The sequence below is a fragment of the Phaethon aethereus genome, assembly GCF_964289735.1.
Source record: "Phaethon aethereus genome assembly, chromosome: 3".
Classification (NCBI taxonomy): Eukaryota; Metazoa; Chordata; class Aves; order Phaethontiformes; family Phaethontidae; genus Phaethon; species Phaethon aethereus.
The window spans coordinates 72,298,530-72,363,038 of NC_138576.1; the positions used below are offsets into that span (position 1 = coordinate 72,298,530).

A 64,509-nucleotide genomic window follows, 5' to 3' on the forward strand; every position below is an offset into this window, starting at 1 on the left:
CTGATGCTCGTAATAGGAACTTGCCTAACTGCACCCCTTTGTAGGAGCTCTGAGTATGTTTAGTGTGCAGTCGAATAAATTGGATAACCAGTTCTGTTAAGGGTCTTGCACTCACTGAAGATTCAACTGCAGGCTGAAGCTGTATTGCTTCAGACTGTTCCACAAATTAAAGAAATGAGTTAGGCTTGGAATACTTACCTGACTAAACTTGACCTATAGCAGTTTTTCCACCACCTAAGTAATACATGGGAAGTGGGGGAAGGCAGGGAGGGGTATTTAGTAAGTTTTTAATGTATTGAGCACTTGGTTTGATATTTAATAATTAAGGAATCAAATCTATTAGGCACCACTACAATGTTTCTTCTGAAGAAGTGTTATGAATAAATCTGTATACCACCATTAGCTCAGTACTTTTGTCATCCGTTTGCCAAATCTCATTTGTGTGCTCAGCACTGTAAACTGATTATTCCCCAAATCAAGCTAATTGACCAATTAGCTGAAAGTAAAGGTAAATTAGACATTGTAAGTATTGCATAATTAGATCTACTGTCAGTTAATCAACTACTGCGGATACAGCACATCCACAAAGGAATATCAGGAAGAGGAATAAAAAAGACCTATATCAAAGTATAAATTATTAAATATTATTCTGATAAAAATAATTATTTTCATTCCTCTTTCTTTTGATTGCTACCAACATTGCTATATTGTTATCAATATCAACTCAGAATATAAGTAAGTAAAAAAATTATTGTATTTTCTAAAACATGGAGTGTCAGCTGTCTTGCTGAGCAGCTGACCTTTACTACTGATAACTTCAGGTGTAATAGCTGTTCTCTGTTGACATTATTAGATCTATCTAGTAGTTAACAGTCATTGTGAAGGTCAAAGAGGAAATAAGGATTGCCAACAGTAGGAATGTCAAAGTATATCTAACTAGCTTTGAATGTTTATTGTAAATTATCCCTTGTCCTATTGCAACATCATATATATCTTGGTTCTCCCCCTGCTTCTTTCAAAACGTTGAATGGTTACTAGATCTATATCTTGGATGCGTCCTGGTTTCAGCTGGGCTAGAGTTAATTTTCGTCGTAGAAGCTAGTGTGAGACTATGGAATGAGAAACTGTTGATAACGTGCTGATGTTTTGAGTTGTTGCTAAGCAGTCAAGGACAGTCCAGCTTCTTGTATTGGCCTGCTAACAAGAAGGCTGGGGGTGCACGGGAAGCTGGGAGGGGACACAGCCAGGACAGATGACGCAGGCTGACCAAAGAGGTATTCCATACCATATGATGTCATGCTTGGTATGTAAAGCTGGGGCAAAGAAGAAGGAAGGGGTGGAGGGATGTTCGGAGTGATGGCATCTGTCTTCCCAAGAAACCATTACGCGTGATGGAGCCCGGCTTCCCTGGAGATGGCTGAACACCTGCCTGCCCATGGGGAGTGGGGAATGAATTCCTTGTTTTGCTTTCTTTGCATGCACGGCTTTTGCTTTACTTATTGAACTGTCTTTATCTCAAATCATGAGTTTTCTCACTTTTACTCTTCCGATTCTCTCCCCCGTCCCACCATGGGGAGTGAGCGAGTGGCTGCGTGGGTCTTAGTTGCCAACTGGGGCTAAACCACAACAGATGCCATCTTGGATAGGATTCAATAAACATAGGGATCTTGGCATCATTTGAGATGCCTTGGTGTCATTTGAATTGGATCACCAGTGGCAGGTAGAAACTATGGAAGACAGGTCATAGTGCCTAAAATGGCACCAAATCCTTTCTTTAGGCAACTGAATCCAACCTCTCATGTCACTTCAGCCATCTAAGAATATGGGTTGGAGTCCAGTTTGAGATTAAGATGGGCCTAAAATTTGGCATCTGAAGGCAGGAATCTAGGTGAGTGCCAGATGCCCTTGCTCCCTTTCTTGTCAGTGGGCTTGGCTTAGCTGCCAAAATGCCAGGTCCTTGTACCATGACACGCACTCTGTGGTGTAAGACCTGTCCTCCATCTGTATCTCCCCTAGGTCCTACAGCATCTATTTGGCAGTCCTGTGTGGCCAAATGGTACTAGGCAGGTATATACATAAGCAGCTGAGCTGGCATCCAGCTGGCCTTTGACATATAAATGTGGTCTGGTAAATGTTGTTTTGAACTGTATTCTACTGTTAGGTGCTGTATGAAATACCCATGTTCCTCCTGAAGTCAGCAGGGAAAACCAGGCCCTTCCAGAGGAGAGTTTGTGCTGAAAAATTTGCTTCAGAGCATCAGAATTACTTCTCACTTTGAGGATGACCCAGTTATGAAGCAGCCTGCAGCTCCTGTGCTGGAGCCGACAGCCCCCGTTGGGTGTCTCAGGTGGCACTAGGGCATATGGCTCTAGATCCCCCTGCGTGGGCAGCTGAGTCGTGGAGTACCCCACGTCTAACGATGAGCAGGCAGCAGGAGACACATATGTGACCAGTGGCTGAGTTTGGGAGAAGGTCCAAAGATGATGGGGATCTATAGGAAGCAGGTTCAGGCCCCACAGGCACCTATCATCTATAGGTGCTTCCCCAGATGATCAGAGATCTCAGCTGTGAATGGTAGAAAGGAAGGGTGTGTGATCAGGAAAAATCTTTTGATCTTTTGCATCTTCCTTTGTGAGGGTGCCCTGAGCTGTTTGACTAGTCAGCAATATTCAACCTGTCCAGGACTTCGAGAAGACAGTGAATTAATTCTAAATTTTGGATGGTCAGAGTGGTTACAGTACTAGCTTAGGTTGTAATGCTAAGTTATAATGCTAACTTAGCAGGTCAACATTATCTATGCATTGCTATAGATATTCATTGTTTGGCCAATTTTATAAAGGTACTTAGTGGCATAAAGGATTTGAGTGGATTTTGTTTAATTTTAGTCCCACAAAACCACTTCAAATTTCACCTGTAAACCATTCAAGGTGAAGTCTTCAAGCCCTGCTGACTCAGTTTTTTACTGGTAAGGGGGCATAACTATACTTTTTTCATTACAGGGTGGTTTTTGCGGATAAACACATTAAAGGTTATGAAGTTAGCTGTAATGTATGTTTTATAATTATCATAGTTATTGACTGAATACAAATTAATTTTCTTTAGAAACTCAGATTATCAGAGTGTCCTTCCAATCTTCATATAATTCAAGCAGAAAAAATAATTAATAAAAAGGCAGGAAAGGAACACTAGAATTCAGATGTTCTGATATTCTTACACTGCAGCAAAACTGTTTCTTGCTTAATTGTCGTGGCATCCACCAGTTCAAGAGTTAATAGATTTCCTGGTCATTTCAGAAATTCTCATTAGCTGCCATGGTGTTATTTTAAAATATACTGTATAGTTGTATAAATTACTATGTTTATATACTTAAGTCTCATACCTATATTCTGTTAATGTAAAGCACTTGTATTATGTTGTGGGAGTCAGAAGTATTCTAAAAGTAATGTTATGTCAGTGTAAAGGCCCCATTCCCCAAAGGCAAACTCCTGCCTATATTTAGTATTATCTGGAGATATCGGCAAATGTCATACACAGACTTTCTGTTTTCACTTGACCACTCCAAGCTGCATACAAGGTAAATATTTAGCTAAATACTTTTCCACTTTTATGAATCCAAACCATTTCCTGCCCAAAGCCCACCTTGTAGTCTCTGCAAATATTTCTCTGTCTGACTGTGCAAAGGGCTTTTTCTGACTGCAGTTTAATAACTTTTTACTCACCTCTTTCAAAACATAAAGGTCATTAGCGTGCTCTTTCTTCTTTCCCCCCCCGAGATAAAAATTATTCTGAGGACAAATTTAAAACAAAAACCAAAAGAATAACATAACTTAGGGTTCTAATATTTAACTAAGGCTATTAAACTCTTTTTGTCCCACCTATCCCAGAAGTTTAGATATAGAGCAAATTCTACACAGCAGTTGATAAACTCTGCTGTCATTCTCTAAAACCAAGAGGAGTTTTAGGACCACAGGAAAATTCAGTCTGGAAGGGATCTCAGAGTGTCTGTAGTCCAATACCCTGCTCAGAGCAGGGTCAGCTGTGAGATCAAACTACATTGTTCAGGGCTTTATCCAGAGGGATCTTGAAAACCTCCAAGGATGGAGTCAGCAAAACATTTTGGGCAACCTGGTCCAGTGCCTACTTGTCCTTATGGGGAAAAGGATTTTTTTCATATACAGTTTGAACCTTTCACCTTCTGCCCATTGTCTCATCCTCCCACCATGTCCTGCTTTGAAGGCTTTGAACACCCCCATCTTCTTGCTGACCTTCCCAGAGGTGCTGGGGAGCTGCTGTTAGGTCCTTTTGAAGCCGACTGTGCCTGAGGCTCAAGCAGCCCTCGTTCCTCAGCTTCTCCTCACAGAGTGAGTGCTCCAGTCCCTGACCATCTTGGCGGCCCTTCACCAAACCCAGAATCACAGAATCACAGAATCACAGAATCACTAGGTTGGAAAGGACCTTTAAGATCATCAAGTCCAACCATTAATCCAGAACCACCATGTCCCCTAAACCATGTCCTGAAGCGCCACATCCACACGTTTTTTGAACACTTCCAGGGATGGCGACTCCACCACCTCCCTGGGCAGCCTGTTCCAATGCCTGACCACCCTCTCAGTGAAGAAATTTTTCCTAATATCCAATCTAAACCACCCCTGGCGCAACTTGAGGCCATTTCCTCTTGTCCTATCACTAAACCCACTCCAGTTTATTCATCTTTCCTGTATTTGGGGGCCCAAAATGGAACATGATACTGTAGATGCAGTCTAAGGAGTACTGAGTAAAGGGAGATGATAATTTCACTCCATCTCCTGGCTGTTCTTCTAGTCACACAGCCCAGGATGTTGTCAGCTCTCTTTGCTTCCAGGGCACATTTCTGGTTCACACTCAGCTCCTTGTGTGCCAGCACCCTGGGGCCTTTTCAGAAAAGCTGCTCCCTTCAATCCAGCACTAGTTTGCATTGCTGCAAAGGACTCATCCTTCCTGGGTGCAGGACCCTGCACTTGTCCTAGCTGAATTTCATAATGTTCTTATTTGCCCATTCCTACAGTCTGTCTAGGTCCCCATAGAAGGAAGCTCTGCCCTTGAGTGTATCAACTGGTCCCCCCAGTTTGGTGTTGTCTGCAGTCTTGATAATGTACACTCCATTGTCTCCTTCAACTCAATGATAAAGTTGTTAAACAAGACAGGTCCCAAAGTAAAACCCTGCAGTACTCCACTTTTTACTGTCTCAGCCAGTAGCTTCTCAAAACAGTCATCCAACCAGCTTTTTACCCATCTAATTGTCCATTCATCCAGACTGGAATAACTTATCTTGGATACAAGAGTATTGTAGGAGACAATATCGAAAGCCAAGGTCAAAATAAATGACATTCCCTGTGTTCTCCTTGTCCACAAATCCAATGATTGTATCATGGAAGACAGGCAGTTTTGTCAGGCATGATTTACTTTTGGTAAATCCATGCTGACTGTACCTGGTGTCCTGGTTTCAGCCAGGATAGAGCTGGTTTTCTTCACAGAAGCCAGTGTGAGACTATGTTTTGGATTTGGGATGAGAAACTGTTGATAATGTGCTGATGTTTTGGGTTGTTGCTAAGTAGTCAAGGACAGTCCAGCTTCTCGTGCTGGCAAGAAGGCTGGGGGTGCACAGGGATCTGGGAGGGGACACAGCCGGGACAGCTGACCCAGGCTGGCCAAAGAGATATTCCCCACCATACGACGTCCTGCCCAGTACATAAACTGGAGTTGGCCGGGGGGCGGGAATCGCTGCTCGGGGACGGGCTGTCGATCACTGGGTGGTGAGCAATCGCTGTATTGGGCATCACTTGTTCTTGTACATTCCTTTGTTGGTATTATTATTTCACTACAGATAGGGCTTTCATAGATTACCACACCTTCAGTTATTCTTCTTTATCCATGACTAGCAGAGCCAGATGTGTGTCACCTGTTTGGCCCTATCGGTACCTGTACCAAGAATTTATTCCCAGTCATCACCTGTAAATCTTGCTGACTGCCCTCATCCTGTAATGTATCTCTTTTAGCAGATGTCAGGGAGTTAAAATTCTCTATGAGAACCAGGATCTGTGATAGAGAGACTTTCTTGAGTTGATTAAAAAATGCTTTACCCACTTCCTTACCCTGATCTTGTGGTCTGCAGCACTAGAGCAGTGACAGTTTCCCCCAGGTGAGGACCTTCTGCTCTGGACCATAGCTGACCAGTTCAACAAGGGCTCAGCCCTCTGAAGTTCCAAACCCCTCAAATTCCTTTTGAAACAAATTGGTGATGAAGAACTTCTAGCAGCCCCCACAGATTTCAATAGGGAATTAAAGGTGCTCAGCAGCTTACAGGCTCAACCAGATAAAAGAATAAAGCATAACATCTGTAGAGGAGAAGTTTCTTACAAGGGAATTTTTCCTTTTTTTTTTTTTTTTTCTGGTACACTCGTCAATTAAAGAGCTCTCCCTTGGGCTACCAGAAGCACTGAAAATCTTGTGAGCCTATGGCCTTTCAGCAAATGAAGAAATACATAGGGGGGTTGCTCTAGAAAGCCCAATCAACTTAAAAGTTAGTGACTCATGAAACTTTGTTGAATGTAGTGCAAGAACAAACAGGTTTTTTAAGGAAATAAACAGCACAAATAAAAGTACAAGTTTTAAATTATTTCTTGGAAGGATTCTGCATACAAATGGTTCAAAAAATAAAAAAAGAAAAGAAAAAAATGTGCTCTCAGCATAGTTACTTTCTTTTTTGAAACCTTTAAAACCATAACATAACAGTTAAGGGAATGGTAATGTCAGGGCTTGGAGTCCGCTGTGCCTCCTTGAGTTGTGCAGATTCCAAGAATCTACACAATCTTCATCTAGTCCTCAGCTAGAGCTGTCCAATGTCTTCTTTTGATTTCGCTGGAACTAACATGAGCATAAGATAGCTAGGCTGGCAAAGATATGACCCTTTCAGACCAGGTACTTCAACAATAAGCCAGCTGAACAGAATAGTCCCTGAATAGTCACCTTCACTTCATAATGTAAAGAGGGTATGGTTTTGTAGCTTTTAACAAATTTTACTAGAAAATAAAGCAGTTGTAATAAATGTTACTCCTAGAATAAATATATAAAATCCCATTGAAAATTCCCTTCCTTAGAATAAAAAAAGAATCTTCCCTTATGTCTTCCAGAATTCAATAAAATATTCATTGATGTTGAAAGCGTGGAAGGGAAAATCTCATCACTTGTTTTTGCTCTTTTTCCTTAACTCTTACCCCTCATACTCTTTTCTCAAAAATAAAGTGATTTATACTGATTCTTTTATTTAATTTGAGCTTTAAAAATGAATTTTCTTGCCATTTATAAGAAAGATATTAGCTGAATTCCTACTGTTTTCACTCTGTAGAGGATGATTATGATGTCTTTATACCCAATGAAGGACCCCAGGATAGCTTTGGAAAAAAGCAGTGGAGAGTAGTTGAACAGGTAGTTAGGCCTATGGCTAAATTATGACCATGGCAAGATGTGGCCCTAGACAATCTTTTGACAACAGATGTATTGGAATTGCATGCATCCCTCCAAGAGCAAAACTAAACTGATTTTATCCATAGTGGACTTGGAAGGAAAACATTATCTCTGCCTGAAAAGCTGGCACCCTCTCATCTGAAGAGCAGCACAGTGGCCCTTCATTGCTAATCTGACATCTAATTTACTCAGTCATTCCTCATAAATTAATTTTTTGGCCTTGGATTTATTCACATCTTCCTTGAAATACACTGCCTGTATCTGGATACTTTACTGTGGCTGAGCAGGCAACAAACGCTAGTGCTGTAATAGTCGCATCTCTTCATGGTCTCTGTTACAACAAAGGTCTCAGTCACACAGTTGTTTCTGTGTGGGTAGATCCTTTCTATCAAGATGTAGCTCAACTGTCCTAATTCATCAAGAAAAGGCTGTTGTAACCAAGAAGAGTATTAGTGTCCGGATCAGATTTGTATGGAGTTTAGTGAGATAGGAGACATCCTTTCTTCTGGAAAGCATTCCTTTCCCTAACTGGACTGACCTTGAATTTATGTACTTGTTTTAAAACAACATTCTGCTTTATCACACTGCTTTAATTTTAATTCCATGTTAGATTTTAATATAGAGTAGTACTGAAATGATGGAGGGAAATATATGTGTCAGAAGGCTTGCATGGATTAATCTAGTGTTTTCCCTTTGAAAATTATGCCCATATGTGATTCCCAAACTAAAAAATTCCTGAACTTTTACAGCTAGCCGACATGTTCACAAAGTAAATATGTTCTGTTTATGCTTCTGTAGAATGTTTGCCATTCTTCCAGTTTTACTCTCTTGTCCTTCACCACACAGCCATACAAAAATCTGAATTTACTCCCTGGAAAGCTCGTAGAATTTTCACATTAGTTTCCATAATAATTTATCAAACATTTTATGAGACAATGTGAAATACAGTTATCTGGTTTGGATTTGTAGGAGAAAGATTTTGAGAAACAGTTTTGAAAAGGCAGAATATTCTGAACCTAATGAAGACAATCTCATTGACAATAAGGAGAAAACTCTGTGAAAAGAGCGCTTACAAAGTGCACAGGAGGTGGGAAAGGAAATTGAGGCATTTAAAACTAAAAATTAGAAAGAAATAAGATGTTAAATTTAATAATAATAACAACACATTATTACTATTAAAATTGCACAGAATTAATTAAGTACTTTTCAATCATAGTATGGAAAGAAAAGAACTGGCACTTTATTGAATTCTGTTCTGTACACTGACAGCACAAACACATTCCTTTGTGGTGCTCTTACTTGTGAATTCTGTTTTCATTTGGCCATTGAGATTGTCCAGTCTACTCTGAATAAGGCTGATTTCCTGCTTAGCTGGTATACCTAAAATATATGTTGGAAAATCACATTTCAGGAGAACTATTCTATGATAATACCTTACTTAATATCTGATGCTTTTCCAGTTTTATAGGATCTTTGTAACTTTTCAATGTTGTCTGAAGGAAAAATTATTTCTAATGTTACTTTACATTAAACAGATTAAGTACGTAGTGCTACAATTTATTCCTCTAATACCAGGCATTGCAGAGGGTAAATGTTTACATTTATCCATAAAAACACCTAAAGCTCCAACAGAATTTAGCCTCCAACAGCACTGGTGCAGGTATAACCCAGCTATATTCTCATGGTATAGGCCATTACATTCTGAGGTTGTATTAACTATACTTATAATTCTTTACAAATGTTCATGTTGCACTGCCATTTTTTGTGATCTCTCTTACCCTTCACCTGGTGCACACTGGTGACCTTTCCCCTCATGTTAATGGAATAGCACAGTGGTCACAAGTTTTATCTATTTACAAATTTATCGAATTTATTTCACTTGATAGAGACATCAGGAAATATTTACAACCTTACATCAAGTATGAAAAACTGTCTTAATAGTCCACGCAAAGCTTATGTTTGCAGCTTTTGTGTTTCTATATATCTTTTAAGCTACCTCTTTTATCTGTGAGCTCTCTGTAGATGTTTACAACACTTCCATTAATGTGTCATCAGAGCATTAGTTGTATGAGAATGTGTCTCTTGTGGTCCACTGAAATACTTAAAGGAGTGTTGTCTTAGGCCCTAGATGGCTGGCAAGTATTTCTATTACTGGTTTAATTTATTGTATAAATAAACAGATCTTTCATACTTTTCTTCACTAGGAAGAAATTATAAATGAGATTCTTGTATTTTAATAAAAATATTTTGGCTAAGCATTTTCACAAGGGCTGTTCTTTTTCAGCATGAATCCTTCACGCTGAATTCTACTTCCACTTCCTCAGTCTGCGTAAACAAGAAGTGAACACTGGGGCAATGTTCTTCAAGTGTTGGTCAAAAGCAGAAATTTTACTAAACTTAGTATCTGTCCTACTAAAGGGGCAGTAACAACCCTCTTGAAACAAGGACAGAAACTAATGAATGTGTAACTCATCTCAAATTGTTAGACATTGATCATGTGAAATCGGCAGCTCCTAAAACTAGCCTATGGCATCTCATGGTTCAAGTACACACAGCTGGATATGATGATTTGAGGGAAAGATGTGTCATAAGAATGGAAAATGCAAGAAGTGCAAACAGCATGAATAACAGAGAGGTTTAAATTCTATCTTCCCGTAAAGATACCCTTGAGAAGGTGTATCTCTGGAAAACACTGAGGGCTGAAGAAGCTCTACAATCCTCAGATATGTTTACACATTGAAGTAGGAACAAATTTTATTAATCTTATAGCTCTAAATGTACTCTTCATTTTGATTTGAAAATCCCATAATTTCCCAAACAGAGCTTTTTTAAAAGGAAAGGGTCTTTCCATCTCTCCTAACATCTAGTTAGCTGTCCATGGTTTGACTTCAGTCCTCTTGCAATTGCTGACATATCTGCAACTTTCCCGAACTTCTTGATCTGAAAAACAATCCTGGATTGTTCTGCTCCAATTATGCTCTCTTATTTACAAAAATCGTTTGAACAAAACTGTTCTAATTTTACATTACAGAAGCGGACATTCCTACCTACTAAAGCATTCACATCCTTATGTGTCATTGCCTGGATGGTCAGGGACACAATGACCCAAGGTATCATTTCTACACATAACTGAGATCTGCCCTTCCCAGCGTGGCTGTAGGAGTCTCTTTCTGAGCTGCACAGTATAAAATTCACATGTAGCATGTTTTGTTCTGAAGGCAGGGATATTCGTACGGCTCAGAGCAGGCTGTTCACATCACTATGATGTAACAACTATTTGGGCCTGCTTAAGTTAAGAAATTTCCTAAACTGGTTGCTGCATCAAACTGTTAGCATTCTGTCAGATGCCCACAGAACAACTGTTCCCCACAGGTCAGTCAGCTGAGGAGTATTTTCAGTGGTAGAACATTGGTATTGAAGAGTGAAGAACACTGTAACTAGGTAATAAAAAATTGACTCAAAAGAAGAGAAGGGTTTCCAATTAACATTCCAGCCACCCTTCACCCACTGTGCTCTTACTGACAACACCTAAAAGAAGTCCTTATCTACTCTTGTTCAGCTGTTGGTAATTGCAGGACATCTGAAGTCAAATCATGGACAGCTAACTAAATGTTTATAGAAATAAAGACTGTTTTCTCCTAAAAAGGCTCTGGCTGAGAAATCGTGGCATTTTCAAATCTACATGAACACTTTCAAAATTTCTGGAGTGCTGTGGGACCATAAGATGAACTGCAATGACTTAATGGAAATGGAGTTAAACAGAGGCACACAAGCTGAAGGCTCTCATTAACACATCTGGGAACTCACAGTGAAATAAAATTTAGAAGCTAGCATTTTACAACAGCATTTTCCCAATGAGAAATACCTGTATGAGAACCTAAATTGCAGTAGTCTGCACATCCCAAAGTGGAGGGATTGCCAAAGAAATTCCCTCTTTATTTTCTGTCATATATATATTTGTAACACATAAATCTGTCCTTAAGCCGAAACTTTTGCTATTTATCATTACAATATTGCCTTCTCAGGTGACTTTATGACAAGTCTGATGAGTAACATAAAAGGTAAAGAAAAATAACAAATAATTTGTAATAATAATTAGTAGCAGTAGCAACCATTTTTAGGACTTGAAGCCTCACAGATCAAACTGGTCTTTCCTAAGCTGAGCTTTGTAAGCGATGATGGCTATAAACTGCAGAAGAGTTCCAGCTTTTAAATCATATCAAATGAAAAGTGGAAAGTGCAGAATTAATATTTTATTAGAAATAAGCAAGTGTTGCAGTGAAAAGTCAAAACTGCAGGAAGGACATGCAACTGAGCGTAATTAATGACTACTTTAAGACATGTACGCCGTGCAGCTGGGACGCGTGACCGCCGCACAAGACGGCAGATCAGCTGCTTTCAGTCTAGTTAGTGCGTGCGTGAAATACAACACGCACACAGACTTCAGCGGCAGCTAGCAAAAAGTACACAGAGGCACGTTCCCCGAACCCATCCCGAAAGCGGTGCCTGCACCGCCGTTCCCTGCGCGGCTCCCCTCACGCCGCCGGCAGGCCGTCAGCCGCGGTGCAGCCGTGCTCGCGGCACCACGTAAGCCTTCTCACGCACGCTGCGGTCACACCTCGCAGCGGCGCAACGGGCGTAGCTTAACGCTGCCGTTCAGCGCGCTCCGCGACTGTTTGACGGGTAGAAACTCTCCGCCTCGGGCGCTGCGCTGAACTGGATCCCTCCAGGCATCCGTCTCTTTTTCCGCAGCTCCGTGCATCTTCTTACAGCTAGCAGCTCCTAACGTCGGGATATGTTCTCGTCTCACAAGGGCAGACAGTCTCGTTATATGTTTTATTTGTACCATCTGGCTTTGCAGCTTCATCTAAGGAAGAAACAGACGGGCAGCTTCAGAAATTAGTGAAAATAAAACATTATGTGCAACAGGCTGAGGAAAAAAATCTGTCACTTCGATCTCTTACTTGCCAGATCCCTTCCACAAGTAAATGCCAATCAGGAGTGTCACTCTCGGGCCAAAAGGTGGCCCGTGCGGTCCCAGGTGCCAGGTGTGGCAGCGTGTCTGCGGAAGGCGGGGAGCGCGGCGAGCGGGTGCGCGGTGCGCCCGCTCCCGGGCCTGCTGCCTGAGCAGCGTCCCTTCCCCCGGAGGGCACTGCGAAGCGCAGGGCTGTCTCTGCTGCTGGAGAGCCTGAGAGAGGGGGGAAAAACAAGCGCTAGTAGCACAACTCAGCTTCCCGACAAATTCCTCTGGACCGATACAAAAGTATTACCCAGACCCTGAAGCCTGTCTGCTATTGCACTCACAGTGAAAAGTACGTTTTTTGGCAATAGATAAATATTCGGCACAGTCCTGAGCTCTGTTTCTGAAAATCTCAGTAGAGGACGTCAGTAGACATGAAGGTGGAAACTCTCAACTTGGTTCTCATCTCCCAGAAAGCCTGTAAGGCAAAAGCAGTGTTCCAGATTCATATATATATTTTCATATACATGCACTTACTACATTTGTATAAAGGTACAAATAAGTGCAAAGACAGATGAGGAAACAAGGGTAAAAATAGAGTCTGTCCTTCTTTCTTTGGAAAAGGACTGGCTGGCAGCATTTGAAGACATTTTGTAGACTTTCCCTTTCTAGCTAAGGTTTTGCAGAGATTCCTCTTGGGGCGGTAGTGGTGAAGCTGGGGAGTGCTGACCTCTTTTCTTCTTTTCTTGGGACAAGACAGTGCGTGGAGTCCCTTTGCTTTGACTTCAGGGCGGCACATTTGGAGTATTGTTAATTCTTTCTCTTGGTCTCAGGGACAGCAGCAACGCCTGAATTTCTTGCACTTCCTCATGAGCCTCTGGCACTTTAACATTTATTCAGAGTTTGGTTGACCTCCGCTGCCTTTATGTATCTTTAAAGTTCATTCCTGTGCAACTGTCAATACGTCTATTTTACAGCTTTGAAATAAGAAGCTTTAGGGTGACTGAAATGGCACTTGTAACTGTTCAGTCAAGTGTGGTTGTGATTTTAAAGATCTTGCTGTTTTCGGTTGACTTTTTACTAACATTGCACCTACTTTCATTTACATCTTTGGAAAATACGTTGCATTTTCTAACCACTTTAACTTGTCATTCATGAAGGAAACTATAAGGTTTAAATAGAAGTTGTTTTGGGGGAAAAAAAATTACCTCAAAAATGTTTTCTGGACCAATGTTTTGTTTACCCTTCAACCGTTTATAATTATACAACTAGCCTTTCCCAGAATGATTGAAGTGGTATCATCGTAAAGCAGAAAGTAGACCCTAAGTAGTGTAGAATAGCTTTAATATGGTACTGGAACAGAAGTAAGGTCCTCAGTGCAGACTATATAAAAAGCAAAAGTAATTGAGTGCTGAGATTGAGGTTGAGTTCTAGGTGAGCTCCCAAAGAAATAAGTGAATACCATGGGTCAGTTTAATTCTCTGTTGAAGAGAGACATGACTGCTATCTAATTTGTCACATTATATGTGACATTCTTATTTGAATACAGATGCAGGTGTTCTAGCACCAGCTCTGTTCCTGCTTTGGCCATTATAGATCACTGCAATAGCATGGTAAATCTAATGCAAAGTTTTTAGGGTGTCTTTTTCAGCTTAGGACCACAGAAAAAAAAAAACCTGTGCTGTGCTTTACCTTTATCGGTCTCGTGCAAGGAGTCAGTTGAGGGGGGATGCAAAGTCAATCAGCAATCTCAGGTGGGGTACAGTAAACTCAGCTCTTCTAACTCAAAACAAGACCCATTCTGTTCTCTAGTCTGTGGCATGGGATACATGTAGGCTGCACCGATAGCACGAAAAGAGATGCAAAAAGGGCATATTTGTTGCAAAAAAATGTGTATTTTATCCTCAAAAAGCCTTGCCTTTCAAAACTGTGTTTGTAATGTAAAGCTCCCATGTTCTCCATTTTCTTGGGTGTCTTTTAGACTGTCAGGAGAGGCAAAGGACCAAATGTAGGCTAACTGGTATTCTCACCAAGATGTCCTTTGCGAGTCTGGAAAGCTCAGTTGTGGGCAGCTGTGCTTTGCAGGAGCAGGAGATGGCTGGGGAGTGTCTCACAGGAAACTTTGTGATAATGGAACCTGGAGGTTGTATAGTCACAAGACTCATTCCTAACAACAGAGAGTCACAATCTTTGCTCTGAAATTTAAAAAACCTGCTATTCTTAATGACTCATGCCAGGTGGCTGCCTGCAAGCCCTCAGGACTGAGCAGGCATCTCAGCAGGTTCACCTCACCAGCACCATGCCAGCCAGCTCCTCTTTTCAACATGGTGCACTTCAGGAACATTTTCCATTGTATCAGGCTATGCAGAGCACCAGTGCCTAGTCTATCTGCCAAACACATTCAGCATGTTTAAACCAGAGTATCTCTACTGACATTCTCATGCAAATATTTGGTTAGGTATATGGCTTTTCCACCTCATATGGCGGCTCACATTATCTGATGCCTTCTGCTTTGTAACAAACTATATCTTTTTCTAGCATAGAAAACTACCCTTGGGCTTTTCTCTTTCTTCCTGGTGTTTAATCTGATTTCATTCTTTTAATTTTTTACTTATGTTCACACTTCCCCCCACCCTGTTGTGATACTTCCATTCTCCTCCTTTCCTGTTTCTATGCCTGCACCCTGACAATTCTCTTTTCTCCCTTCTCTTCCCTGCTTCTTTTCATTTCTCTCATTTCTCTTACAGAGGAACCGACAGATTCTATAAACTTCAGCATTTGAACCTCAGGGCCAGTTCTGTTTGATATCTTTATCAATGACCTGGATGAGGGGATCGAGTGCACCCTTGGTAAGTTTGCAGATGACACCAGGTTGGGTGGGAGTGTTGATCTGCTGGAGGGCAGGAGGGCTCTGCAGAGGGATCTGGACAGGCTGGATCGATGGGCAGAGGTCAACTGTATGAGGTTTAATAAGGCCAAGTGCCGGGTCCTGCACTTCAGCCACAACAACCCCATGCAACGCTACAGGCTTGGGGAGGAGTGGCTGGAGAGCTGCCCGGCAGAAAGGGACCTGGGGGTGCTGGTTGACAGCCGGCTGAACATGAGCCAGCAGCGTGCCCAGGTGGCCAAGAAGGTCAACAGCATCCTGGCCTGTATCAGGAATAGTGTGGCCAGCAGGAGTAGGGAAGTGATCGTGCCCCTGTACTCGGCACTGATGAGACCGCACCTTGAATCCTGTGTTCAGTTTTGGGCCCCTCACTACAAGAAGGATGCTGAGGTGCTGGAGCATGTCCAGAGAAGGGCAACGAAGCTGGTGAGGGGGCTGGAGCTCAAGTCTTATGAGGAGCGGCTGAGGGAACTGGGGTTATTCAGTCTGGAGAAGAGGAGGCTGAGGGGAGACCTTATCGCTCTCTACAACTACCCGAAAGGGGATTGTGGTGAAGTGGGTCTTGGTCTCTTCTCACAAGTAGCAAGTGATAGAAGGACAAGAGGGAACAGTCTCAAGTTGGGCCAGGGGAAGTTTAGGTTGGATATTAGGAAAAATTTCTTCACTGAGAGGGTTGTCAAGCATTGGAACAGGCTGCCCAGGAAGTAGTTGAGTCGCCATCCCTGGAGGTATTTGAAAGAGGTGTTGATGTGGTGCTTAGGGACATGATTTAGTGATGGACTTGGCAGTGTTAGGTTACTGGTTGGACTCAATGATCTTAACAGTCTTTTCCAACCTAAATGATTCTATGATTCTATGATTAATAGTTTCTTGTGTCCTCCTTCCTGATCAGATTGGTAGCACTACATCATGGTGTTGGTTTAATCTATTTTTCAGCAACATTTCCAGGCTAAGAATTGAAATCAAAGTAATTTGTCTACTACGAATATAGATCTCTGATATGAATTCTTTTGTATGAAGTTCTGACATACAACAATCTTCAAATCCAACTTACTTAGTTAAAGCCAAACACTGAATTTATAATTAATCCTCTCCCACACATACACCCCACTTCATTAAACAGCTTTCCTCTTCTTAAGGTCATCACAATAGTTTTGTCTCTTGACTTCACAGTGTTGAGTCTAGAATTATTGGTTTTTAGGTTTTTTTCTGCCTCTGAGGAGTTGTTTAATTTGTGAGCAATATCTTTTTTTTTCATGCTAATTGAAGAAGAATATTGTCTGGCATCATATGGTAGATGCACAATCTCTCGTTCAGAATCCCTGAAACAAACCAGAAATTTAAAGAGTTTATTAAGTTTTTTGAAATGTTTTCCACTTTTGAAGCTACTTTACCAAAAGCAGTATCTGGATGAATAGTTTTCCAAGGAATACATTTTCCTGTCTCTTGAAAGAAAACAAAATGCTAACAACATTCAGGTAGATGTCAAAGTTTAATGCTTGTCCTTCAGTTTTCTGATGTCAATGATTTAAAGGGAACATTGCATTTCTGTGGTTTCAGTAGGATCTCTAAAGGACTTAGCAAATAGATGGTGGTCAAAAAAGCTGCATAATACAGCCTAAGCTCATGTGAATGACAAATCTGGGTATCTGTGTCCTTTTGGAAACCCTCAGAGTCCTCATCTGACAGGAGTGAGATTAGCTGTCATCTTTAAATCATCGAAGCCTGAGATCAAGCAAGGCTCCTAATCTTAGCAATTTTTTTCCCGTGTATCTTGGTGTAGTCGTCAAGGTCAGAACCGGCAGCTATAGTGCCTGTTCCTAACTGCCCAGACAAGTAGTGAAGGAAGTTGCAAATGGACGGGAAGTGCAGGCAGGGCAGTGGAGAGAGAAATCAGTGTCTTTCAGACACGGGAACACAAATCTTCACATATTCTGTGTAAGCTGCATATGGAAAACAGAATTTAAATATCTTCTATGTAATGAGTAACAAATCAGTTCAAGCTTTTTCCTTCCATCAACCTTCCTTAATACTTCATCTGCCCTACACTGGGTTATAAGATATATATCTTATTAGCTTTTACTATATCTTGTTTTATTATAAAAAACACAACAGAATAAGGGGCAGTTACAATTAGATTATTGTCTTTATTACCAATGACTGCTAGGCACTGTGAAGATTGTTTTCTGATAGCCCAGGTCCATACAAATCTCTTCTAGGGATTCACTCTGAGCAAAGGCTTTCTCTGCGTGAGCCAGCCCCCAGGAGAGCCCACAGCAGCAGAGGGAAGGAAGAGAATTCACGTGCCCTTATATTAGGCTGAAACAGCTCCTCAGGACTCAGTATTCATTGGCAAACTAATATCTGCAGTTCTGAAGTCTCCCACATTGAGGGTGAGGGGTTGGGCCGGGCTGTACATGTCTGAGTGGTGGTTTTGAGGTAGAATAAATGTTTAAAATATAATGGTTGGGCAACTAAGCCACTCTTTGAGCAAAGCCTAACCACTCCCTTGCATGTGCATGTAATTCATTTTTCTCGTTCTTTCCAGAGAGACAAACACTGAATTAGTAAGATAACAAAAGCACATTTCCTGCTGCAGGGGACAGGATTTACTGTAACTCTTTTGTTGAATGAATAGTGCACTGAATGTTCTTTAGATTCCTGTGGTTGGAATTCATCATAGTCCTTTAGTACAGTGGTTTCCAAACTATTTTGATGGAGGAAAAATTGTTTATTATGCACTTCCAATGTACCTATATTTATTTCTAAATTACATATTACTGTGCTATGTATGATGAACATTATAAATCATACACAAGAATAGGAATTTAAAAAAGGATGAGATAAAGATGAAATAAACATTATTTTTAATTTTGAAAATCTATCTTACTTATCAATGGCACAAAAAATATTTTTTTCCTGCATCCCAATGGATTTTCTTGCACACCTCCTGGGTCTACATCCCCCACACACACTCTGTGGACCAGGATAATTAATGTGGATGTGTTATAGTGGACTGTGCACCTTCTCCGTAGCAGTCGTAACAATAGCAGTAACCAAGTGTAACCGGTCCACAGACCAGACACTTCAGCTTAACATCACATTCACATGAATTTTTCAACCTTTCAGCTCTAATTCATCTTCTCTTTTGAGTCTTCTGGAATATCTGCAGCTGGTTTGAGTTAAAAACATTCTTCTTATCGTATTAGGAACTGATGAAGACCTGACCGTAGCTGTCTGCTCACTTCCTTTTGAATAGAATCACAGAAATTAAATAAAATAGTGTTTGTCATTTATTTCATTGTTTGGAAATGGCTGTTGATTAAAAAGTATGGGAAGAAGGCTGGTGTATTTCCAGTATTTACTTCAACACATGAATCAACATTGTAATCTGAAACACTCTTACATTTAGAACTGAATGAATGATATATCATATATCTTTGAGCCTAGCACAAACATTACCATTAATTCAAACCGACCTTCTAAATTATGAAAATATTTAAAAATTTTTTTTGGACTTCCCACTTAAAATATTTATGTAAATCCTGTAAAACTTTGTGGGTTTTTTTTTTTAATAAAGACCAAACATTTGAATCCCAAAAATTTTGCCAGTAGCAGAAGACAGAAGGAGAGCATCCACCTTCAGAACTGTTCTTCCCCAAACCAGGACTTTGATGTGCAGCCAGAGCACCATGAGAAAGGGTGATCTGGGCTGGACTGAACTGTCACTGTGAAAAGCAGACTTCAGCCCTCTGATCTGCTGTCTCTGATGCACTGCTGCGTAAATCTTCCACAAAAACTCTGATCTTGAAACTGTGGCTTTTTAGGAAAAAGCTTTTATACCAAATAATTAAAATTGTAATCAATATGTTTTGGAAGTGTAGTCTTTTAAACGGATTTTTCTGTTTCCTATCGTTCAGAAAATCAGGTGTGGTCTGGGAAGAGTCATGGCTGCCCATAGGTGCTATTGAGGAGCTGTTGAGCCCCAACATGTGGTAAAACACGGATAGCAGAAAGTTCATTGAAAACCCCTTTCCCTGTTTGAATTAAGTAACATGTAAGCCATGTAAACAACTTACATGTAACTGTTCTGATTGTGCCAAATTTCTGTTACTGTTGTTTTTTCCTTCTACAGTTTAAAACTGTTAAAGGAGTAACCACACATTATCTCTGCCTTGCAATAAAAATACCACCCCTCATTGAAATGCTAGAGACTACCATCTTGCTAAATTAAGGCAATCTCCTAATGATACCAATGATGGAATGGACACTTATTCATTCATCTTTTGATTTTTGTCAGTGAAAAGGTATTTGCGCTTCTCTCAAGCCACTTACTTAAACAGCAGAGGGCCCTATCCTGGCCATACTTATGTAAAAAAGTTCCCACAGAGTTAATTGGAAATGGAGAGCAGACGATGGTCAAAAACACTGTTGTGTACAGACATCACAGCAGCACCTAGCTGTCAAGATGATTAGTAGGCACATCTGCCTTGAAACATTAAAATGATATAAAGAAATTGCCTTTAAACCACCTGCAGGACAGTAATTTCACACAATCATTACAGAGTCATTAAGAAAAGTTAATGTATAAAAAAACCCACTGTGGGACCTGTGATCTTTTTCCGTGTTTACTAGATTCTCTAAAGATGTGAGCAGAGAACAGTCTGAAAACTATTGTGTTGGATGATTATGCTTTGTTTCCAGAACACATCGGCTCACTTACTTCTTACGTCACAGATTAGACTGCTTTCAATATTTTCAAACCATAATGAGAATTTCCATGTTGGACATGTAAATACAGTCAAAAACATGTACAGGCGAGCAGGATTTGGGATGCCTGTTGAGAACGTATTCTTGAGTTCTGAAAGTGGTGTAGGCCTCTGAATGTGAAGTATTTAAATCTTTTTATTCGAAGTAGAAACAACATCAGGCTGGGTATAAGCAATATGGACATAAAGAAAGATGTATTAAAATTGGGGAGGGGACATAATTATTCATACTAGGATCAAAGCAAGAATAGAGGGAAAAAAGAAATGTAGAGCAAAAGAGGAACTAAGTATTTTAGGTCAAAATAAAAATTACACATTAAATGACATAACAGAGAACAATGTGATTCAATACTGGAATATTTGCTTACAATCCTTTATTTTGTAGATATCATTTATGTGAAGGAGATTGGGGGGGGGGGGGGGGAAGAAGAAATGTTGCTTACAGATGTGTTCATCTGCTCCAAGGCATAGAAAGTTCTGGATGACCGACAAGCTGGAAGAGGTATATGGAAAGCACTAGTTGTTGACTTTGGTAAGACTTTGACATCGTCTCCCGTGACAGTCTTGTAAACAAACTATGGAAATACAAATTTGGACAAAAATATTGGGAGCAGGAAAGTTCCATGCACATGGGGAAAGCTGTATCTGATGTAGCATTGTCAGTATGCCATCATTAATTGGAGAGCTACATTGGGTGGGGTATTTTCCTTAATGACTGAAAGGACAGAATAGAAAATCTTATTAATTGCAAATAGAATTAGAGACAAAGGGGCTGCAAGCACTTGGGGAGGAAAAAAATAGAATGAAACATTAGGGTGGCAGATTGGAGGAAAGGTTTGAAATTAAGAGCATGGAACTTAAGAAGTACAAACACTATATTAAATAGGAATAATCAGCTCCATTAACTTCATGGGGGTCAACAGATTAAGCAGCAGTTATACAGAAAAAGCTCTGGATATTATAATGTTTTAATTTAAAAAACACGTGATATTGAGATGTATAAGAGGGAATAGATGATAAGTGTAAAATATACAATATGAAAAATGTGTGAAGTAGTTTTTTCAATCTACCAAAATTCAAGTGGATTATTTTTTCTGTACTTCAGGAAAGATACATCGGAGTTGTAATCTCCACAAAACAAAATCCAGAGCAAAAAAAATGGTCAGAGATATTGAAAATATAATTTACACAGAAAAACAGGGAGACCTGGTATGGAGAAAACTTATGGGTGACATACTAGCTATTTATGAAATACAATCTATGAGATAAAAATGCTGATTTTGAAAAAGTCAAATAATACTGCAATAAGTTGTTCTCCACATCTACTGTGGAGGATATGAGAAAGTATTCGTCAGTTGCAGCAAAGAATACTTAGGTTGGATATCAGGGAAACAATCCATCAGGATAGTTGAGTGCCAGCAGGCATTATCCAGGGAAACTGTGAAATCCCCATCACTGTAACTTTTAAAGCATTGGTTAGTCAAATATCAGTCAGGGATGATATTGATGTAATCGTCTCCTCCTTCAGTCAGAATCATGGCTGACATCTCAGGACCCGTCCTTACCATCCTATGGCGTAGCAACTGCCTGGACTTTTGGAAGAAAGTAATTTGTCCAGTCCATAATAACAAAGCCAAACAATCAAACATAAAGGAGCATTTTAAGACAGAAAACCCCACATCTTTATCCCATGTGTCAATTCTCATCGACAGCGTAGAAAGAACCGCACATGTCTGAAGACCTGGGAGAGGGTGAAAGGATTTCCTTCTTTACTCTGCTTAAACCAGATAAATCATAGTGTTTTGTGGAAAGGCACATCATTGCTCTAGTGACAGTTCATTAAAAAAAGTAAAATACGTAAGTCAGCCATAGTAGGTGAGTGACTAGAGCGGTCATAGAAACAAAAATGGAAAAAGACTAAAACTGACTGCAAGAGAGAGACCATTTATAGCATGTGATGTGAAACTGAGGCCGGTTCCCATTGCAGAGAGATCATCATAGAAACTACCGTTGCTGTTTGCCAGCCTATGTGAAGTGACTTAGAGGGTTTCGGTTCAACTCTCGGAGTTAATATTGCCCAAAATTGCTACTTTGGCACAGAAAATCTCTTCAGAAGACACTGTAAGCGCTTGGACTTGCAATGTGTCTGGGAAACCTAACAAAGATGCTGCTGAGAATCCAAAGAACATGAGATGGTAGAATGAAATTTAGCTGCTCAGAGGTGACACATTCAGGTGAGGCTCCTTCTCAAAGCCGTATAAGGCACCTTCCTAGTGCTGAAAACCAAAGGTTGCACTAACTTCAGAGGGACACAATTTCACTACAGCTGCTGAAGAGGAAGGAGAACTGGTCCGGAAGGAGGAGTGGAAGGAGAGCTGGAAATGGCCAATACTGGTCTGTAAACCAGAGTGCCAGATAAACAAAAGAGCATTAAAAAATTATAATTCAAAAAACATCAGCAAAAGGTAAAGCTAAAAATGCAATAAAATAATCAAAGGAAATAGATACTTCAGTAGCAAAAGTCTGGTCTTATGTCATTTAAATACACAAGCAAAAAGCCAATCAAGCATTCTGTGAAGCCACTGAGGGATATACAGAAGTGGGAAGTTAGTTAATGACGTTAGTATTGCTCTGAGCCTGAATAAATTCTCTGCTTTCGTCTTCATGAAACAAGCCAAAGGTCAGATTCTGGGGATTGGGATATTTTCCCAAGTGGGAGTGAAGGGAATGGAAGCACTGAAAGCCTTTATGAGTACATCAAAGCAGAAAGGCAATTAGAGTTCGTAAAAGTTCACACAGAAACAGATACATATAAATTGCATCCCAGATTTTTTTTAACCTAGCAAGATGTAGAAAGATGTAGAGATTTCCAGCTCTTAAGAACTAAGACAGCATAATATACTTAGGATTCAAGAGCGCAGAGATTCAAGAACCACATCGGGTCAGCCATGATATTGAAGTTTATTTGTTTAATGATTTATTTGTTTGTTTATTTATTGTCTCATATATAAGAGACAATATATAAGGGCCATAAGGGGAAGCCTCTGTTATGAGGCTTGGTGAGGTGAGTTATACATTGATGAAGGAATAAGATAACAGTAGGCATTGATCTGAAATCATCACTGTGGTGTTTTCCGAAGTAATTTGCACTTCGCAGTCTTAGGTGTTTGTTGCTGTTAAAGTTGGTTTGCTAGTATCTCATATTTTGATGAAATGTATCTATCTGAGTTATTTTACATATTCTGTAGAATTATGACAAAAGATAATTCACTGATATTCTATTATGCTGAGTTCAAATGTAATTTGTTTATATCTTTTTAGCTTTCTCGCCTGAATGAGTTAAATAACATTTGCTGTCTTCTTCAGCCTCTTTTAGCTTTGCTCAGTTGGCCCATCCTATGGAAAATATTACTTTTTTCTTTATAAACCAAAATCGGGGAGAACAGCAAAGGGGAGACGATTAAAAGAAGTGTGTGGTTTCCCAGATAATGTGAGTTAGTATATCACCCAATGCATTCTGTAGGTGGGACTACACTGACTTACAGAAAGAAACTGTGGGAAACCTACTACCTACTGATGTCTTTATGTTAGCATGCATAGATACTGTGATGTGCCCTACTCTTTTAGTGACGCAGGTGTGCTTTCTGTATAGCTCACAAATGTGTATTCTATTTTCAATATCATTCATAATCTTTTAGTGTTTCTGCTCCCTCATCTATGGCACCCTATAATTTCCTGGAAACAACTTTGCTGAAGAAAGCTGTAAAGAGGTTTTCTTTGGTTAATAAAAAGTCAAGGTTCATCAGATGTTTGGAATTCAGTTATATGTTTGACCACCAAATTTTAGCTCAGAAATAATCATTAAGTCGTTACTAACTGATCTTCTGAATATGTAAAAAAAAGATACATTGGCATTTCCGTCAGCAGAAATAAAAATAACAAAACTGATTGTTAAATCTGGCCTGTAATGCATAACCACTTAGCTCTGTTTATATTTAGTAACAGACATCAAGGTGAAAAAGTCTGCACAAGAGGTGCCTTTTCCACAAAACTGTTACACCAAAAATCAGTTTCAAGTGAAAATCTCAAAGGAAAGATAAAAGCCAAGGAAAACTTGCATACCTCTGTTACAAATAACTTCAGAATTTCTTACATTTGTAAGCATGGTTCCAGTTAGAATTGACTGAATTCAATCTGCTCTTGTGTCTTCAGAAGTCCTAGTAAAACTTCCTAATTTAAAAAAAAAAAAAGCTTTTGAAACATTGTCTTTTTTGAGGGTAAAAAAATATTTAAAATTGAAAAAATAAGTATTTTTTAAAGGCATTATAAAAATATGATCTCTGTGATTATGAAAACCGTGTGTTAGAAATGAGTTTTAAAAGCCTGAAATGCTGTGTAGCTCTTTGTGTGTGTTGTGCTGGAAGAACATCCTCATTTAAAATGCAACAATTAAACCAAAATAAAGATCTTATTTGGAATACCATTGTGAAATGGTGTAAATCTGGTTTCAGTTTTTAAAAGACATTTCTAGTAGACTTTTAATCACTTCTGATTGCAGACATTTGAACCTAGTTTATCAAAAGTGTAGTTCTGAACAGCAAACGTAAACAAGAATGTGTAGTTTTTTCAAGGAAATTGAAATATCCAAAAATTTAGTGTTGGGGAATTTCATTTTTCATTGTGACTATCATGTACACTTCATATTTTAATCCACTGAGCTTTGACTAGATGACTATACAATCCTTTCCGCTCAGAGTTTATCAATGATGTCAGGGGGTTTCCATAACAGTTGCAAGTCATCTTTGGACATGGAAAGCAGCCCACGTTCCCTTAACGTACACTGAGTATATGAGCACTAAGCGAGCTACCCTTACGGACTAGTTGCTAAATTCAGCTGTTTAATGAGTGGATGGTGCCTTGCATGTCAAGTCATGCTGCAGCCATTGACTCTGAGGAATTGGCGTTTTGCAGCTTATTTTATCTTTTGTCCCAGCTAGAAGAGTGGAGCCGGTCATGGGATGCATCTCTGATGTGTTGACACCACGTACTGCTCCGCAGGACCTGTCTACTTGTAACTCTGGTTTAAGCAGCTAAGGGGGCTGGAATTTTCAGTGGACATTTTTGATCTTTTCACATGTTTTAAATGTAAAAGGCCGGCTCCCAGCAACTACAACAATGAATTGACAATGAGGATATTGGATTTAATTTGTCGCTTTGTGGGATGTTAGATATGTCACTTTTATTCTCTACTGCTTAGTTCCTCCTCCTCTGTCAGATATTTTTAATGATTCTAGCTCTGCTTCCTAGCAGTGTTGTGGATGAGCTTTAATTAATATCTTTAAAGCGTTCTGAGCTCCTTAGCTATGCACTGTAATATCAATATGAAATATGATTAGATTTGAGAAACAGTGACTATCAGAAAGGTTAATACTAACAAGATTAATAGTGTATAGGATTTTATGTCTTCTGTTAGTAGCTTACATGTCAGACAATATAGTATTATACCTGTACCTGTCTAGAGGAAGAGAGTTTTTGGCTGAAAATTTTCTTCCACTCTATTTTTATGTATCATTTCTAAACCAGTTTTGATAAAAAGTGTCTGTTCTTTTCAGAGATCTCAACAGTCATCAGAGATTTTCTTTTTAATAAGTAGCATTATTCATCACTGAGGTGGTGACCAAAAAAAAAAGTTTAACTCCCACACAATCAAATTTTATGAAAAGTGAATTTCATGCTTCTAACAAAACCTCACGTCAATTAAGTCCTTTTTACTACTTTCTCAGGCAAGGCTGTTCAGTATAGTTTTCACTGCTTCCAGTTTTAAAATGTAACTAATTGTGCAGTTTCCCTCAGATTCGCAATTTGAGACTGACTCACATCCAGATTGGCCAAAAGCCATTGTTATCTAATGGCCACCCAATGGAGTGCTGAAGATGTTTTGATTGCTGTAGTCTTGGCCTTCAGGCTTCAGAGGAGTACCTGTCACACGTGTTAAATCCTCGCTCCTAACAGTCTTTCAGCAGAAGTGCTAGATTTACGAGCGGTCACAGAAAGAAAACTAATGTTGTCAGGCTTTAAATGATGCCTTGCTGTGGGAGGCACAGCGCTGGATGGGTGCGGAAAGACTTCTGCCTCCACTGTTGCCCTTTGATTGAAAAAACAAGGCTTCCAGCAGCTTTACATGGGAATGGCCATCCAAAAATCACCAGCAGTGAGTGCCAGTATTCCCTGTACACAGCAGGACTCTCAGCAGAGCATCTGCAAAACCTGCACGTGCCAACCAGGGCATTTCCTCATCTAGGCCATCCCAATTCAAGGGGATATCTCAAGGGCTAGAACACTTTTCTGAAGAGTATCATGATTTATTTTCTTTATATTTCTTATATTCTAGGATATAGATGCCTGTACAATTCCCTTTCTTACAAAACTGAATGTCTGTAATTTAATTCAAAACACATTAAATAAATATAGATTCTCTGTAGCAGAATCCATGTTCCTCCCATCCTCATTCATTTTTGCTGTTTCTCTGGCATGATCAAGTTTTTATTAGCCCATTCATAACACAGCATAACAGGAGGGCTCAAGAACGTTCCTTTTCCCTGGCCATTGCCTGGACACATACATCCCTCTGGTTAGCACAATTTACTAGAAAGCTGAGCTTGAATCTGCGTTGGCAGCAGCTGAGGACCCCTAAGTGCTCACACCCCAGGTTGTTGGCAAAGGGGGGGAATTCCGCCACTTCTTGGAGACGTAGGGAGAAAACTGGGATGCTGATGTGTAGGTGAGTTCAGAGACAGCCCTGTCTTAACACACCCAGATGCCATAGGAGGCAGCACATATGCTCTGTGGATATTGATGAGACGTAAGCATGAAATCTGTTACAACTCGAGGGGCTTCTGGGCTCTTCCAGCAGCAGAACTTAAGACATCTGAGGAAAGGCAAAAATTTGAATTACTTTGGGTGTCTTTAGGTTTCTTCAGGGTCAGACAAGAGTGGAAATGGCTTTTTTTCTCTTTTTTCTTTTTTTTTTTTTTAATGACTAGCATTTTACACACACTTTCTGGCCCAGATATCAATGAGTTGTTGGGACTTAGGCCTAAATCTAAAAACTAGTGAATTAATACAGTGAGCTCAGTATTTGCGAGCATTGTTTCTGTTTGCCCCAATGTTAAATGCCTCCTGATTAGTCTTTTAAATACTTATACAAGTTTTTATGTATTATGTATTAATTTTACTTTTATTACCAATATAGTATAAATAATTATATGCAATACATAATTATCACACATTATACATGTATATAATTATTCTTGCTGTTGACCATTTTAAACTTAAAATATTTTGCCCTGACTATATCTACTCCCTTATTTGTTTTTCCTTGTTACGATGGAAAAGGTAAGACGCCATTTATTTTAGCTTGTTTCCAGCAAGAGCATCATCTTGCATCAGACTTTCAGTGTCTTTCAATAATTTCCTTGTTTGTTTTTAATTAATATGATCAGTCATTCAGCATATGACACTCAAAGTAAATGTTAAACCTCTGGCAGAAAAAAATCCAATTGGCACTTTATGTGCCGCAATAAAATGGCACACAACCGTTGGCGGTGTTCAGGAAAAGGGGTGCTTTGCTGGGAAAATGGAGCACGATGATCGACTCTCCTGACATTGCGAGCCACTTGAGAGTCACCGGGCTTGTAACACCGACCTCAGAGAGCTGAACAGAAAGTACCCCCAACGCGCTTGTGGGGACAGCAGCATCGCTGGTGGCTCTCTGGCTCCAGGCAAACCTCTGCACCCGCTGTCCTTCTCCATCCTCCCCCAGTGAGGGACCCAGTTGCCCTGCAGCTCCCTCACTGCAGCTTATGCCCCGCGATAAACCAGAGCCCAGGACTCAGCCTATCGCTGTTCAGGAACTGTAGATGAGTTACGAGCTATACTTGGGCATCTCCTGAAACAGATGTCAGTCTTTCTAACTGAACTTTGTTTGTATTGAGAATCTAGCAGTATTATTGTCTACCGTTGTTATCAGCTAATGTAACTAAACGCTATAGAGTCAGCTCAATTATTATTATTCCTATTATGATCTGTCATTTCTTCAGGTTATACAGTTAACGGGGAGGAATATCTATCACGAAGGTGCAAGAGAAGGACCCGGGAAACACGGATATATCGTACAGCTAACCCAGACTGCCTTTGTGTCTTGATTTTGTCAGTGTAACACACTTCTCTGTTTTTCAAAAGCATATGTAAATATCTGTAGAAAACAGTAAAAGCACACCCTTGCCAGACACACTCACCAGGATTACAGGTTGTTGAGACGCCGTACCGCTGAGGCTAGGGCGCTAGCAATGCTATAGACACCCAGCCCAGGCAGGGTCCATAAAAGATGCCTTACCCCCACCACTGCCCCTGCCTTGGCGATGAGCACGTCTCCTTGCAACGTGTGACCAGTCTAAGAACCAGTTTACATCAAGCTCACTAATCTTTTGTAGTAAGTGTCACTAGTCACCACCAACAATAGTGTGTGATTGAGATTTCTTCTCTTTTGAAGGAATCAAATTGCAGTTTTGTCTTCCATGAAATAAGGCTCACTGGTTTGTGATTAAGATACATTATACATCACAATTCATTTCCGTGTTTATATGCCTATATATGTGATGTGCTCAGCCAACATTCTGATAAACAGATTTCTTTCAAGAAAAATCTCTCATGCTTTGAGGTGATAGCTTCTTACATTGTTCTCTGGCAACTGGAATTAACAATATCTCTTGCGTAAAGTTTAATAAGATTCACTTCCATACTGTTAATGACTAGCAGGTAACACTTGCTTAGAGGGAAACCTTATTCCCATGCAAATAGTTCTAGCTTTTCTGTGCAAGCACAGCTCATGACAGAGAAGATACTAGAGGATATCCAGTTACAAAATGGAGGCCTAACGATGTGAAATAGCATTACAGAAGGCTATATCGGGTTTTTTTGTTACACCTGACCATGACTCAGAGCAAAAAATTTTTGCATATCTTACAATTTATGTAAGCTGATACAGTAACACCTCTTCAGAGTTCTGCTATGGTATAGACACCAACCATATTCAAAGAATTCTTCATTTTATAAATAAGCAAAAGAATGACCTTATGAAACCTGTTATTCTAGGAATAAATAAGCAGGGCGGTTGAATTAGATGATCTTTAAAGGTCCCTTCCAAGCCAAACCATTCTATAATTCTATGATTCTATGATTCCATGAATGGAAGGTTATTTTTATACTGAGGGAATATGCATCTTTATATTAAAACACAAAAACTCCACCCACCACATATATACACAAAAACCTTATATCAGATATAAATTCCAGGAGGGTTTCATATACCTAACTGTATTTCTGTTCTTATGAAACTAAGAGAGAAGAAATACATTTCAATGTATTAAAATATATTCCTTTTTCCCAATTGAATCTGACACAGATTTCCCATATCAAATAAAATATCAGAGTTCATCTATCAATAGTGCTGCTCTTATTTGTTCTTTGACTTTTTAATATACCTTCCACTTACAGTGTAAACACCAGCAGCATGCTGAATCTATAAAAGCAATTAGTTATGAATAATGTAATTATGGATTTTACAACATTTTAAGTTTATTTTTTCCAAAGTATGGGACATAGGTTGCAGAGGCAGAAAGTGCCATGGTTCCTTCCCCAGCTGACTATGCATTAAAAAGCTGAATGCCATTATATGTCTACAACTCCATTGTATATTTGTGATACCAGAAAGACATTCATCATGATCATTATTTCTAGTTTACATATATTACTGTTGTGTCCTTTAAAATTGGACTCTTTTCACTGTAATTTGTTGCCTTGCCCTGGGAAAAAAAAATACAGTATAAGACCGCTAGGAAAAGGAGATGAAATGTTGCATCAGCCCTTTGATACCTGTAATTTTCAAAGTCAGACTAATAAAAACTTATTTCAGGCTTTATAAGAGATGGATTAGATCAAAAATCCCGAAGCTGGGGCAGGTATGCCAAGGTTCTAATCCATCATTACTCTTGGTCATGAAGTGCATATAGTATAAACTTAAAATTTGCCTATGGTATGTTTAGCTCACAGGACCACAGCTGCAGTTTCACACAGGTATAATTCCTGTGAAATCATTGGTGTTAAACTAGAATAAAACTGGAGTACTAAAGTTTTGATTGCAATACTGTTTTGAGACAAGGAAAAAAAAAAAAGATAGAATAAGTGCTAGGAAGCCTCCTGTGGCAAGGCAACTGTTGGCAAGAAAACCAATCAGACACAGTCAGAAACAGTTGTGTTTGATAGATTGTAAACAGTAAAAGTCATGATTTCTCTCTAAGTCATCTGACAACTTCATTACTGCAATTCCTTATTTAATCCCCCTCACACCAAGAAGGAAATTCGGCTTTATTAGGCAGCTCATGCAAGTTCATTTTTTTCTCTGTTTTCTTCACCAGTACTTACCAATTAATGCTGTGCATCAACAACCTGCATTTGTAGCAGCTGCTGAGCTAAAAATGTATTCAGATACTAGAACAGTATTCAGAACCACCATACTCCTTCGAGGAACATGACCAAGTGAAGTTACTATTATAAAATACATTTTAAACTACAGATATATGGTGCCTGAAAGGGAAATGTTTGTCTGTAGACTTTCCATAGCTGTGCATCTTAACAATCATTAAACTCTGTATTTCCTTCTGTAAGTTCCTGGTCCTACTTTACAGCAGGTCAACTAAGTAAATATCTCATCAGGTTTGGCCCACAGGCATCTTTCTTACAAAATATTTAATTTATAATCTTGACTTCTTATGCCACATTGGTTAACTCGCCTGCAGAATCTTGGTAGCAGAGCTGCTGCAACCAAAACAGACTGAGGAAGTTAGAGAAGCCAGGTTTGTAAGGAGAAACAATACCTTTTAATAGATCAGCTGCTACACTTTACACGGAAAAGCATTCAGACTCAAGTTTTTCTTAAAGTATGAACCAGAAAGAGCTAAGAAAATTCTGGGATCATGTAAGCGCATTTCGTGAGAACACAAAATTCCTGGATTCTGGCCACAGAAATTTGACAATTTTCAAAGACATCGTTTCCACAGAGTTTCTATAACAGCTTTAGTTGTGGCTTTATTTAGCCAACTATCTGTAATACATGTTTATTTCCTTTCCAACGCTGAGCCAGATGCCGAGTGGAAGGCTTGGAGGGCTTTTTTTTCTGTTGCTTGATTGATTGAAACTTTTTCTGTCATATTCTCTCAGTATGCTGGTGCAGGTAAGAACACGTGTATTACATGCAAAACACCAGAGAAATCTGGATAAATTACTACAGTTAGCAAGAATGGTCAATGCATTCGATTATCAAAGGAAAACATCATCAGTGCATTTTAGTATCTTCATATACTTTAATCTTTTAAACAAAGATTTTCATTGAGAATATTATAAAGTTTCTTCAAATTATAGAGAAAATGAATGTATCTATCTTCTTTGCTTTGTTAATTCCCCTTCTTTCTAGGCTGACTGAAGCAAGAGTAGATATATTCTCTGCAGAACTGAAATTAATCTGACTTTGCACTATGTAAAAATCGTCGGCCTGCACTTTGAGACTAATGGGAAGGTCTCAGATGGAGTTAACTGCTTAAACAGAGGCTTCAGAGAATGAAAGTCAGCCTTCCACTTTTTTCTGAACAAAATCTTAAATGCAAGAAATATAGAGCAGGTTTTAAAATGCAAAAGCTGAATCTACCACAGGTTGCTCTTTTTTTTTTTTCCCCATTTTCTACATTCCAGAAAAACTTTAATAAAAACCTTCTTGCACTGGAATTTTAGTAGATGAGTTTATCCAATAAAAGCTGTTTCTACAAAGAATTATCATGGAGTAGGTAAAGTTATATGGGCAAACTGAGTTGTAGTAATTTCTTCCGTACCTTGAAAGTGTGTGACTCTTGTAGTTTATGATCTCAAAAAAGGCAAGCAGCCCTTGTGATCCAAGTCAGTCGCCATTAAACCCTTGCAACACACGCTAATGCAATATTCCTAAGTGAATGCCATGGTGATATTTATCCTTGGCCTGCCTGCTAAGAAAATCCCTGCCAAGCAGGGGAGGAGGCATCTGTACGCCTGGTTGAGTGGCACTTTTGTGCTAGCAGATATTGGAGGGCTCTGAAAAGATTCAGGTTGAGTAGGAATTGAATTCAAGAAAAACACCTGAGGAAAGGACATTTGGATTCTTTTTTTCCTTTAAAAAACTTGACTTTAAAGTAATAAAACCATCTGTAAAATCATGCTTTGTCCTGGAGTGCCATTATAACAAGTTGAACTCTTCCAGATTGGATGAAATAACAAGTTAATTGTGATCTTAATAGATTTCCCAGGTGCTTGCTGCAATCAGACCTACCTTTTTAACAGTCCTCATTGCTCATTAATTACATTTTCTCTCTTAATTTCTTTATTTCTTTCCTATTCCTCAAGGAGTATGGAAACCAGTACAACTAATCACCTCTGAATTATGCATGTGAATCATCCTAGAAACACGTGGTTGGGACCTTTCTCTAGGTCAAGAGGCCATTTTAGATACAGAATAATTTCTCATCTGATGGTAGGGACTTACTGTGAACTTCAGTACAGCCAGAAGCTATGTGTAACAACTAGCTCTTAGGCAGAAATTTTCATTCTAAACTACTTAACATGTCCTAAAAACTAAACTGAGATTTATGAGAGGTAAATGAGAAATAATTTGAGATGACTAACTCACCTGATAATTCTCTTTTTTTCCTATTAAATGTATTGAAACTCTTTGAGAGCTCTATCATACAGACTTCAATTAACCTAACACCTTGACTGTTATGATTAAATACTCTTTGCATATTGTTTTTCTTGTACCATGTCGTATTATGACATAAGTTTCAAGTTTAAAGGTGTTACTTGGTGCAATGTATTATTTATATATGGTGTGATTGTAATGGAGTTGTGATATGCAAATGGCGATACAATTAGAAGCAGAATGTGCTAAATCTGGTATCTGTGTTCTTTAATATACTAATTCAATACAATTGTTTAGCAAATTATTCATGAATAATATTCTGCAGAAGACTCTCAGCATATCAAAATGGCACATTTGGATCCTGATTCACAGTATTTTTTGTTGTTTTGAATGGGATTGAGTTCAGTTTTTCTCGTTATATGGCGCTTTCTTTGGCTTACCTATAAAATCAGTGGTCTAGTCCACCTTCATATCTATCCCCATTTCCTAAGTGTGAAAGTTTTTGGAGTTCACAAGAACAAAATCATATGTGATCAGGATATATCTTCAGTTTTTGTAGATCTACAGAGCCAGTGATATATTCTATGTTTACCAACAACTAACTGTGACCTTGGAAGGACTTACGAAGTCTACAGAAAATCCAGACCTCGATTGTTGCATTCCTCCCTGTGGAACCCAAAGGTAAAAAATCAGAAAAAAAATGTACATTTCTTTGTAAGGAATTTTCTGAAGAGTAATGAAAGGTGAACTCTGATGATCTAGTGACCCACCTCAATGATATAGTGAACCTGAAGGTAACAGGAAACAAAGTTTAGATTAACCATGTTTATGCTTTATGCTGCAGGGTTTTCATCTGATTGTCATTTCCACTGGAAAGTCCAAGACCTGCCAAGACTTAGAAAAACAGCTATGTATGCAACTGTGTATATGAATATACATGCATGTATTGTTATGTACATTGAGTGAGTTAATTGACGTGCAGCAAAGCACATTTTCCCAATGGTATTTGATTTATCATGCAACATTGAAAATGGTAATATGTGTTCCATTTTTCTACTTAAAAATGTAGTCTTCCTTAGTTTTGAGTGATATTTTTATATGTATGAGATTTCACTTTCTCTGGAAGTATTTTGTGACCCAAAACATTGATTATTCTCTACATTTCTGCATTTACTGACAGTTTTAGAAAAGTAAAATCAATGCAGCTGCAATATCATCAACCGTCTAAGTTTCTCTGTATATGTAAATCTATACAACAAAACAACCAAAATGAAAATCAGTGAGAAATTGCCAAATAACAGACATCCATAATGAAAAGCTTTACTAATTGCTGATATGATTCTCTTATATGTTGAATTGTAATATAGCACTCCGATCCCTTGGATGTCCAAGACCTAGTCCTTGCTACCATGGGAAAACCATATCAAATTACCAAATTCATAAATGTGCTACATTTATGAAGTGCCAGCTTAAAATTCAGTTGGAACATACTTCCAGAATTTCAGCTCTATGGTAGCTAGAAACTTCATCTCATTTCTCACCTAAATTTATTCTTCGCTAATTTACACAAACTTGTCTCCCACAAGCATTATTCGTTTTGTTTAAATAGCTTTCCTTCTCCTGTATGTTTATCCCTGATGGAATAAAAAGGACAGACAGACAATTATGAAGGAAATTATGGAAATTATGTAAGGTAATTATACCAACTTTAAGCTGTCCTTTATTTTGAAGCTGTATTTAAAAGAAAAATAAATAAAGCTGTCCTTGGTAACATAATGTTTGTATAATTTGCCTAAAGTTATTGTCTGAATTAAATTATTTAATCAATACATTTCAGAAAAGCCTTAATAAGCAGAAACAGCTCAAAAAGCAAAAATAAAATTATGAATTAATTTTTCCTGTTAGTTATGTCATATCTGGGTAATTACTCCAAGAGGTTTGTCATGTGTATCTAGCGCATCTAAGCATTAAAAACCAGAAGTTTTTTGCAACATTTGAGCCCAAAATCTCAGGAAAATAGACCTTGCCAAGCCTCTGTTTCTGAAGATGATAAAGTAGGAACTGGAAAAAATATCTAAATGTTCAATAATTCTTAAGTGAGATATCAAATTTGATCTAAAAGTTACTAAGGACTTGGATTGCTCTTACTTTTTTCAGCAGCAGATTCTCCCACAATGAATAATACGCCACAAAGTTGTCTCTTTCTTGTAGTGTCACACTTGTACTGTGATTTTATCCAGATAAGTTACAACGAGATGCTCTTTCAAATTCCTTTGTTTATGTCCAGCAACACAAAGAAGCCTAAAGTTATAGTAGGTACCCAGGGAAATCCACAGTATAAAGAAGTCCTCAACCAGTGCAGAGCTAGCTAAAAAGAAAGCTCTTTAAGCTGTATGTGTGTTGTGGGCTGAATTTGGAAGACTCTAGTTCCTGAGCCTGCCAGAGCCCCTCTATCCATGCACAGTTCTTACAAAGTCTAATCAAACAGCCTGGAGTACAGCAGCCTAAAATCTGCTTTAAATTTTACCAGAGCCAGTGTAGAAGTCCTTGAAACCACAATGTTTTCCACTGTGGTCTAGCGTTGCAGCTACAGAGTAAAGCTGGGGCAAGAAAGATTCTCCTTCATTAATTCCTTCACTTTTTAGCAGAAAATAATTTAATAATCTGTATGCATTGTAATTATGTACCATGCTGGTTTTACATTAAGTTCATCATTCAGTAAACATAAAATTAGTATAAAACACAGTACATCTCTGAAGGAGAATTTCTGATAGATTTCTCTCAAGGAATTGTTCAGTGGTAATGTAATTAGAAATATAAAATAGGACATTTATATGGATTAGACCTTATTACAAAGATAAATTTTCTATTGGCCATGCACTTAGTTATTAATTAGATCCTGCAAACGTATTTATAAAGAATAGCCAAGAAAAAGCCACATTGAAATGTCATTCTGACTTTACCAAGTAAAGTTCAATTTTTGTTCCAGAGCTGAAAAGCAACCTAATTATCTCATCTATGATTCCAGAACCCTTCAGAATATTGTAAATGTGCAAAAGCTATTCAACTGGGCTAAGGCCAGGGAAATGAAATTTTGAATTAACCATTCTTTGGGAGAATACGTATAAATGGAGCCTGAAAGTTACAGAACGTGCAATGCCCAATTAAATTTGATCTTTACAGAATCAAACCCCTTCTCTATGAAAGAAGGGTACATTAAGCACTTGTATTCTCACCTGTACTGAACAGAGAATGAATCACAAATCAAAGAGCGATGACCCAAGTAGTCCACTCAGCTGTAGTTCTTTATTCCTGCACAGCAGTAGACTAATGATCCAGAAGGTAATCCCCGTTGTAATCCTTTAGCTATTAATGAAAGGAGACCCTCAGCCCCTCATTGTCACTGGCACTACACTCTAGCATAGTATTTTAATACACATGACATAAATACACAAATGAGTGCTTGCACGGCTCTCTTCCTTCTTCCTTTTGAAGAATTAATGTTGGTGACAAGCCAGTGTGTAACCTCTACCACTCATTACTCACAGAGCAAGTCAAAGGACATACAGCTGTCTTTATCCCTGTCTCCTTGATAACCCGCTAAGCTTTTGCTGTGAGCTGACCTCCATCTCCCCTTCCTCAGGCTGCCAAGAGCCAGCAAAGGGCCAGGGGAGCCGCTGCCATCACCCAGCCGCCCGGTACCACAGATGACGGAAGGGCAGCATGAGGCGTGCATTTGTCATCTCCCTCAGATGCAGAGTTAAGGAAGCTGGATTAAAAAGTACAGGCTATAGCCACGTAAAAGGATGCATTCAGAGATCTAGGCAAAACGACCTAACAACCTGGGCATCTGCCTGTTTAGGAATCTAGTTTTCCTTTACAGGTGTGTGAGACTGGATTGAGTGGCACCCCCTCCACCCACCCCGAAAAAGGTAACATATTTCAAGCGCTTGATTCTGCTTCCTCAGCTTTTGGAAACTCGGAAATGTTGGAGAAGAAACAAAAAAATTACAGACTGAAAAATCAGCTCTTCCAAGGCCCTCAAAACAGAGGCCCTCAAAAACACTAGTCACTTTTCCAAGATGACTGCAAGAAAGAAGAAACATTCAGAGTAATTTAGTAATTTCGAAGGTGAAGCTGCACCTGGTAACCTGTAATTTAGGAGTGTTAAATGCACTTGGGAACATGAACCCACTGGGCATGGGACTCCAACACAGTCTCAGAAATGGAGAGTAATTTACAGGATGAGACAAGACAGACTTTGCTTCTTCAGCCTAACGAAGCAAAGGCTGGGAGAGAAATGCAGTGTGTAAATACATCTAGGAATACAACTCCCTCCGAAGAGCAATGGTACTCTTAGAATGAGGACACTAGGATGATAACAAATGGTTGGTAAGGTGTCTGTCAAACGTTTAGGCTGCCAGTTAAAAGAAGATTCCCAGTGAGTACAGCCAGTAGATCCAGAAGCTGCCATGCAGCAGCAGAATTAGGGGATAAACAACCCAGCTGTTTTCCTGATAGAGTTTGTTAAGTTAATGAATGGATTTGCATGATGTGAGGTCCTCTGACAGCAAGAGATGATGACCCCTTTCTTCTCAAAGCAAGAGTCTTAAATCTGCAGGGAACAAAACCCATATATAAACTAGGTTTAACACCAGGTACTTTTTCGAAGACACAGTCTTCACCTGCTCTATCTCAACATTTACCAGTTTCTTCTTTCCTACTACATGCTTCGCTTCTGAAGGTCAGAGCTCTGGCACCAGCTATGTAATGCCAAGCGTGACACACTGCTCTGGAAGGAATCACTGGGCAGGACTGAAACCACCAGCACCAAATCTAGAATTTTTCAAACTCCTCTTACTTTTTAACCAAGATTCAATCTTTCTGCATAAATTATATATTCCTAGCTTCATCCTGAAGACTCTTCCTAGAATACAGCAGTTTGCTTTCTATACTCCCTAATAAGAAGCAAAATTGCTTGCTTAAAACAGTGTGCAGATGTTCTGGCTGTGATTATGAGAAGAGGGATTGGCTGAAAGACAAAGATGAAGAGCTGTGTTAGAATAGCAACAAATGGTGATAAGGCATCTGCCAAACATACTTGTGACCACTTCCAGTAACAAGCAGTTCAATAGTATACAAAATAAGCAAAAAATTAGGACTCATCCAGGCTCCATATAAATGATTTCTTCTCTATCAAAAAACTGATGTGCAAGAACTTGACAGCTCCTACCATTTGGCCAAGTGGCAACACCATCAGGTAATTTTACAAGCAAAACTAGAGAACATACTGTTCTGTACTGGTAACGTGCTGTACGTCCTACCCAGTTAGTGGCCTGGCTATTTCATATGCTACTGGCAAAAATTGCTGCTCTGTGTACATTTCCTAAGTAGCAAGGTCTTCACTGATTCATCTCATCTAACAGTAGAAGACAGTGACTGTTTTTAGCTTCTCTTCTGCTTTTCCACCATGCCAAAAAGAGGGTATGTGTCAGATAAGAGCAAATTCTGACTTGACAAATATTGAGTAATAGGATAAACATATTAAAAGGATTTATAGCCCGTGCTTGGAAATAATTTAGGGTCTTAGATCCTGTGGTCTCATTGAAATGTGAAATAGGGTTTCTAAACTCCAGACCAGTTCCAGAAAAGAGCCAGAAAATGGATCTTATGCACCAACCTTACATACACCCTTTTAAATGTATTATCCTATGCAAAACTCCATCTAGTATTAAATAATTCACTTAGTAGGGAAGGACAGGATCTTTATCCTCTTTTTTCCCCCTAATTATTGAAACAACCCCCATTCTTTCCCAAAAACGTGCTTTATTTAAAATATTGTTCTCGCCATGACAATGTTGATATTTAGGTGAGAGAATTTTCTTTTTCTCTGTACCGTTATGATTTATGTCACTTTCAGCTTAATCTTTGAATAATCAGTCATATTTTTATTTACGAATGTCAATCAATTAAGTTATCGAAAATACTTATCCTCACAAGGAAAAGCTGTATTTTCCCCTCCCTACTAAGTGGCCTGCATGTATCCTGTACAAAACTGAAGTAAAACTTTTCCCATTTCTACTTCAAAAGCAGAAGGCACATCAAATTGTTCTTCAGACTTTTTTAAAGACCGATGTAAAAGACCGGTGTCTAGTTTCCTACCTCCAATCCGAAGCCAGCTTGTCAACCTGGCAAGCGATTTGTATGTGACTGTTCCAAAGCAGAAAGGCGAAGAGCTGAAAATCCTGTAGTTGCCTGAGCCAGCGTCGGCCCCGGGAGGCCCCATGTTCTGTTTGATGTATCCAAGGAAAGGTCAGCCTCCTGCGCCAGCCACAAGCCGAATGGGAAGCCCTCGCGGGAAGTCAGGGGCTGTCTGTGAGCAGGACGGGTTGCTCCTGCACATCTGGTTGAGACAGGTTCTCTGCAATACCCGCCTCCACAACGAAGGCCGGCGGTTATTAGGGGGCTGCAGCATCAATTTAGGGTCTGCTGTAATTGTTCTTCTCGAAAACATAGGTATACGTTCATGCACTAGCTTTGCAAGCCACAGGTGACGGTACTAACAAAGAGTGGGGAAGCTTGAGGTAAGTGGAGGAGGGAGGGAGAAAATTAGGGAAAAATAAAAGAGGTAGTGGAAAGCATAGGTAGTAGCACAAGAGGTAGCAGACAGCCTTTTCCATCTACCTTCCCCTAATGCCTTGCAAGCAAATAAATTGTTCCTGTAGACATACATCTCTTCCCAAAACGTCTGTCTTTGGGGAGAAATCAATATCCCTATAAATGAAGTTATATCTATGCTTTGAATCCAAGGTACCCATTTTCATATTTTCAGACAGAAATTTTGTCTCAGACTTTCAGGTGGAACATAATACTCATAGTCCCTCAAACCCATTTAAAGTATCAGAGGAGCTGTTTGGGTTTTATTCATTTTTAATGTGCTTTTACTGGCTGTAATTTTAAAATGTTTTGTCAACTTTTGTAATTCTCACGGTCTTATACACGGTCCTGAGGGTTGCTCTTGGGTGGGTGATGATTGTACAGATGCACACAAGCATGCAAATCCTCTGGGTGGATTCAGGACCAGCAAATATCCCCTTCCAGTGCTGGTAAAGATGCACTTAGAGGTGATTCTGTCCCTTTCTTTAGCAGCTCCATGAGGTAGGTCCAAAAAGCAAAACCCATTCAATAAAACAAAATAAAATAATGACTTCTACCCTCTACGATCACAGGTATTCCTACCCTGTGTTAGAAGTGAAATTCTGGAGAAACATGATGTTTCTTTAACATATACCCCAATAACACCTCACAGTTTTATTCCTTCCTCCCAGGTGGTTGCATTCTCTCTGCCAGTGATGCTCTTCTAAATCTCCCAGGTATTTGTTTTCCTCCCAGCACTCCTCTTGACACTCTCTTTGGAGCTGCCCCTTTCCTTCTCCTAATTAACACAACATTTTGATACCACTCTTGTGATATTTTGCAGATGGGTTGTAAGATTGGTGATGTGTCAGGACTCACTGACAGACTGAAAATTTGTCTCATTCAGTGAAATGTTGCAATTTTTAATTCAACTTTACCATTTAACCTTACCATAACGACTTGCCTGTGGAACCGAGGTGAACAAAGTTACAACTTCCACAATTAACTCGTCTCAATGCATTAATTGGGCCTTATATCTCCTACAGAATGTCAAAAGTTGCTATGACAAGTTAAAAGCCATCCTTTAACACAAATACTAACTCAGGTATATTATTCTGGAGGATAGTATCTCTCAGTGATAGGTTTTGCTAAAATGTACATAAAATTTAGCATGTCTTTTAGACTGCCTCTATTTGCTAAGCCTCTGAGGAAGCTATCACAGTATTATTTTAGGGATAATAATTAAGGTATTAATTTTGTATTTTAATATATTATATATACGATTTCCTAATAAGCACCCCTTTTTTCTGTAACCTGCTCCATCTCCATTGTAACAGAGGAAATACATGTTCTAAAGTTCTGCAGTTTTCTATGGAGAACGAAGTACTGGGGAGATTAAACATTAGACATGGAAGAGAAGCTCTTCCATCATATGCCTTATTGGTAAACTGGAAATAAATAAAAAAGGTAAATTTATTTACAAAAAAAATTATTCTGGAATTGTGGAGTCAAAAGTTTGATCTCTCTAATTTTTGTTACTCTAAATTGAGTGAGTGAACATTATGTATTATTTAAACAAAAAGTTATGTGTATGAAGACCATATGCAGCTTTGCTTCTGGTTAATTTTTTTAACTTTTTTTTTAAAGATGACTTATCACAGAAATCCTAACAAAGTTCAAATTACACCGAAGAAAACTTCCAATTAAGTACTAAAGCATCAGTCTGTTGGTACCCTTCAAGTATTTCCAAAGCCACTTTTGGACTCAAATTTTCATAATAAGATAGGCATTTAGAGTCGACCACCATTAGATGATCACTTTTCAAGAGAAGATTTCAAAATTACATCCAACTTTTGTGAACCATTCATTGGCTTAGGCTAAAATAAATTCTGTCAAGGCTAGGTAGAAATAGCAATTATAGCACTTGATCTGTGTAAGCTGGTTTTCTTTTGACATGCAGTTGCCAATGTTCAAAAAAATTGCAAGTAAGGTTACATATTTATGAGAACTAGTCCACATAAATCTCAGATTTTATCATGTTTGAAGCTTCCTTCTAAATGAGAACAGCAAACTTCTAAGTGAAACTTGTAAATCAGTTTTATCACTGCCTATGTGTGCATATGTATGATATATAAATGTACTTGAAATTCCAAATTGAACTTGTAAGTAGGTCTGATAAGATTTTCTACTTCAAATTTCATCTCTTTCTAGGAGGTGGGAGGGGAGTCATGGGAGTGTTATGGCTGGTATCATGCATGAATATGGATTTCATATGTTGTGTATGCAGTACCACACACTTTCCTTACTGCACTGGAACTGTCGGTCCTTACAACAGTAAATAACTCTTTAGAAAATAATCCAGTTGGTTAAATTTACAATTTTAATAGAACACAACCAGATTATGTCGCAGCAACAGTGAACCAGCTGCAAATTTCCAGTTGAAATGGGATCTGGAGGCTTACTTGCTTGTCTTTCTGATACAGCATAGTATACCTCAGTTGAAAAATAATGTCTTCCTCTATTACTGTAGTGGAGACAGGACTTACTGGCACCTCTACTCTTCCAGGTACCTGCAGCACTGATTCAAACCCGTAATAGTTTGCTGTGATAATAAAATGGTTTATTGTCTGCATATTCTCTAAATTACATTAATTCTGAAAAAATAGTAAAGTGCCTTCAGATCTACTTTATATGTAAGGAATAGTTTCATCATCAAAGCTACAGACAATTAAATGTAGAATAACCGTTGACTTTAGGCATCAAACGAATCAAGGGATAGCATTCTTTGCATGTTTGTCAGCTCCTGACCATCCAAAACACAAGTGAAAATAAAGGATACATTTCTGGTCTTAATATAATTTGTATATTGTGAAATATTAAAAATGTGAACAGATGGGAAAGATGCTGCTGGAGGTAAAATAATTTCTAACGCTTTTTCATTTTCTCTAGTTGCTTGGTAAGCTGCTAGGAAAGCATTCCCTTTTGCTTAGCAGTAAACTTCAGAGATCTTTGTAATGCAGTTTTACACACTTTGTGCATTCTTTTCCTCATGTTTTTACACTTATTTATGAAGCTATCTGGAAATGTATCCCTATTATGATAGAGCCTTATCTGAAGTTGTACCACACCTACAATAAGCCAATTAATTAGTAATGATGGGCTCTTGTCAGCTGCACACTCATTTTCAAATGAATTTATTGAAGTAAAGGATTTACAGCATATGGACTTACAGACTTCTCATGAGTTAAACTGGCATCCTTATGTACAGCTTTCAGTAGAGAACTCTAGAGTAATATTTACAATGTAAATATCAACTTTTATTACATAAGAAACAAATATATCACAACTTTCACTTCACAACATATTTGTTCTGGTTTGATGACTAAAGTCATCTCTTTGAAATACTATGTGGAACTCAAAAATAGCTTGTTCTCGTCATAGACTTTACCAGGTGTCCTTCAGAGGTCCTGAAAAGCAAAGGAGAAATACGTTTTAAAAGTAATTTTCGTAAGCAGTCGCGTCACGAGGTGTATAAAAGCGGACAGCGGACAGGAGTAGCATTTGATATAAAAGAACTGCTGCGCTTGGGTCCGACAAGCATGAGATGGAGCTATTCACAGGAGCTTGGTGGCCATTACAGCCCGCAGACCAGGCTGTAGGAAGACGAAGGGAGGCTGAAGGGTTAGGCAAAAACGTTACTGCACATTGGCCTACAGTGCAGAACATCTCACTTTGAGAACAACCGTGTCCTTGAAATGGATACAAGAATTCAGGTTGCTTGATACACGCTACCTCAGCGACTGGGCACGGCGATAACATGACCAGTAGCAGTCAATACCGAGTAAGCCATTCGCCTATAGGGAGATCTGGATCCTCAGTACAGTCCATAAAAAGGGAAAGGATCGAAAATATTTCCAGGGAGACGCCCGCGACCTGCTGCACCACTACCCCCTCTCACTTAGTCAATGCCAGAAGTTTTAGAAGGTTCAGAATCCAGGAGCAGACATTTTTGCAATAATCTTGCCTAGAAAGAACATTTCTTTCCTGAATCCCATCACTTACAAATTGTTTTGTTCCTTGAGGTGTAAGCAGTTTATGTCCTTTCTAATCTTTGGGAACTTAAGAGGGACTACCACGTTTGTGGAAAGGAAAAGAACATTTTCTTTCAGTCTTGGAAGGAAACAACAGTTTGGAGAAATGTGTTTTCTTTTATCGCCCTCCCCCCCCCCCAAAGTTATCTTCAAGAGTAGCCTTTTTTCTTACTTTTAGCTGATACACAGCTGAATGCCAAAAACCATCCCCATCATCAATTTCGTAACACACTTTTGAGAAGACCAAGCCTGATTCACTTCTACATTACCCTTCCAATTTTATGTCCCTGCAAGTGCTGTGATGTAGAAGCGTTTACATCTCAGTAAACCAAAGAAACATATTTCTGAACGATTTTAGAAAAATAATAGTAGCTAAATGGAAAAAAAGTATCTGCAATATTTGCATGTCAGATGATCCCTCTGCAGACACCTTAGATGGGAGTCAAGTGCTTTCTTAATGCCTAGGGTTCGTGTTGCTGATCCTCTTAGTTCTAGGGGCAAACTCCCTTCTAATGAAATAGATGTTAAACAAAATGTGCAGCTTTTTTTTAATTAAAAGAAAAACCTTTGAGTTTGTTTTCTGAAGAAATAATAATCTCTGAAATTAAAAATGAGTCAATTCTGGTTTTATGCTGCTGTGCACACAAGTCAAAACACCCAAGTGAGTTAGGTGCATTATTAATACGCCATTAATAGGAATTTAGTGCCATTTAATTAGGAATTTTCAATAACAGTAATCATGGGATAACTTAATTATTGTTATTAAAATTATTATTATATTCAGACACAATCCCTATAGAAACATGCAGTGTTTCATGGAACATGGCTCCTTCCCAGATGATTCTGCTTTTCTGATAGGTCACACTTCATGTATGAATAATCTCATTTTATGGGTAAAGTCAAGTAATAGGTAGCAAGAGGAGAGAAAATCTGGGCATACCAGCGGGAGGTGGCTCAGCAGCTCATCTACAGAATCATAGTTTTCTGAAAAGGAAGGTTCAAGAAGTTCTGCTTCATCTCGAAGTTTAGCGGGGTTTAGCTCCTCCTGGCTGGTGTGGATCAGAAACATGTTTTATAGCTCTCAGAAGAAAAAGCAAACAAGCAAGCAAAACTTTCTTCTAGCTGTATCTATTGCCCATTTTGTTACACTTATACCGAAGTGTTATGAATCACATGAAATAGCACGTTTAATGGGTGAAGAGCCATGATATTTAAAAGCAGTTGTCTAAATGAGCAAATACACAAACAGAATATAAGTTCTGCAAAAACATACGCTGGCACTGCTCACCTATACTGATTAGGACACATGGTCTTTCTGGGACTTCTAAATTTTCATTTTATGTGTTTACTTAAAGGCAAATTTTCAACAAATAGTGCATTTTCTTTATAATATTGTTGTTCATGTTCCATAGCTCTGTGGATTTTTCTTTAAGAGGCTTTTTTATAAATGAAACCATTTTAGGAATCTGTCAGATGCTTTTTAAAATTGCCAGATGCTGTCTCCTCTTTATTCTTTAATTCTAATCTGATTGTAGTGTCTGTTCCAGTCTGGAAGAAAACGCTGTCTGTATTTGAAAATCATGTTATAAACTATGTTATAAAGTCATTAATGTTCATTGCCTTTTGTTTGTCATCTCTTTATACATACACGGGTATAAATCTTTTCTGCCTTAATACCATACAAGTATGGAAACAATATATATTTGCTTTCTCGTAGTACCTTCTTTTTCCAGTTAAAACTGAATTTAAGTATTTCTTCACAGCCATTTGCTTTCGAAAGCGGCTGTAGTTGTCAGTGAAGACAGCGTCAGAGTGGCGTTTGACAGGACTGTCCTGGGAGCTGGCAATACAATAATTACAAAGAAAAAATTAATAGACGATATCCATTTAAAAGAAGATGCCATTAAATGAGTGAAACAAACTTTACAGTGTTGATTAAATCAAATAAAATCAATTTTCATTTCAGTTGTCATTTCCAACTATGACTTTGGAACTTTCTTTCTTCTGTTGAAAAGAAGCCACTACTTCTATTTCTTACTAGCTATTTTAGTAATAAGGATCAAATTTTAAGGAACGTATTCAGTTTTTTTGGGTACACCTTCCACTGATTTCTTTCTTCTGCTCAACTTAATGATTTCTAGAGTCCCTGTCCCAGGAATTCTGCAGGATCAAATGGCAGAGCATGGATTTCACGACTCACTCTTGCCTGTTCTCATAGTCCAGGTTACTCTTTTTAATAAACTGATTTTATTCCGATTTCTATCATTTGCATCAATATATTTCAGTAGTACAATGCCAAGGTGCCCACTGGTTTAAGTCACAGTAAGCTCTTAAAGGACCTGGTCACTGTTCATACCGAACTCCATGAGGACAGAGCCTGCCTCTGAGGAAAGCAAGAGCGTAGCATCGCACACTTAGCTACAAATGCTTGCTTTAAGGATGTATCAGGAGACAAAACACACCCTGTGAAATCCAAACTTGGAGATCTAGTTTTCATGCACGATCTTGGGAAGCCTCAGTGTGTTCTGCTTTAAATGATCTATGTTAGTTTATAGCATATGAGAAACTGGCATTATATGTTCTGGAACAAAGGCAGCATTGACATAAATGCAGGACCTAATTTTCACTCGGCTTTTGAGCATATGAAGTAGGCACTCAAAGGAACTGTCATATTGGGTCAGACCAAAAGTATTCTACTATTCCATTCCCAAGACTGCCCAGTAGCTGCTGCTTAGGGATGTGGAAACAAGGGGAGTATTCAGTGATCCTTCCCAGCATCCTGAGACCGTTAGTTTTTGAACGTCCTGGTCTGGAAGTTGCATCCAGATCCCTTGTCTACGGATTTGCCTCATTCTTTTTCGAATCCTTCTAGAATGCTGCTCTCCCAAATGTCTGGCAATAGGTTCTACAAATGAAAAAAAAGCATTCCTTTTTATGTTCACTGTAACTTCATTGAGCATTCCCCTGTTGTTACTTAAGTACTGAGTAATCAATCATTTTGTGTTTGCTTTTGCCATTCATCCACCAAGCTAGTAAAAACACTACCAGAGAAAAAAAATTATCAAATTGGCATGGTAATCATTATAATATTGCCAGTATTTATTATCAGTGCTATGTGCAGTGTCTGTTGCTCTACCCCTCACAGCTGTATTGGGAATAAATTGTAACGTATTCATTTAGTAACAAATACCACTAAGTTGTTATATAGGATTTTCAGCTCCCCCATCATTATATCAGTTTCTCTTTCATTATCTCTAAATTGCAAAAATGAGAACTTAGGTACAGAAGGGTAAAAAATTGCCAATGAAGCCAGCTAGGAAAAAAACTCTACCTAATGTAAGTGTCACCTCACCTAACTCGTTTTCTAATAAGCGAATGCAGATATCTCTTCACAGCAAGTTTAGCCAAAAGATGGCTGTAGACACTGGTGAAAATTCCATCAGCATGCCTTGCATTTCTGAAATGGACAATAAATAAACTCTACAATACAACCTGGGTTCATATCATTTTGATAACTTTAATTTTGTAAACATACTGCTTTGCTTAAGTTATCTATTATACATATTAAATTAAGCTAATTTCATAAGATAACTTCCAGATTTTCACAATATATTTTTTAGCCCTTCTTGGGAAGTGAATGAATTCATCATGCCAGAACGGCAATGCAATCGACATTTCTGCAGACACTCCTACTACTACCAGTACTCAACCAGAGGCTATGTGGGTTTTTTCTCTAACTGATTCTTCCTTTCCAATTTCTGAGTTTGAAAATTTGACCGATCTTTTGGCATAATTCAACCAGTGCATCACCATTTGCATTTATGATAACAAAAAAACTCACCTATCAATAATTCTTGACAGATCAAAATAGAATTTCTCATTTTCAGGTAGTGTGTTCTGCAAAATGTCTGATTCAGACTTTAATGACCCGTGGGCATGGTCAGGTTCACCGGCTGCATCAAACGGCATTCTGTTTCCCAATCTGTTGGAGAAGGAAACGGTGTGAAGTACAGCTGGCTGAGGACATGCAACACTTCACTGCAGCTTACATTGGGGCTTGCGTCAAAGTGCACATCTCCCTACTTCAGCCTGCAAGGCTTTTTAAAGCAGTCTGGATAAAAGAATCACTTTCAGGTGTGAACCATGCTCAGTGATAGAGTCATCGACATAACAGACCCTCGTCTCTAATGCATACTTTCTAGATATACGTGGTCATTGTACACAGTTTATCACAGTGCATAATGTATGGGAATTACAGCCACACAATGAAGCCTTTCATAACAGCTGTATTTTATATAAATGATTACCAGCTTCCACCCATGCAAAGTGAAAACAGTTCCTGTGAAGTACTTACCTTCCAATTAAGACTTAAAATCTGCATTGAAACGCAGTATGAAACAGTTCTTATGCCTTCTCTAAAAAAGTAAATACACCCTCAAGAACTTCAAACTAAATATGAAGTGTGGTCATGTACCTCTACAAGGTTTTATTCTCTCGTGTTTAAACTAATTTGCTAGTTGCAAGTTAAAAAAGGTTCATTTTTAATCTTTTAAAATGTATCAGAGCAATTGCTCTGCATAAACCGATTTACAGTTACTTCACATTTTCGTAAACTGCTGTTTCTTATGATGTGTCATATTTTATCAAGGGCAATCTGACTGCACAGAAGTAGTTTGGCATCAGACATTTCTTCTAGCTGCTCTTACGTCCTGCGGCAGACAACAGGCTCCCATCACTAGAGTAAATCCCTGCATGCGATGATGTGCAAAAAATCCCATACTAAAACGAGGATAAGCTATTGTCCTTGTAATTTTACAGTCATTGTAACTCAGTATTACTTGTATATCTGAAGCACGTAACACTTCTGTCTGGTAGAAAAAGTAAAGTTGTTGTGTAAAATAAACCAGCTCAAGTCACACCTTTTGAAAATCAGTCTCTGTGCTGTTTTGCTATACTGTTTTTCATTGGTCTTTTTACACTTTACGTTCCTCTTACCTAAATGTAAAACGTAACTTTCTGCCACACGATTTAATTTAGTTAGACAACTAATAACGGCCTCAAGAATTCAAAGCATGCAGCAGTGCCAACACGACACACCAGCCCATATGGACCCCTTCCCCTCGTTCATGATTTAGGAATTTTTAGTATGTTCGGTTTTGCCCGTGTATGTCTCTGCCTTTTAAAAGATGCATCCGCCTAGCTGAACGTCGGAGGTAGAGGAGCTTTCCCGCAAGAAAAGCCCTTTTGAGGAGCACGCATCACATTTTAACACGCATCCCCTCCGCCACCCACATATGCGGTGGTCATGGCCCTCCGGCTCGCGGGGCAGCGCTGCTGCTGGTGCCTCGGAAGGTGCCGGTGCGCGCCTTGGGGCGGTGAAAGGGCAGGTTCGCCGGGCACCGGCTGGGCTTGGCCGGGCGTGCTTCACCCGAGTCTCGGCGCGGAGACGCGCACCCGCCGGTTCCCCAGCAAGCACTCCCCACCGGGAGCGCCGCGCTGGCCCACTCGGCCTCCCGGCGCGGGGCAAGCCCAGGCGGGCCGGCGCGGCGCGGCGCGGCGCGGAGCGCGGCCCTTACCGCGGGACGGGGGCGAAGGCGGCGCCCCGCGGGGGCAGCGCCCGCGCCCGCCAGCAGAGGGCGCTGAGGAGGGCGAGGGCGAGGAGGAGCGGGGAGGCGCCGCGATGCTCCATGGCCGCCACCTGCGGAGGGAAGAGCGCAGCCGTCACCGCCCGCCCCGACCGGCCCTGCGCTCGGGCCCCGGGGCTTGGCCTCGGGCCGCGGAGCAGCCGCCCCAGCCCCGGCCCCGAGAGGCGCCCGCCGGCAGCGGGGTCGTCGTGGCGGGGGAGCTGCCGGCGGGCGGGGAGAGCTTGCGGCCCCGAAGGCGACCCTCGGCCCGGTGCGGGGGGCAGCGGCGCCCGGGGTTTAGCGACATTGAAAAAATACATATATTTTTAAAGCGGTAAAGAGGAAGGGTCCCTCTCCGGCTGCCTTGGGCGGTCAGACCCGCTGTCCGGCACCCGACGGCCGGGGCGCCTTCCCTGCGGGTCTGGGAGGGGAGCAGAGGAGGGGGACGCGGGGACTCCCTCCTCATCCGCTGGAAAGTTGCCGCTGCGGCGGAGGGGAAGTTACTCACGGAGCGGCGAGTCCGTCGGTGGGGCTAGCTGGGCGGGCGCGGAGCGGAGCGCTGCACTGCTGGGGGGCTGCGCCCTGCCCCACTGCGCGGCTGCCGGGGCGGCGGCGGCAGAGGAAGAAGAGGAAGAAGAGGAGAGCTCCGTCTCGCCGCGCGCTCTGAGCTGCCCGCCGCACCGCCGCGTTTTATAGCGTTTACACGTTTCTGCTTCCGAAGAAGCAATCACGTTACTGGGGAGACGTCACTCTTCCCAAGGGGCCGGTCGCTTTGTTCAGGACAGTCAGAGACTTACATTTAACTCATGAGCAGCCGCGCACCCTACCTCTTCCCACCTCCTCCCCCCTCCCCGCCGTTATTAGATTTATATTAATGAGTTAGTTTTGCGGGGAGCAGGTCCCCGTCGGCAGCGTGATTCCGCCTGGCAAAGCAGGAGAGCAGGCAGCTGGCGGGCGCTGGGGAGACAGGCCACGCCACGCCGCGCACCTCTGCCCGCACCCGCGGCAGCCAGGAGGGGAGCTGGCTGCACCCCTCGGCGCCCTTCGCTCCCACCCCGAGTGCTTCCCTGCGGAGCCCTCGCCGGCCCCGGGGTTGCTCCTTTCCGTAGCTCTTCGCCGGTGTTTTCAGGCTGAGCCGGTGCCTCTCTGTACCCGCACACGGCCGGCCCTGCCGGAGGGCAGACGGGCAGGCAGGGGCTGCGCGGCGGGGAGCTGCTCTTAGAAACAAAATCTTTCGTCGGGCTTTATCTTTATTTTAGTTTACCAGTCTTTGCTTTTGCGTTTAAACTGTGTGTGTTGGTGGGAAACGGATCAGCCCCCGCAGCCAAGCACGGCTTGGTGCACGCACGCACCGTCGGTGCTTGTAACCGTTCCGCCGATGCCGGCGCCGGCGCGCAGGGAGCGCGGCTGGAGCGCGCGTTAACCCGCCCTGAGCGGGAAGAGGGTCAGCTCTTCCTTCTACCGTGTCTCAAGCCTCAACCCCTCGGGGCTGGGGTCACTGCCACAGCAAGGGAGAATCAGAGAGTTTCTCCTTCGAATTTTCCCTGTCTCAGGGAGACCCGTGGGCAGGGGCGACAGCGGGCGCGGGACCCGCGGGCGGGCAGGGCTGCTCCTGCGCCTCAGCGTCGCACGGCGCCTTTCGATTCCTGCCCTGAACCACCTGCCAAAGAATGGCGGCAAGAATTTCAGCTGAAAAGGTCGTTACTCTCTTTTCTTTTTCTCCCCCCCTCCTTGAGCTTTTGTGCCTCTGATCCCCCTACTCGGTAAGTAATGCTGGTACCAAATCCATACAGACGGTTTCACCATTTCTTCTTACTTCTAATAAGTTTCTCTGTTCCATGTTTCACTAAAGGCTAGGCAGGCTCAATGCTGAAGATTCTGCGATGCTTAATCACATTTTCTAATTCAGTTACATAAAAAATTAAGTGAATTAGATTTAAAATGCCTGGAAATTTGTTTCTGGGATGTCAGTTGTGACTAAAACCAGAGTTCCTGCAGTAGTCTAATTTCAGGAAATTTTCCCCTTGTTACTACATAACGAGAGGTCGAAGAAGCAATTCTGCTCTGGAATGGCGAGAGGAGCATCGATAGCATCGTATTCCCCTCACCCCTCAGAAATATCTCAGCTAGGGCGTACAGGCATTGTGCTGTAGGCATGACCTGGGAAAGTTCAATGGACTTCACCCAAGTGCTTGAAAGAAGAGAGAGGAGAAACCCATCTCCTGGGTGGCATAAAGACGCATGGCCAGGGTGCTGCAAAGGCTGCGGAGGCCCAGCCTCCTGGCCCGGAGTGGCGAGCAGCAAGGGGGAAAGGTAGCTCTTGGACCAGAGGGCATGGGCAGCCCATGGCCCCGCTCCTCAGCCCTCTCCTCAGCCCCTCTCCTCAGCCCCACTTTTGCCGAGGGTGCCGTTGCGGGAAAAGCCCAAACGCTGCCAGCAGCAGGAACCAGAGAAGAAAGGAAAAGTTTCTTTTCAGCACGCCTGGGCTAGCGCAGCCTGGATAGGGTTCTCTCACAGGAGTCCTTCTGGCTCAGTCCCTGGAGGGGAGGAGGCCAGCCGCCACTGAAATCTAAGGTATATATGTGTATATATATGTGTGAAAAACAAGTCTGTTACCAGTTACTACGTATATGCTGCTGCTGTGAGGAAATGTGTATAGGCTGCACTGCCAAAAAAATTTGAGAATTGCTATGGTAAATAGTAATTTTTACCATACCATACCATACCCACTTATTTAACATGTCTTAGTAAATCTGGTTTGTTGCAACTCTGTTCCCCTTTTCGCAGGTAGTACACTAGGTTGGAGAAGGGAGTGACATACTGTAGGGATGGCTAAACTGGCATCAGAACCCCATTAAGGGTGGTGGTATTACTGAAAAAAACCCTCTCCATAGCCCCTTTAGTGATCTGAGTGATTTTTAGTGCATCTAGTGTTACAATACCATCTATTTTCCCTATTCTGTAGACAAGAAACTGAGTCATAGGGAGATGAAGTGGATTCCCCTTGTTTACCCAGGAAATCTCCCGTGGAGCTTTGAATTGACCCCAGATGTCCCGAGCACTTTTCAGTGGTACTAACAATTGCCTGCATTTCCCTTCAACACCCTACTGCACCCACCACCTCCTACTCTTCAATCAAGATAAACTGAAGCAGAGATGCTACCTCACCCTTTCTCCTTAGTCCTTCCTCTCTTTTTTCAAGAGGATTTTCATTGAGGGAGGTTGTTTTTGAATGACTGAGAAGGGCTTGGGGTGGCAATCCAAATTCTATCTTTTCCAACATTTTTTTTTTCCTGAAGCTTATATACAGTGTTATTTCCACATCATTTGGAGATGTTTTGATATGAGCAAGTAATTAAAAAGAAAATAATGCTTTATAAACAGACAGATGGAGAAAAGCCCCTTTTCTGTAGGAGTCTTTAGTGAGTCCTCTAAGATCTAGGTAAATGGACCCTTTCTGGATGGTAACTCCTACTGTCTTCTACTGACAGAAATTCTACTCTTTCAGAAGAGTGTCACTTAGAAAAAAATAGTGCTTGGGAGCTTTTCCAGGATAATAATTAGACACAGGCAACTCTTGGGAAGTCAAGTATTTTGCAGTGGCTCTTGCAGGAATCCTGATGCATAGCAGCTCCACATTTACTGAACCTTCTATCTTTGGTCTATATGTCATCAAATATCTTTTGGTTACTCTTCACTCTTGCTTTATTTTCTTTGATGTTCCACATAACAAAAAAAAAGGGCTATAATCATAAAATGGCGATATTTGGGAATGATTGAAAACCAATTAGACAAGACTGAGCAAAGAGCAGAAGCTTGTCTGAAAGTTTATCTCACCATTTATATACAAATTTGTGTGATGTATATATAAATCAAGTATTACCTAAAATAGCTACATCATCTGGGGGAAAGAGATGTAGGAGTTTTTAGGTTTGTTAGTTGGATTTGATTACTATTTTCAGCATGTAAAACTGTGCTGAGATTGATGAGCTAAAAAATCTCTTAAAGCCAAATCCTTAGATGAGAGAAATCTGGTTATTTCCATGGAGGACCTGCTTAGCATTTACCAGATTCATCATGTAATTGTATTTTAAAAAGAGAAATTACATCAGCAATAGTAATATAGTTTTACTTTGGAAAAAAAAAGAAAAATAATAGAAGAGTTGTTTTAGGACTTGCGTATTATATCAGAAAAGGAAACTTCTACTGACTCATGAGCTCTGTCTCACGAATCACTGGGTCTGCAGAATCTCCCTTGTGCATTACAGCTCATGTTCCTGTAGATGACTTCAGAAACTCTGCCTTTGATCCCATAGCCGTATCACATTGATCCATGAGTTTTTAGAGCTTATAGAGCAGATTGATGGAGCGCTACCATTCAGCAGCTAGCAGAACAGCTTTTCCAACTTCCAGAAAGAGATAAGAGAAAAAATGTCAAGAAACTGTATATGAAGAGTAAAAAGTACAAATAAAAAGTGATAAACTAACCTGCCCTTCTCTAATTCTTTGATGTCATGATTAGCATAATCTCCAGTTTCTGCTCTTAGCACCCTGTTGCATTTCTGGGTCCCACTCTCCCATAAACATTCATATTCCTCAGTATCACCTGGTTGGGAAAAAATGGATGGGGTCACTTGCTGAAACTCAAGACAGCTTCACTGTCTTTGCAGCTATCTCTGAATGCTTCTCAGGATTAAAAAGGAGAAAACCATCAGTTCGTGCTTTTAGGTACATTTTATTTCAAAAGCACAGTCTCTGTTCCATCATACCTTTAGCCTGAGTCAGTTCTACAGATTCAGAATGTGATGGTAAACAGAATAAAACACAGACAAATACTTTGCAGTTGAAAACTCATGACTTGCCTCCTGCAGCAGAAACATTCAGCAGAAGAGTGCTTGTCTCCTCAGTTCCCAGGCTGGGACGGGAGGTCACGCAGCTGGAACGAGGGAACCTTCATTTCCTTTCTCACCCCTCTTGAGCCCTGCTTTCAGGTCACAAGTGTGGATCCTCAGAGCAGAGTCATTAACTGGAGTAAACTCCTCCAACAAGTAAATTATATTAGCAAACATGCCTACTATGTACAACAATTGTACAGGTCTCTCCTGTTCCAGGCGGTACCTTTGCACGATAACTCTGTGTCATTTGCACAGAAAATTACATTACAATGTTCAAAATCAGTCTTCAAAATCACTGGAACATTTGGATTATACCCACGACTCCCAAGCACTCTTCCACCTCTTGCATTAGTATGTCCTGACATGTCATTAACACAGACATGTTTAATTAAAACTTCCCAGTGGATACCATGATGTGCAAAAGGCATGCAGGTGAGCTACTGACTTCAGTGGTCTTTTCCCCCTGTCTATCATGCCATCTAGGAAGACTCCTATTGCTTGTAGTTTAGTTCTATGTTTTCATATCCCCTGCTCCCTCATCCCAAAGTGCAATCTCAGCTTCTCTCAAGGAATCCAAAGCAGTTTGGGATAGACATTTTGTTCTCCAGGTGTTTATGCTGTTTGGTATGTGCTTGAACTACTACTACATATCCATCTGGTTCATGGTATGCAGCCATCCTAGAAATGTCAGTCTGAATTCCTTTCATTCTTTAGTACGGGTGTGATGTTTTTGCCACCCCCCTCTCAATATCAGACACATGTATTCTGCCCTCATTTTTCAGGAAGATCCATGACTATGCAAGATATAACTGAAGCTTTAGTATTTCTGGTTTTCTTTCAAACCAATCTCCTTTCAATGCTTCACGCAATTTGTTTAAATGATTTCATTCACCTTAAAACCCAGAAAATCACACGGTAGTACAAAGCTTGTAGGCAGAGTAGTTTCTGGTTTGGTCATGTTGGGTGTTCTTTGTTTTTAACAAGCTATCAGAAATGTGTGCTATTCCTACCAGCACTCTTATAATCTTCAACCTTCAGCAAAGGATCAGATGATGTTTTCATCACCTGAAATGTGTTCCTCCTCCTGCAGCTGCCCCAGCCCATTCTTCTTCTCTGCAAACCTAAAATAACCTCTGTATATGTCAAGAACGTATGTCTTTAAGATGCCGCAGCATTCATACTCAACTTCCCACCCATTTTCAATGAACTCTTTACTTCACAGAGTTTCGAGGTTTTCTACATAAATCAACATGTCTGTATAAAACTGGATTTTCTATGGTGAACCTTTGAAAAATAATTTTATTTTTCATGGTATTCCAACATATGTAGGTTTCGCTAAGCTAATACCTAATTATCTAAACAGATATTAAGAACAATCTTTCAAACCCATGTTCCTACTTTTTCCCCATGCTTTCGGGCCTGTCACCTGTACTCTGATACCTTACGGATGTCCTTTTGCCTCTACCTTTACAAAACATGTACAAAATGGAAATAACCTCCAAAATCCCTTCAGATTACCTGTTAAAAGTGAAACCCATGCAACAGTGCCACAGTGGAGCTCAAATGTGAGACGGAAAGCTTGATGGCAAACATGCCTGGGGCACCTTATCTTAATCTCATTCACTGTTGACACTCATCTTATGGGGTTTGGCTGCAAGTTTATCAGAAGCTTGGGGAATCCAAGAAACTAATGACGCTAATGGCTAGGAGCACATCTCTAGATGCAGCCGGGCTGTTAAAAGTCCCTTTGCCTTCCTACCTACTTCCTATACTGACTGAAAAAAAACCATGAAGTATCAGAGAATTTAGTCCATTTATACATTTGTAACTGTATGATTGGAATCTTTCATGAAATTTCAAAATTTCATACCATATCACCTGTGCTGAAAGGACTGGGATACTTCTGCAAGTTTGCATAGATCCTTTTCTCTGTGTATAGTACAGGATCCTGGTTCTAGACTCTGTGGTCAAATTATTTTTGTGTTCCCCAGTGAACATTGCTGCTGTTGCACTGTCTGGAAGCTTGTGAGAGCAGATGTATCATCTCAGGATATAGAAAAACACATGTCAGTTAGGCTGGAAGGCACATCTTAAGATGCTAATTATGCCAGGATAACTTCATCCCTTGAACTGACCTAATCATCACAAGTTCTTTATTTACCAAGCTGAAAAAAGCAGCCATCTAAAAGCTACAGCAGAAACAGCTAAAATGCTCCAGTCTCAAGCAATTACCACTATTGTCTTCATGGAAAAAGAGCTGAGAGAGGTTTTCTAAAACTGTCCATGTGTATAAAGGGCATAGTGTAACGTGCTGTCTCTTAGCACTACTCTAAGCCTAATGGACGTTATTATGGCTGTGAAAATCTATATTCACATTTAGTTTCCATGAAGAAGCCATATAGAAGAAAGTATCAATCTGTTAGTTTACCATCCCTAATAAAAAATGCAATTTGTACTCAACTGTTTTCAATATTACTTATGGAAGAATTTTTGTAATGTTCATGGACAAGAGAGATACAGTTCCAACCTGGTTTATCATTTAGTTCAACTCCGCAGGTCACCAGAACGAACAATAAACTCCCACATCTTGTTTAATTGGCGTCTTGGCCAGTACATCAATGGCTCGTTATCCTTTTTGTCCTACATGAAGCTTCAAGAAAATTCCAGTGAACATAGCACCACAGTCAATACATTCCATTTTATTAACTACACATAAATAGATCCAATACTAGTAGGATTCTAAGGGATTTTGTCAGGCGAAGATCGTCACAAAGGTAAAAGACATTAATAGGCACAGCAGCATGTTTGATAGCCATCATATGTGCTGTCGTCATGTATATGTATAATTATATTCTGCAATTTGTTTGGGTTTTTTAATTTGACAGATGAGTGAAAGTGCTTTCTGCAGAAACAAGAGAAACATTCAGCACCATTGCTAAAACAACTTATGCAGTGTTTTCGTTTCTATTAAATGTTAATACTAAAATGTTGCTAACTGTTGAACCTAAGCCATGGACCTTAGCACCTTAAAATTTGCTAAACTTTCTGCTCAAATTGTAACAAAGCATGAATTTATAAATTATTGATCTAGATTTGAATCTTGGTCCTGGTGACTCTGTGTCAATCATGCAGTTACATCGATAGCTGCACAGTAAAAGTAACTGTAGAACTCTTTTTCAGCAGGTAACTAGAGGATTTTTTATTATTATTTCATGGTAGTAGATAATTATTTTGTACAAGCTTTAAGAACAATTCCATCTCTCCAAGTCACCAATAATTTTTTGTCTTACCTGAGACATTTTCCGGTTTAATAGAAAAACATTCCACAGATGTGGAATCACACGATATCAAAATAGAAAATTGTCACACAACACTGGATGTGGAAAGAGCACCAAAGTTCATTTGTCACAGGTATTCTTCCTTGCTCTTGTTCTGAGAGATGCTCTCTGGTTGCTTTTAGTGGTGTCAGCTCAGGTGGGAGGATTTCCACACAGAGTTTTCCAGAATGATTAGAAGTTCATATCCAAAGGGGACTTCTTTGTCTATTGACATGACTCAGTGAGTTTTGTGATTTTGAACACTGGGTTCCAAGGCCTTCAGAGTGAAGGGGTAACACAACAGTTGGCTCAAGAGGTTCATGCTTCTCTCAGATCTTGGAACAAATATGTTGAATAGTATAGTTATACTTTTTTTGCATAAACAGAAGCTGAATCCATAGCCCTGTCGTAGCCTCTATTCCCTTATGCACCATGCTCCATCCAGAGTTTTATGGCTCGGAAAGCTCATCCTCAGCACAACTTGTGGCTCAGGTGTCTGTGATTGAGCAAAGTCAAGGATCAGCCTCTGCCAAGTAGCAGCAAGAGCTGTATCTCCCAACTTGACTGACAACTGTCCAGCTAGGAAAAACTTACTGATTGTCATCCTGGAAGCTGAAGAGCTTATTAATATTCAGTGTAGTCATATTTTACTCTTAGCTACCTACTATGTACACTACCCAGTAAATAACTGTGTGTACTCAGAAGGTTGCATACAATCCTGCTTGCAGAGTTTGTGCACACAGTAAAACATACCCAAATAAAAGTGTCCTAATAATGAAAGGTTACAAGGCCACTCAGCCATGCACGTCATGTATAAACTTAAGAATATGAAATTAAGCCATCAGCAGGAGTCACTAAAACAATTCCAGGCTCTTTTCTGCCTTGTCTTCCAGACAGCTCCAGCTGAAGCTGAACTCAAAGCGAGATCTCTCAGGATCTATCAGAATATAACACGTTTTGTAAATTCCTCATGCTGTTTAGAGGCAAGTCTCTAAGAAGTTGTCCTGCTGGGGACAGTTTGTCTTCAGACAGCCCTGATTACAAGCAGGGTTGCTGTAATGTTGGCCTCAACAGCCAGAGGAGGGACTGGCTATCTGATGCTGGAATTGTCTTTGCTCATCTTTGCTTTCCAAACCTTCCTCTAAAATGTCCCCCCAAACAGTGCCCAGAAGTGATCTTCAGCAGAGCGAGTCTCTGGAAAAACTTATTTTTCATCTTTCTTGCTGTCATCCTACTTCATAGGCACATCATCCAGAGAGATGAGATGATGCAAAAACCACCTCTGTCAAACAACAGAAGTGCCAAGACTCACACAAAGATGTGATTCAGGAGTTCCTAACCCTGCTCTCACATCAAATAATAGAAGGGAATGGCCAAGCACTGATTCACCATGACTTCTATTGTCAGCCCCTCATGTGTCTGCATAAGGACATAAGGATCACCCTTACATCCTCACAGAACATTTTACATTCTCAAAAAGTGACTGGACAGGTTTGATGAGCAGAATAGTCATCTGTTTTCACAGAGGGGAAAATTTCAACAAACAGAAATCACTTGGCAGACGCAAATTTTGTTCTTAAATTAGGCTTAAACTAGTTCTGAAACTAGAATGATGTGATTTTTGGAATTATATTCTGATTCATCCGTGTTATTAAATATACAAGTAATCTCACTGCAGTCAATAATAGAGCAATATAGATTAAATCATCAGTGGTCAGCCAGAGCATTTGGAGTGTTAAGGGTTGAGTGTGAACAATCTGTTTTGTTGGGTTGGGCTTGTGTAGCAATTCCCTCAGCTGCGTGTCTATCACACCCCATTTGCAAATCTACCCGTAAAGAACAGCAATAAATAATACGGTATATTTCTTTCTTTTGATCCACTGTTCTGCGGTACTGCTAAATGAACAGTTAGCCTTCAAAGATTTTGATCACTAGTGACTCAGATTTTGAGTACAGTGTCAAGCTCAACAAGATTGTCTGAAATGTTCTTGGTCTGTTTTTAAGTCTTTGTAATACCCACCACTGGAAGCAGCTTTTAAATCACCTAGCTGTTCAGGTGCCTTGAAAGAAGTAGGAACACCTATTAATACCCCCATGAACTGAGTAAGTACCTTTAAATGTACATGATGGTATCTAACCTTCAGCACCCACAAAATGTCTGTGAGAAGGCATGAAGATGCATACGCTTTGTGATGGATTAGGGGTGACTGAATCGGGAGACACCCTTTCAGGCATCTTTCAGGACCACTTTCAGGACATTAAACACAGTCACACTTCACTTTGCAAAGTCATGATAAATCTGCCGTTCTCCAGTTTATTTGGATTAGTTGAAGCCTGTCTTAACCTACACTGAGCTTTCTCAGTACCTGTTTCTCTCCTCTATATTTTTTGGTTTTACTGGGGATATCTCTGGCCTAGAGCAGGTTCCCTGGGTTGATGGAAGAAATGAAAATCTGCCAACGCTTAACTTTGGTGTCTCAGAGAGAGTGATTTTTTTTAAGCTAATACATTTCAAACATGGTTACATGATGTGGGAACATATTTAATGTTCAATTTCCTTTTCAGATGTGATTCAATGCCTAGAAGCATTTAGATGCTTTGAAAGATTTTATTTAGTGTATGTACAAGCACCCAAAAATATGTTTTTGAGCATGTAGGGATTTTCACAGGAGTCAGTTTGATGTTACCCAAAATGTTCAAAAATATCTGCATCATGAATTATTGCATTGTAGAGTTATAAGAATTTTGCAAGGCAATTCAAGGTTTTACTAACTGGCATCTGTCATTTAGTACTGACAAAAAGGTGTCTGTATCTTTCCATGACATCTGCCCAAGGGATTACAGAAAAAAAACAAACAAAAAAAATCAGTGCTTTGATGCTGGCAAACTAGTGCTGGAGAGTTATCACACACGCAACCCAATCAATTCCTCAAAGTGATTCTCTGGATAACAAAGTCATCTTCTCTGTTACTTGGCAGAACAACAAAAGAATGGGATAGAGTGAAGACCTCTCTTTTTATCATTTTTATCATCGTACTTATCCACAGAGAGAGAAAGACATGGAACTTACTATTGAACTAAATAGACAAGCACAAAATGAGAAAAAAAATTCTACAATCCCTCTAGAAAAAGTTTAAAGGGAATTATTCCATCCTACAAAAATAACTTTAAAAGATGACCAGGATATATAGCACAGGAACAGAGCATGGGCAGAGAATGGGTCTCCTCCTTGCCTCTCCAGTGTGCTTCAACTCAAGCCCTAGACTAGTCTTCAGTCTGGAGGCTGAAGACTCACCCCATTTCAGTGCACAGCTAATCATCAGCAATCTCTCCATACATGTCCAAAGAAATACATATTACTGCCAGATGTGATTTGTGCTCTTGTCAAGTTGGAACAAGAGAGTAGCATCACCTTTCCTGTGTAGTCATCAATGTGCTGCCATAAAATAAAGTGGATCGATATGGAGGCAGGTCCGCCCTGAACTAGACAGGGATAATTTTGCATTCCAGTGCATTTCCATACTGTCCCTAGTCATAGGCATATCAGACAGTTATGTCCTAAATCAGCAAATCCAATTTCCTGCTATCTCAGTCCCATCACTGTGCGTAATCCCTTTCATGATTAAGCTACTCTTAGTTAAAAGAACTCCTTGTTCTGAAATAGTGCAACTCCTCCTTCACAGCCCTCAGCACACAATCACTTGATTCTGGTGCTAAATAGATGAAAACATGTTTCTGATGTAGAATGTCACTGGGAAAGCAGACAGGAAACATGTTTCCTGAAATAGGTTCGTGATCCAGTCCATGCCCATCAGACACCACCACCGACACGCAGTAGTGTCATCAGAAATCTGGTGGGAGCCAAAAGCTTCCATAGAAGTTAAAAGCAGAAATGAGGCACGCAAACCAAACTTCTTTCTGGAGTCGTTTCCTCAGGCTGCAAACGGTTTGAGGGCAAAAGCGCAGAATAACACACAGCCCCTCCTAGCACAGCAAGGCCAGAGATCCTCAGTGGAGTCACTGGTGCTGCTGCTACAGTGTGAGGCAGAAAATAAAGCTGGAAAAGCCTCCTCTGTGTTGCCCTCTGCACTTCAAAAAGAGCTGACAGCAGCAGCAGTTCACCTGTTGACTGTTGCAGTAGTTTTCCCAAAACTCTCTAGCCCAGCTAGATGAAAAATACCGAGGCAATTATAATCACTATTAATATTCCACTGAAAAAGAGATTAGGGTCTTGCCATCCTTTTCAGCATTCAAAAAGGTAGAGGAATAATTCCTCACAAAGTCATACAGAAACTCCAAACACTCAACCCCTTTGAAAACTCACTTTTATTAAGAGACCCAAAAGAAGATACAGGTATTTTAAAACACTTTATAAGGCTGGTTTCTAGAATTCTGTTCTCTGCTTTGTAAAGTTATACCAACGCTGTTTTCCTTAATGTGCTCTGAACTTGGCAGAGGTAAATTTGCAATTAGTATTTTATTTCTTTTTTTTTCCAGAAGCTGTTCTGCATCATAGACATCACCTAATTTTATCAAGTGCCTATAGGTCAGGGATCTGGCATGTGTCATTTCACCTCTGAGAGGATATTTCCCGTAAATGTAGTTTTCAGTTTATACTTAAGAATGGATGTTGAGATGACTCGAAACCTTCATAGTAAATTACAAGTGAACTTTAAAAATTGATTTGGCAAAGATACTGCATGTTTGGTGTGTTACAGTATGATAATCAGTAACTGTCTGAAGAGGCGATCAGCAGTTCTTCCGTTGGGAAAGGTCAAGGAATATAGCATGAGCTACTTGGCTAAATATGCTGGGACATAACTGTTCTCAGAGACCTGTCAAGTTTTGTCTTCTATATGAAATCAGAACTGGAGCAATTGTTTTTGTGCACATGGACAATAATAGAAGAGGAAAAGTAGCTCTGCTCACTTCAGGACAAGGTGTCAAGACATCTGGAGCTTGATCAAAGCTCTGCCTATCACTCCCTGTGTGATTCTGGGAGTGCCCTTTTAACCACTGCCTCTCGCTGTGAAAATGTATTACATGCAAAACTGTTGTGAAGATTAATTCATTGCTTGTGAATGCTTTGAAATCTGCAGTAATATATTTTTTTAATTCATCTCTTCTTTCCAGTATTTTAAATTGAAATAAAAGGCTAGAAAAGCCCATAACAATGAACAAGTATAGTCTTTTGCATATCAAACATCTGATGATTCCTGAATCCCACAGCTTGATTTGGGGGTTAATCCTGTGCAATTTGCTTTGGCCCTAATGCCATAAATTGTGCATGAGTCCATTTAAGTATGAACCATAGACTGATTGCCCATCTGCTTAAAAAGTAAGCATTGGCTCAAGCACTTTGTGGATTGAAGTCTAAGTACTCGGAAGCCAGTGGATTTCAAATCTGTAAGCACTGTTATTTGGGAGACATTCTCACTTGTAATCCCTGGAAGGCGTTCTTATACGGCAATTCCTACTCTGGCTTCATAGAACATCTTCAGCTTTCGGGTGTCTCCCCACAGAAGCAGAGGAAGGAACAAGTCCTCATTCACACTTCCAACTATATCAGCTTGTATAATTAAAGATGATACCCTTCCCTTTAAAGGATCTTTTATGCAAGTCAACACATTTATCTTTAAGGAAAAACGTGAGCTTGAGATTATAACATCTAACTTTATTTCACATTCTGAAGCTTCCAGAGTGCTTGCAAAACATTCATTTCAGGCATTGCTTAAACTAGTAGTTCGGTATCCGACAACCATACTGGTTATGCACCAAAACAAATGTGGTTTTAATCTTCCTAATCCAGGGGACATAAAAAAATATTTTGATATCCAGTACAAATTTCAGGAGGAAAAAATACAGTACATTTAAGCGTTCCTTTCTACCTTGTTTACTGAATATAATGTAATACAAGTAATAATATGTTGTGGAAAGTTCTACTGTAATGTAATGTGCATTTACGATACCGGAGTAAAAATTTACTCACCTAAAATGATTTCACTCCCAAGGAATAAGCAGTTTTGGCTTCAAACAGTCTGCCAAACTCAATAAGCAAAGGGAGCAGGCTTGAATTCTGCTTTTTGCAGGCACGTTAGAATAGGTGGCATCACCTGTTCTAGAGCTAGGGCACTGTGAATGCACTTGTGCAGGCAATGAAGTTCACCACACTCAATAAGACTCTAAATGAAAAAGAATATTATTAATGAATGAAATAACACAACTTTCTTTCTCCAGAGGACTATTGTTTTAAGTCCGTAGCCTGTGACCAGCCAAATGCAGTTTTCCAGTCTTATCAACAAGTCCTCGGTGTACTAGAACCCATAGTGTCTGGAGTGAAAAGCTCTGTAAACTCTATAAATGGTTGTTCTTCTAGCAATGACATATAGTTCTCCAGAAGGGAAAATGTTGCGCGCTACAAATAAAATTATGAAAGCCAGTCAGTAAATACATGCAAAATAGTTTGCCTCTACAATAAGGAATACTTGTGGTTTACAGTAAGGAACGCTTGTAAGCTCAATGTTTGTAGTAATATTTGCAAATGGGATGATATCGGTCTGGCAGGTTGCAGTTCAGAGACCGATACCAGTGCTTCCTGAGAGATGCTGGGCTCGGCAAAGGGATGCGTGCTGCCAGTCTCCAAAAGCCTGGGAAGTAAGATGTTGAGCATTTTGCTGTTCTGGAAGGCAGATGAATCTTTGTCCCTCCCAGAAGACAGATGGGGACTTGTTCCCTCTGCAGAAGCACAGCACCAGCCCCCTCAGGATCAGGAGTCCTGCAGCTGGCAGTTACCCAGCCCTTTTAGGAACAACAGGCTTATTTGTAAGTGAGGAGTAGGACTGCTCCTCTACTTGTGGAAATTCTTTACCCTTTATTTGAACATGAAATATTTAACAGGATACAATAAGACTTAAATCAGGCCCCATTTGTCTGTGTTATTTTCAAATCCTGGACTTCTCTCACATCAGTGTAATTAGTCTCTACTAAGCCAGGGGTTAGCTTGACATGATACACATATAAGAGTCAAAAATATATGTCAACCTGAACAA

The 64,509-nt window shown here is 40.1% G+C and overlaps 1 protein-coding gene across 1 annotated transcript; it reads right to left on the minus strand.

The window, feature by feature from the left end:
* Positions 1 to 12,115: 12,115 nt before the first annotated feature.
* Positions 12,116 to 49,461, minus strand: VIP (vasoactive intestinal peptide; the record flags this gene model as incomplete). The annotated part of the gene is made up of 6 exons (XM_081998548.1): positions 49,201 to 49,461; positions 47,466 to 47,606; positions 46,977 to 47,081; positions 45,345 to 45,464; positions 44,565 to 44,673; positions 12,116 to 12,370 (listed from the first exon to the last, which is right to left on the minus strand). Exons 1-6 carry the CDS (start codon positions 49,311 to 49,313, stop codon positions 12,116 to 12,118), a joined length of 843 nt encoding a protein of 280 aa, XP_081854674.1. The 5' UTR covers positions 49,314 to 49,461.
* Positions 49,462 to 64,509: the final 15,048 nt, after the last annotated feature.